Here is a 72089-nt window from a genome sequence, read left to right on the forward strand (position 1 = left end):
CTGGACAGTCATCAAAAGATAAAATCTTTCTCCTTAAACATTGTCAGTTTGGTAGTTTCAAATTATACGCTCAGCTAAAAACAAAAGATTGCACGTTTAGCTTGGATATGTGCACCTGCGTTTATTTGGAAAAACTCAAACTTATGATTCTTTGTAAATGGGAATCATCCTTGTAAACAAGATGCTACACAAATGCCAGAACGCACAACATCAAGTGAATGAACCATGCAATTGGTGAAAAATTTGGGCCAATTTCCGCTTAATACATTTTTAGGTTCCATAGTATCATACTATCATCAAAATGTGCAATTCACCATTTGAGGAGGCTTGGAAAAACCTGCTATTTCTACTCTTCGACCGTCTTCCACTATTTTTTTTTTTTTTGGGGGGGGGATTAAATTAGATATATATCAAATATCTTGCAACTAAGACAAGCATCCTATAATATGTTCTTTTTATTGATATTTTAGGGCCAAAATATTAAATCATATATTGATCCCTCCTAATGTCAAGACTAGGAAATCGGCAATCTACACAATTCTGGAGTGAGCATTGGAATAACAGGCAGTTTCAGGGAAATTATTGCCATAATTCTAATTGAAAAGAACACCCAAATTTCAGAACCAAGGAGAAAATTTTCCAAGATAAACTTTATTCCTTGTGAGATTTTTATTATATCAATAAGTGAAAATTTAGTTTTATAACCGTACAGAATAATATTCAAACTGCTCCATGCGTAGAAGCAAACCAATAACCAAATTTACAGCTTTAAGTGGAGAAACTCATCTGCAACTTGAGATCATCTAAATGCTCGTACAGCAACCACCAAAATTGGCATTCATGAACTTACACCCATTTCTCATTTGGGAAACTAATGAGATCCCCATCAATGCCGGTTGCTATTGAGATCAGGCACAAAATTATTACCTGAAAATCAAATCAACAGCAAATGGTCACTATCAAAATACACTCCAGAAATTGCACCCCTTTGACCTATGTTTAGTACCCTATTCATAGATTATTCATAAAGAAAAATGATCATTGGCTAAATGGGCACCTAGTTGCCTAAGAAACATGGGCATGTGCCCGTGTCTCCAATCCATCTTAGACCGTTATTGTTTATGCCAATACAAGGTTACAAATGCTGCCTGGAAAGAACATTGCAAAAAATGTTCTGCAAGAGTATATTTTGTTACAATTTCAACTAATATTTTATTACTTCATTACAAGATGGTTTTGCAATAATTAGTTTTTTTATGATCATCAACTAAATATTTTAATATTTTTAAGATTTGGAAATGAAAGATACAATACAACACATCACATGAAATGTCACAGACACGTTGAAAACATAAGAAAAATGATGGCTAATCGCATAGCAGATCTAGTTACCTAAACGATTGATAGGGTAAAGTAAAATAACAATCTACAATATAAATGACACAAGGGCACAAGGAGAAGGTGAGCTTAGTATGTGATGACTAGCTGTTCTTTCCTTAAATCATGCCAACCATGAACATATATTTTTTGAAATATCTAGGCAAAATTTTCAACCAGGAAGTCGGAGTAAAAGATGTGAGATGACATATCGCCAAATAAATTTAGTATTCAACCCCCTCCCCCCCCCTTGCATGTGCACCAACCATACTGTTATGTCTGTGTTAGACTAACATGCTCAAGGAATAATACACTTGATATAAATGTTTATTGAATTCCAGCAGCAACTACAGATAATACAATAGAACAAATATCTGAAATACTTTGGTTGGGTTTTCTAGATACATACAAAAGATGATAAAGCCTTGATAAAGATTGCTGTCGTAGCTCGTTCTCTCTTCATATTGCAGCTTAAGCTTCCGGCCAGGTGGGAGGGGGCATGATAAAAGCTTACAAATGCTTGAACAAATAAGCAGCAACTTCAAAGATGCACCTCAATGCGAATGATTCAGCCCAACTATAAGAAAAGATAAGCATGACCATTAGAAACATTTGCATTGTCATAAATAAAAAGCATGTCACAAGATCCAGATCTGATCAGACAGTTGTTCTCAAGCGCATCATTAGAAGGCTAATTCCGCTCCAGGTATTGTAACAACAAGACAAAAGGAAAACCATTATTTGAACAGAACTTTCATTAACATGAAAACAAAAAGTATATAAAAACCAACCAAAACCTCTTATTTCAGGTTTAAACTCAACAGTAGCTCATTTTTATGCAATGTAACGATATAATTCATAATTTCTCCTTAAACAACTTCAAGAGAAAGACGCAAAAACAAAGAACTTCTATAATCTGTTTACTGGCACGAGACAGATTGGGATAGATGAATTAAGCAAAATTTGGAAGCAAACTAGAAAAACTCGTTTACATTGAAGGGACTCATTCACATCAAACAAAGACCTCAAAATATGATTTTTCCTGAAAATACATATTTTGCCAGTTTCCACACCTCAGCCTTGCGGAAGAATTCCCACTCAGAAGTTTTTGAAGGAAGACAATGTGTAAATGAAGATTGTGGAGAGGGACCTCACAGAACAGCATCCTGATGAATTGAGAAGATGGTTTTCGACGAGGGACACACATCCAAAGTTGAAAGATAGGATGAGAACCTCTATGAAGACTGCATGAAGTTTTTTTTTTATTCTTTATCCATTTCAATAAGAAATTTGTGGTAATTCCTCTTGTCAGAGCAAAAGAACAGGATTTGAAGACAACCCCAACGAGCTTTTGAAAGAAATGTAAGATGGTGATCATTAATCAGAAAGACACGTACACAACAGGAAGTATAAACATAAACAGAAAGACAATGAGCATCACACCTCACTTGCTAGGTTGTCGGCCACCAAATTTAGCACCTTTGCCCTCTAAGATTTTCGTACGTGAAAGCATGACTAGATATCCTTCGTTTTCATTTAAGCAGTGAAACGACTCTTACAGCCCCAAGCCATAGAAACCATGCTCCATATAATGTAGTTGGATGAATCATCCTCTTGTAAGGAAGAGACCAAGGGCAAGTCTTTTGGCAATCCAATACCCAGAAATCAATGTCAGTCAAATATGCATCTCCAATATGGATGCAATAGGGCCCAAAAGAGTATCCCATTTGATCTAATTAAGATCCTATCCAACCCAATTATCTATATACTTTCACCAAACTACCACCACACTACTGCTTGATCGCTCCTTTGATCATTGAAAGTGACGCCCACTTGTGAACTGGTGGACCAAGGGATCCACTAAACTAGGTGTAGAAAGCAGTTTCCAGAAACCCCAAATGATTGCATGAAAAGCAGCTTCTGATACAACTGACCCCAAAATGGTTGGGATAATGCTTTGTTTAAGTAGAAAACAGAAAGCTACATGTAAAGATCCAACACACTTTTTTTCATCTCCACTGATTGCTTGCAATTGCAAACCTTCTATTGTATGCCCAACATCTACAACACAGCTATGGATGGAAACGAATGATTTCCTCAAATAACAATAACAATAATAATAATGTCATCCTAGAAAATGTTAGCTTTCTTTAAAATTTTGAGTCTCTTTAATTTCCTTACAAGATGGGCACTTTTTCTTGCACTGCAATATGAAAGAGGTGTTGCTTAATCTTGGGAAAGTCTGCACATAGGTTTTAAAATATATATTTTCAAATAAATCTAAAAGGATTCCTAGGTTTTCTTGACCTTCCTTGAATTGAGTTTTGACATAAGGAAGCTCAGTTTGTTTTATTTAGGTACCTTATGTCGTTCCGTATCATGGGTTTCAGTTTTCAGAGGAACTGATTAGTAGCTCATCATTTGAGATATACTCAGATTACTAAGAAAAATATTATGTTACCCATGGGGATCATTCTTCTGGTCGCCCATGGAGAGTCTCCAGAACATGTAAGATGCTTCCTCGGTTTGTATCAAGAATTTCTGATAGTAGAAGAGTTGAGCCCTCTATTTTGGTAGTTGCAGATTGCGGGTGGGAAGAGAACTGGTCTGGCAGATAATGAGCATTAAAAATGGCAAACTAATGTAGGATTGAAACACTTGATCTTAGCCAAAAGGCCAAGAGAGGAAATGAGAGTATCAAGTGTAATGCAGGATTGAAACAAATATAATGATGCTGCAGTTCAATAAATAAGGTAATAGATATTTCAGTCAGGCTGACTATGAAGTGTTGAGGTTCAAGTTGACAAATCCCTGGAACTATGCGATTGGAAGAGTCAAACGATTCACTTAGGCTGCTTGAGCTGGTTCTAACCAATTATATCCAAAACCACTATATCTAGAGGTAGGTCAGGTTTTGTTAAGGCAATACTTTTCATCAGCTCTGGTAGATTGCAAGAGTCAATTGATTCACTTAGGCTGCTTGAGCTGGTTCTAACCAATTATATCTAAAACCACTGTATCTAGAGGTAGGTCAGGTTTTGTGAAGGCAATACTTTTCATCAGCCCTGGTACTTTTGACAGTGGCATGATAATTTAATCAGTTTTAATGAGGGTTGATCCCTGGGGTAGTTACAAAGGGGATACATCCTTGCTTGTGGGCTTTTAGAAGGTTTCACAGTCTCAACTTGTTTCCAGGAAGAGAAAACAAGAGGTGATAGATACAGGTAGTCACCATATTGGTGGTGGTGGTGGTGGTAGAGGTGGGGTGTGGAGGGTATGGCAGCAGAATCTAACCTTGACCATAATACAGTAGTCTTCACATTGAGAGGAGGCAATGGAGGCTACTGCGTCAAATGGATTCCAAAAACAAAGGATTTTTTGAATTTCGTATATAGTTCTTCATAAGATTATGGGATAATAGAATAAGGATTGACATCTAGCACACTACATACAAGGTTGGTGGGCCAGCCGGATCAATCTGGATCGAGTTATAATTGGTGTTTTTTTATCAATAGTTATAATTGGTGTTATTCATGATTAGGAAGTTGGCTTAGGCCTAGGTTGTAGACAGGGCCTTGTCAAAACATTCTGTCATGCTGAAATGCCAACTGCCCACAAGTGTGTGTGGGTGATGCATATGCATAATAGACATATAACCCTCTATCAGAACAAGAATGACAAAGGCATAGACTGTTCTAGAAATGAAACAAGAAAAGCAGAGATATATTCAACTTCATCTGACCTAGTACATCAATGTGAGAAACATCCCTTTCCTTGTACAAAGATGAGTTGAGGGGACAAATATTTCCTTATATACTTGGGAATGTCATATTCTTTTAATCAGAAGAAGACATGGATTCCACCTTAACTTGAATGCAACCACAAGTAGAGATCTCCACATTATATAGGGAATAGATCGATCTGGTATTCTACGTTAGTATGTCAACGCATTTCAATTTAGATAGAACATACCAAAACAAATTAATGCAATGGAGAAGTAAAATAGTTACAATTATAAAAAAATAACACAAACAAAAATACAAATGTTTTGATAAATTAGAATATATATATATATATATAAACTATAAATATATAAAATATATTACAAATCCTTTAGAAAAAAAAATATATTATAAATGCATCAGCAAAACCTTTAGGACCTCACCATTTCCATGTCCTATTCCATGCAACACCATCAGTTGCGGATTGCTAAAAAGCCATTGTCCAAAATTCCAAAGGCTATTTGAGGTAAATAGCACTGTTGGAACTTAGAAGACCTTGCATGGATTTTTGAAGGTGGGCAGAAAAATATACATGCATAGGGGCAAGTCAAGGAGTGCCTTTTGCTCCATTGAACCTGGAGGGACAAGAGGCAGCCCTGCTTTGAAAGGATACTTTCTAGGTGGTGGCCCAAGAAAATGAGTGCAAACCACTGAGAATTCTTTGATGCCCCTAATACCACCTTCTTGTTTACCTGCTTTGACTAATGGGCATGATACATCTCAGAACACAGAAATGCCCACGCATATCATGTCAACAATAGCTGGTTGGTCTGAAATAAAGGGAATTGAGCTTTTCTTTGGTACAGGTGGTTCAATGAGCTGGCAATTTGCTGCTCTTTGGTTGTTTTTTGTTGGGTGGGTTGTGAATTTTTTGCTTCTCAGGTTATCTTTCTGTAGGTCACTGTGACATTTTGAACTAGCCTATGGGTGCTTCTTTGTATGGTGACTAATGTATACAGGTCAGTGAGGTGTTCCTTTTCTAAGCCACTTCATGTTATATTCCTGTCCTAAGCTTGATGTTTCTCTAATCTTTTTCTCTGTTCGTCAACATTTTCTTATTTTACAATAAAAAAATACAACATCGGAAGAATAATGAAGTGGATTGAGGTGGAAGGTGGCAATATCTTGGAGATGGATAAGAAAAACGATGAAGCTCACAAGAGAATGTAAAAACATGTCAAGTTGGACATGGTTGAGTCTTTGGTCACTAGAAGTTGTATCATTGTATGTGTAGCCAGTCCACAAGTAGTAGAGGTAGGAGAAAAAATTGAGGTAACTTTGTTTTATCAGAACTTGGGTCCTCTGTTATTCGAAATTTTTAAAATCCCTCTTTCGCTGACTAGTTCAGGACCTTCAGCTTGTTTTTTCCTAGGGATTTCTTCTTTTTTGTCAGTGGTTGTAGACGATACTTGGGGGGATGATGGAACAGATTTTGTTTACACTGCATTTATTTTTCTTTTTTTATTTTGTTGTAGTTACTTCTTCCATTTATTTTTCGGTATCTTACCTCATATACAGTTTGTGTTCCTCTTTACGCAACTAAAAGGGACATTGTCAATATTGGTCCTAGATATCTAGGTCTTGGAAAAGGTGGACTGTATTCCTTTTCGTTTAACTATTCTTTTTTATTTGGCATCAAATACATTTGCATATAACTTTAGCAGCTCAATTATACGAGTCAATACCATACAAATAACAATTCCTATGACTTTATTTTACATTCAGACTTTGTTGGGGGTACGAAAGGAGGATCTTGAAGGATGAGAGTTGCATTGAAGGGGCAGATCATATTTGCAAAGGCATGGCCACAATCAATTTTAATTATTAATCAAAAATCTAATTAGCAAACAATGAACTATAATTAACTATAAAATTCCTCTACCAAGGAAGGGAGGGAAAATGGTGGAAACAATATATACCTCTGGTAGTCTGTTATTCTCATGTTTCCAATGTAAGCAGCAGGTTTTAGACAAGCACACTGCATGAGAACAACAATAGATATGTAGTTCAAGTAAGAAACATGAAAGACAAAGACATCCAATATTGTTAATGAACATACATGGTATACACCGGTGTAGCAACTCTTAACGACCTCCTAGTTCATTGATCCACGACACCTGAACCAACCAAAAAATAAGCTATTAGGGCATTACAGTGATTGGAGAGAAAATGGCATTGCCCAACTTGAGAAAAAGAGCCTAATAGCAACATCTAGAATTCAAAAAGCTCTTAAAATAGCCACATTAAGAAAGCATTTCTCACTTCCAAAGGTGGTTTATTAAAATAGCAGTATGACCCCCCACCCCCAAAATCTGATCTCTATTAGGGGTGTAGTGGATTATCAAGATAACACCCTCAAACAAATCTGTACAAAGGATGTACACAGGTGAAAAAATCTCTCTTTGGATTATGTCCTTTATGGTGTCACAAATCTCTACAGGGAAGAGCCATCAAGTTGGATTATGTCACAAAGAACTCTGCTGAAATCACGGGCTGCTAATTGGCGCAATGGCCCAAGAAGTATCTAATCTAGGTCTCCTCTTTGGCAGGATTCCAATTTTATCAAATTTCTGGAGCTTAGCGGACTTTAAAATGCCAATCATTGACTAAAAAGTTCAAAAAAAAAAAAAAACAAGTCACTTTCTTTGGGAGCCTGATGAGTTGAAAAAGGACCAATTGATCAATTGGAAAACAGTGTGTAGGGAAAAAGAGGAATACTCTGTTCGGTAAATGGATTTGGTAGTTTCCCAATGGTTGGACAAGCTATGGCATGCAGTAAAGAATTCATGGACTGGAACATAATGGTTGGGATGCAGGCCTAATTTCAACAGATTCTTTACCATCCCCATGAAAAGCCATTGCTTCCATACTTGACTTGTTCTCATCCAATATCCAGTATGATGTCTTGTCAAGCAACAGAACCACGTTTTGGAAAGACCTATAAACAGAACCACGTTTTGGAAAGACCTATGTTGAAGGATCAACTACCAAGGATTTTCATCTCTTTGACAGCCAATAATGTGTATTTAGCGTCCAATTGTCTTGCAGTTTTGAACCAATGGGATGGCCTGGGATTTGGAATTAGGAAGGGATCTTAGGGTTTTGAAACTCCAATAATTGCTTTATGGAGCAAAGCTTTAAAATGCTGTGAAAGCATGACACAACCTTCTTCGTTTCTTTTCCTGAAGTGTGCATGCCTCTTGCGAAACACATTCGAGGTGTATGCCTTAAGAGGCATACAGACCTCCAGCGTACGACTCAGAGCATTTTGAGTGCACCTGACTAGGAGGCACACCTCCAGGAATATGCCTCAGATGCCTTCAAAAACATTAATTGAGAGGGGCATTTATTAATCCCAATTCCACTATTCCAGAATCTAAATCTCAGTGTCCTACTATTTTGCATGTGTTTCTTGACCTTTCAAAGGACCCCCCTGAACTGGTTTACCCAGTACACAGAGAGGACATATACCACCTTGAGCTAGAGCATTCTGCTGGGGAAGTATTTCATGACAAGGAAAAATTTTGCAAGAATCTACAGTGGAGAATACCTTTCTGGTCTCTCTTAGACCATATTTGCTCCTTTTCAAAGCAAAATTCTCTGATTTACATTTTTTCCTCTCCATTTGGTGACAGGTGGTTTCCTAGGACCTGAAGAGCATTGTTCATTAACTCAGTTTTCTCTCCATCAAAAAGGAGAGGTTTTATGGAGGTGTACAATAGCTGCTGTTTTTTGGTGTTTTGGGGAAGAAAGAAATGCTAGACTATTCAAGGATGAAGAAAGGACGGCTGAAGAAATCATTGAAGAGATAACCATCAAAACTGTTCATTCGGTAAAGACAACGCACAGCTGTCTTTCACATTTTACATCGGATTACATCATCAGAAAGTTGGAACAGGTGGCTAATTCTTCCGGTATTATGTCTTTCCAGCAGCATGTTTTCCACAACTTGTATGTTGACTTTATATACAAAACATATATTATATATTATATGTTATATATTATATACACCATATATTAAGTTTTTTGTATATTTTATATAAAAAATATTTTAGTATTCATAAACTACATATAAATTTATATTTATATATAATTAACTCAACATTTCATTTTTATACTAATTAATTATATGTACAAGTTAAAAACTAATTTATTTTTTATTTATTTAAATTCTACCTTATTTAGACAAAAAATGAAGCAGAATCAAATGACATCCAAGTCAAATAGGATTTGGAATCCAATCCAAAATCCAATCAGATTTGGATTTCCGATTTCATCAGTCAAATTCGATTCAGATGTTGCTGAATGCCTGAACCCAATCCAAATACAACCCAATTTTAGCCCTAAAAATAAATGCCCCTCATGCCCAAAGAGATTTCGCAAATGGGTGTTAAAGACCCCATATATGCATTCAAATTAAGAGCAAGTGCAATGAACTCTACAAATCAGTCATTAATTTGTTTTTGTGATGAGAAACTTATATAGATTAGTGTATGAAAGACATGTTCTTCACATAAGGTACCATAAGATGTGACACAAGTGGCATCACTTGGTAGTTTTTAACAACCCAAGAAAAGTGCATTGTACATTAGCTATTTGCCTAAAGGTAGAGACCTCAGGACGTTTTCCTTGAGCTTCGCATTCCTTTTAAGACAATAAACCTGTTCTATAGCTTTTAGGTTTTCCTTTTTTTGGCAATTATAAACAACATTATCGGTGAAACAAACTGCATATAGAACATTTTTTAATTCTGTTAGAGACAGCCAATATGAATGTAGAGTAGAAGCAGTGCTGTCAGACTAAAACCAGAACAAATGATCAAACTGGTAGCCAAAACATGTGAAAATATCCTTTTACAACCTATAATATTTCTTGATGTAAAAAAAAAAAGAAAAAAAAAACTTTAAAAGACACTCTGAAATAATTTCTTATGTTTGTTCTTTCTTATTCTAATTTTTAATTGAACGAGGTGAATGCTTGAACAGGCATTCAGACCTTTCAACCCATGAGCCATGACTAAGACTCAATGGCAAAAATGGTTGTCCTGTCTGAGTCTGACAGCACCGTGCAGAAGTAAAATGTATATATTTGTGTTTGTTCACGTTGTATATATTCCATAGATCAAAAAGCAAAAACTAATATACATAAGTGCCTGGAGAAAGCAAGCAATTTTGATAAACAAGTACTACAATAACATATTTTATCAGTAACTAATAAAAATTATTAATGAAAAGTTTGTAATTATATTTCACACATAATATATGGAAACATTGAATCAGGTTGTCGAAATGTAAATGGAAGGGATTTTGGGCTTCATCCAAGAGAAGGGCCAAAAATATAATGCCTCAGAAAAAGGGAAAAGTAAAAGAGTTCAATTTCGCCCAATTCAGTGGACTCACCACCTATTTCCAAATTTAAGCCTCCACTAATGACAGAAAATGATGGGATCAAAATCCCACCACATATAGTCTCCCTATATCCCTACTCCACCCTTGAAACCCACCAGATCCAAATACACCCTAATTCCATTAATGAATTAAAACTAAAAAGGTTCTCTCCAATATGGTATAAGTGCTACTAATCTTAGTACAAATACCTCTTTGAACCACAATTGCATGGAATTTTTTTCTCCTCAAGTGGGAACTTGTAATTATATGTAATTTCTTCACCAGCAGCTATATGTCGTTTTGCATAAATGAATATCTTCTTCTGACCATCAACAGTGATGACCTTTGTATAGCAGTTGGGCTGAAAGAAAATTTAGTGGAAGAAGGTAATCAAAAAACTGAATACATTTGGATTCCTTGCAACCAAATTGTTAGTAAATTACACAATACCTCACATGAATGGTTTATAAATCTTGCAACCCCACCACGCTTTGTAGCATCAACCTAGAAGCATTAGGAGATATGAATGCTTAAAGATCAATATCAACAGGTAAACTAGTAGTCAATAGTCAACCAAGGTGCCATTGTATGTTAAGGAGTTAAAAAACAATATAAAAAGTTGCATCTGCACTGTACAACAGAAATCTAGAAGATCCAGATCTTAAATGACTGGCAGAAAGTAAAGAATTAAAGGCATGGCATCAGGTTACACAGTCCAGAAGAATCTGATGTATTCATGTCTATGGATTGTGTTATAGACACCTTTATTGGGAAGCAGTATCGCCGCCGACAGCAGCAGTAAAGGGTGTTCTCGTCTTATCTAATTCAGTTCTCATCTTATCACGGTGTTCTCATCTTTATCTAATTCACTGTCTTATCTTATCTGTTTTCAGTAGTATAGATCAGTAGGGAGTCTATGGATTAGTAGGGAGTCTTATCTGTTATGTGTTCTTATCTAAATTCAGTAGTATAGATCAGTAGGAGTCCTCCAAAAAGTAGGATTCTTATCTTCTTGTAATCTCCTATTTAAAGGAGCTAATGATATTCAATGAGGCATCGAATTTCTCAGTAGAGGAGTTGGTGATCTCTTGGACAATCACCATTAAGGCGCCAAGATAGGCAACTCAAGAAAAGGGAGGAACAAGGGGGAACAAGAGGTTCTCCCCGTTGACCAACCTGTGACGAGATCCTATTTGTGGGCCCTTAACAATTTGGTATCAGAGCAAGGCGTCATGGGTGACCTTGAGCAGTTGACAACTAGGGTTCATGAACTGGAGCACAAGCTCGTGGAAAACAGCACGGAGGTGCGCGAGATCAAGGAAGACGTCTGAGAATTAAGGTGCATGATGGAGCTCTATTTTTCTAGCAAGGAGAGAAATCCAAAAGGGGCTGCAACCACACACGGCCGCCGACCAGACACGGCAGAATCGTCCGGCGAGCGGCAGGTCGTCGCCCTGGGAGTCGCAATCGTTCCCAAATACAGCAGGCTGGAGTTCCCTTCCTATAACGGTGTTGGAGATCCGTTGGGATGGCTGTATAGATGTGAGCAGTTCTTCCGCAACCAACGAACAGAGGACAGAGACTAGGTAAGCATGGCCGCATTCCACATGACGGAGGAGGCGCAACTCTAGTTTTATAGATTAGAGCAGGAGGAACCCGGGCTCAGTCGGACCCAATTCAAATCCTACTGCCTACTCAGATTTGGGCCCCCTTTAACAAGCAACCCATTAGGCGAATTAATCAACCTCAAACAGACGGGAACAGTGGCTGAATACCAGCGCCAGTTTCAGACCCTCCTTGCAAGAGCATCATCGGTACGACCAGGCCAGCAGGTTGACATGTTCACCGCAAGGTTAGCCGAAACCTTGAGGGTGGATGTGGAGATGCAAAATCCCTCCAACCTGGTTATGGCTAAGAATTTGGCTCGCGCTTTTGAGCGCAAGCTGCAACTCAGTGGTGGAACCTTCAGTATGGGGCGGCCTCCGACAACATGGGCATCCCCGAAAACACTTGGCACGGCCCCATCTTCTGTAGCCAGCCGAGAACAAAAGTCACATACAAGCAATGTTTCCAGATCGGAAAGTGTGGGAAGCAGCATAGTGGCACCCCCCATTAAGCGCTTGTCTAGGGCTGAAATGGCAGAACGCCGAGCAAGGGGACAATGTTTCAACTGTGACGATCTCTATTCGGCGGGACACAGGTGCAAGAGACTCTTCCGCCTCCTGGTGGATGAGCAAGAGGAGGACGAGGATGTACCCTCTACGTTAGAACCCGAGATTTCTCTCCACGCGATCACAGGAATAAAAACCTCTCAAACTATGCAGTTGCAAGCACGGGTAGCGGGAAAACCAGTATTGATCATCATTGATTCAGGAAGCACACAATTTTGTAAGCAAGCAAACTACCCTCCAGCTGAAGCTGCCAATGGAAGTCAAACCACGACTACAGGTAGCCGTAGCAAACAGTGAAAGAGTACACAGCCCAAGCATCTGTAAGGACGTCCAAATACATGTCAATTTTGAATCTTCCTTTGCTGATTTGTTTGTGCCATCCTTGGATGGATTTGATATAGTTTTTGGGGTAAAGTGGTTGATCACCCTGGGCCCAATCCTATGGGATTTCAGCGCCCTATCGATGACATTCCACTTAAACGAGAAGCAAGTCACTTGGCAAGGTAACGTGGTAAAAGGCTAAAAACCAACAAGTACATGTGCTCCAAGGTGAGATGACGCAGGCAGCAACCATGGAAAGGCTCCTCGCCAATTTTTCAAACATCTTCCAAGAACCCAAGGGACTTCCTCCTTCCCGAGCTTGCGATCACCGGATCCCTCTAGTGACGAGCTCCGAACCAATCGTCGTCCGACCTTATCGCTACCCACATCTGCAGAAAGACGAGAATGAGAAGCAATGTGCTGAAATGATGCAACAAGGGATCATCCACCTTAGCCATTCTCATTTCCCCTCGCCAGTCCTGTTGGTGGCAAAGCGGGATGGCACTTGGAGATTTTGTGTTGACTACAGAGAACTCAATAACCGGACTATCAATGGGTATAAGGATAAACTCCCTATACCCATTATGGACGAGTTGTTGGATGAACTTCATGGTGCCCAGTATTTCTCCAAACTAGACCTAAGATCGGGATACTTTCACGTCCAAATGGCTTCCGAAGACGTTGAGAAGACTACCTTCAGAACTCATCTTGGCAACTTTGAGTTTTTAGTTATGTCGTTCGGTCCCACAAACACCCCATCCACATTCCAATCCTTGATGAATGAGGTATTTCAGTCCCACCTTCGCAAGTTTGTTTTTGTGTTCTTTGACAACATTTTAGTCTACAGTAAAACTTGGATAGAACATGTGCATCATTTGAGGATTGTTTTTGAGCTCATGCGCCAACACAAGCTCTTCCTTAAACGGTCCAAGTGCTCCTTTGGGGAGAGCCAGGTTCTTTAATTGGGTCATGTCATTAACGGGCAAGGTGTAACGGCGGACAGTTCCAAAATTCAAGCAATCAAGGAATGGCCCAGGCCCAAATCTGCCAAGGCCCTCCGCGGTTTCCTCGGTTTGGCAGAGGCTTGTTGGTTGCCCCATTAACTAACCTACTGAAGAAGAATGCCTTTCATTAGGACGACGCAGCCGATGCAGCTTTTGCAAGTTTAAGGGATGCCCTCTCCACCACTCCAGTTCTGCAATTATCGAACTTTAATCTCGAGTTTACAGTTGAGTGCGATGCACCCGGCATAGGGATTTGTGTCGTACTACAGCAACAAGGGCACCCGATTGCCTTCTTCAACCGTAAACTTGCAGTCCAACACTGGCGTTTGTACTTATGGGGAAGATCATTCGTTGTCAAAACTGATCACTATAGCCTCAAGTACTTGTTGGAGCAGCGTCTTACCACTTCTCCCCAACAAAATTGGATTAGCAAGCTGCTTGGGTTTGATTTTCGGGTTGATTAAAAGGCGGGATCTTTAAATCGCACCGCGGATGCATTGTCTAGGCGTGACGAGGACACTATGCTTCTTTGAGGGATTTCGCGACCCCGAGTCATCTTATTAGACAACATCAAGAAGGTGGTGCTACAATCAACGAAGTGGATGACCCTTGTTCAACAAATTCAGACCAGAACTGCCGACCCCAAATGGTCCCTTCAAGACGGGCTTGTGATGTATAAAGGTCGAGTGCATCTTCCAGCCAATTCCCCTCTAATTCCCTCCATCATCTCCGGTATTCATAACTCCACCCATGAAGGCATTCAGAAGACATTGTACCACGTCCAAGCAGATTTCCATTGGCAAGGTATGAAGGCTTCTATTAGGGACTTTATCCAAAACTGCTCTACGTGTCAACAACACAAATGGGAAAATCTGCATCCTGCTGGCCTTCTTCAGCCCCTTTCAATCCCAGCACAGATATGGGTCGATATCTCCATGGATTTCATAGAGGGACTACCCAAGGTTGAGGGAAAATCGGTTCTTTACGTGGTGATGGACCGCTTCTCTAAGTATGCCCACTTCATTCCTCTGTCACATCTGTATAGTGCTACTTCTGTCACCCACGTCTTTTTCACCCACAATTTTCCGTTTACACGGGTTACCGGAATCGATTGTCTACGACAGGGACCCGGTTTTTACTAGTACCTTCTGGAGGGAACTGTTTCGGTTACATGGTACCACTTTAGCTCTTTCTTCCGCTTATCTTCAATCAGATGGTCAAACTGAGGTGATGAACCGAACGATCGAAATGTATCTCCGTTGTTTTGTTGGGGATCAACCGCGACGGTGGGTTGATTGGCTTCCTTAGGCCGAGTACTGCCATAGCACTGCCTATCATTCTTCCCTATGAATGACACCTTTCCGGGTCGTCTATGGCCGTGAACCACCTCGTTTGTTGTCCTATGAACCTGGTTCTACTCGTTTGGAGGAGATTGATCGTTCCCTACAAGAGCGAGATGCCCTTCTGGTTGAAGTTTCTCTTCGCTTACAGCAGGCACAACTACGCATGAAGCATGCCTATGAAAAGCATCATCGGGAACTTTCATTTGAACCTGGGCAGTTTGTTTGGTTAAAGCTTCATCCTTATCGACAGCGCTCCTTGAGCCGCAGGGATGCTCCTAAATTAGCTCCTAAGTTTTATGGACCTTTCATGGTTTAACGGCAAATTGGTACGGTTGCATACCAGCTGGAACTACCAGAGCACAGTAGGCTCCATGATGTCTTCCACATTTCCTTGCTCAAGCCGTTTCTGGGTACTCCTCCAGACAATGTTCCCCCCTTACCACCCTTGAAGGACGGCAAACTCATTCCCCAACCTCAAACTATTGTTCGCTCCAAAATTAATCGAGGTGTTCTTGAAGTCCTGGTGGAATGGGGCAGCTTACCATTGGCCAAAGCTACCTGGATCCCTTTGACTGAGTTTCAAGACACATTTCCTGGATTTGAGCTTGAGGACAAGTTCTTAGTCCAAGAGGGGAGAAATGTTATGGATGCCTTTATTGGGGAGCAATATCGCCGCCGACAACAACAGTAAAGGGTGTTCTCATCTTATCTAATTCAGTGTCTATCTTATCTGTTTTCAGTAGTATAGATCAGTAGGGAGTCTATGGATTAGTAGGGAGTCTTATCTGTTATGTGTTCTTATCTAAATTCAGTAGTATAGATCAGTAGGTGTCCTCCAAAAAGTAGGATTCTTATCTTCTTGTAATCTCCTATTTAAAGGAGCTAATGATATTCAATAAGGCATCAAATTTCTCAGTCAAGACAGAGTAGAGGAGAATTGGTGATCTCTTGGACAATCACCATTAAGGCGCCAAGATAGGTACCTCAAGAAAAGGGAGGAACAAGGGGGAACAAGAGGTTCTCCCCGTTGACCGACCTGTGATGAGATCCTGTTCACGGGCCCTTAATAGATTGAGTATATCATGTCGAAACATTTTTTATAGATTATGGAACGGTTAACAGAACCAGGTTGCTTGAATTGAGTATATCATGTAAAAACTCATGCAAATGTTCGTCATGATTGTTTAAAAAAAAATTAAAAAAAAGTTCCATAAAGCACCAATGATAATAAAACATCAAAAAACATGAAAATTGAGAAAGCCTCTTTGCTCACCACATAACCATCATCCAATCTAAACAGATAGCTGCTGCCAATTCCCATCTTTTCATATTGGTGTTCACGTATATCGGATATCTATCATTTCACAAAGCAAACTTATAAAAAATACATAAAAATACAAAATGATCAAAGAACAAAAATAAGGAAAAGAACAAAACTGAAGCTAAAAAGCAAATAGCTTAAACAAGAGTTGTGATATCAAAACTTACTCGAGGACGAATTAACTCGCCTACATATTCAATTACAAAGTCTTCTGCTTCAATTGGCTCAAGAGCAACCAGACCCCAATCATGTATTTTGCTTCGCTGAAAACGGAGTCGCTTTTTCCTTGCCTAATAAGATAACATAAAATACTTCAAATTCATGTGACTGAGTAAAAAGAATGAGGCTTTAACTAAGAGCTCAAATTCATGCTTCCTTTACCTTACACTGAGTTGCTTTCAAAAGATCAGCTCCATCTGCAGCAGCTAGAAGGTTACGAAGCTTAACTCTGTTTGTCCTTGCAGAAAGGCCTTTTCCATTTGAAGACTGAGACAAACTAATCTCAGAATTTAAATATTGCATAGGAACAACTTGAGTTCCCCTAACACGAGCTCTGTCAGCAGGACTTGCATTCAGTGACCACTTGTGCCATTCCCAGCCATTAATAGAAGCCCGAGCACAGCCATCAGAAGAAGGACACGGATTTGATATTCTGTGTTTAGTAATAGATTTGAACTTGCGCACTGTTACTTGCTTACTCTTTCCTTTTTTTGTAACACCAGGATGCTTAAGTTTCAAAACCTTAGGTGGGGGACACAATTCTGTGCCATCAATCAGAAGCTTCCTTTTCAGATGAGATACTTTGGTTGCTGTATGCACAAGAGCAAAACAATGTAACTTTGAGCAAATAAAGGTGAACAAATCATTACAGTATCTCAGTTAAATTCAGGAATTTGAGCAAAGAAAGGTAAACAAAAGAGGGTATACTTATGAAAATAATGTAACTTTGATTGAAAATAATGAGTTTCCTTTCTTCTTTTCTTTTATCTGAAAAAATGCAACTTTGATTGAAATGCTTTACCCCAAAGTTGAATATGCAAAACCTAGACATACTTTATCTAATGTGCTCCAAGAGAGCCCAATAGTGCATGAATAGACAATTTAGAAGAATCCTTGGATTCTTCAAAGGCAGCCACAATATGATCAAATTTTGCAAGTACTCTTACCAAAACTTTCTCTACAATTTTCTTATCAATTCACAATCTCTACTATTCTTGAGAAATAGGCTTGAATTTATTCACCATCTTTCATGTGTAAATTATCAAAATCAGACCACAAAGATTGAAGTTTGATAGAGACTACATTTCCGAGTCAAGTAAACGAAGTAATTGCCATCAAAAACTAGAACTAAACTTGGAGAGAAATTGAGAATAGAATGGCTTGAACTTGATGCCATGATTTGGACAATGTGTGGAATTGGGCAACGCTTTAATACCAAATTTGATAGGGCAGTGAAATATGTGGGCCGAGACACCAAGGGCCAGACTAGGTGATAAATACAAGATTACAAAAGCATGATAAAATTGAAAAGAGAAAACTTGGCTTACTCCAAATCTTGAACTGTTTCTTAACTAGAGAATTTCTTCTTCTCTACTTGCTTCTACTTTCTTGGATTACAAATGAGGTAGCCCATTTATAGGCAAAGGCTTCTTCGTAGCTAAGAAAATCATTAATTCTGAACACTAACTCTCATGGGACTCCTAGAGCCACATTCATGCTAGTAAATTTTTGCCTCTTCAACTCCCCCACTTTCATGTTCAACTCCCACGTTCATAATTGACTTTCATAAATTATGAATTAATGTTCATCCTGGATCCTGTTGCTTTCTTTGATATGTATAGTTTAAACCATCAATCCTTACGGGTTACAACAGACAAGATAGTAGATGAATCACACATTTTATTCAAATGCTCATTCAAATCATCATCATCCATAAGCCTTGGCCCAACTATATGAGGTCGGCTAAATGAATCGGGTTTCAACATTTCATTTTGTTCAGTGCCATATCCATTAGTAAAGCATGAGCCCTTAAATCATACTTTACTACAACCATGTCCATTTTGATCTGCCCCTAGATTTTCTATTCCCTTCAGCTTATGATGGCACACTTCTTCTTACAGTTGTTGCAGAAGGTCCTCTGAGCACATGACCAAATCAACTTAGTCTACTTCAGCTCACACTTTTTCATCTATATCCCTTTGTGTATATTTCTGACCATGCCTTTTCTACTCTTCCCACCCATCCATCTCAACATTCGCATTCACCTACCACATAACTATGGATGCAGCTATCCATATTGCCTATTATTCTCTAATTCTACAAGCAAAATCCTCCTTAACATCTCTTTGTTATGGATTATCAAGAAAGTGACTGTTTTAAAATCACAAGGTGCAAAAATGGCGCAAGAGCCAATTTGCACCTGAGGCACAAGAGGCACAAAGCGAGGCATGCGTCGTGCAAAAAAATAAAATAAAAAAAGCTAAAAATCAATAAATGTCAAAAATTTTAAAAAATGCCAAAAATTTTAAAAAATGCCAAAAATTTTAAAAAATATCAAAACATATCAAGCATATAATTAATAAAAAATGTAAACTTAAATTTTAAAATAAATGTTTTAAAAAACCTATTATCTAAAATTAAAATACATAAACATAACATGTAAAGTGTATTCAAATGAGAACTTAAAAAATAAAATCAAACATATAAAACATTTTCAAGCATGTAAAGCTCACAATCTCATTTTTTTTCCTCAATTGCATTACTTCAAGTAGCTGATGTGATGTAAAACATATTACATTCCTGATTCTACGAGCCACCTCTGTGACACACTCCTCGAGGCAAGCCCAAAACAAATTTCTGTTTACTCCCCAAAGCAGTTACCATTAGTCTGACTCTAGTTAAATCCCCTTGTTCAATTGGTCCCGAGAACATTGCCAACACATCATGATTATCATTATTTATAGTAAAAGGCCATTACTTGCACATCAGACGCTTGAAAGTAATGTGCAAGCCAATAAGGGACCTGAAAGGGATTTTAGAATGCTTCCTCATCAAAGTCGGAAATAAAGGATGGAGGACGATGTAGGTATCTCCACTGGTTTCCTTGTCAACATGGAGGAGGGATGTTGAATTTTCAATGAAAGGATAATGTGGGAATACGATAAACACCCTAATTAATGAGCTTCAATAAGTAAAAAATAAATAAAAAATCATTCCCTTGGACCAGACAGTAACCCATCAAAGTGACCAAGTAACTTTGTCTACATTTCCCTAGCATTAAAAAGAAAGCATTCAAGCATCTGGAAGAGAATGAAAGGAGATCAAGGTTACAAGTAGACATCAAGCCGAACTATAGGATTCCCAGCTCTTAGAGATGTGGCAGTTCACGGGCTAATGAGTTCATAATGCTAGTAACCCTTGAAGCACTAGTTAGGAGAGAAAAGTATGGTTAGATAAAAGGGAAAAAAGGAAAAAATAAGGCAACAGTGATTTTGACCAAGCCAGTGAATGGGTTTCTATGTTTTCTATTGATGAGTGTCCATAATATTTATTTTGGCACTAATGGTGCAAGATAGCAGGCCTTGCACCTACTTTTTATACCTCCCAAAGAGAGTAAAAGTATTTCAACATAAGTCTCGAGAAGCTGGCATGTTATAGGTCTTTTGGGTTAGCTTACTAAAGCTGGTTTCTTTCACAACTTTTTGTTGTATCCATATTTTTTCTAATTAATGAAATCATTTCAGAGTTATTGATCAAAAAAAGAAATGGTAAGATTATTGGGGGCATGCTCCCTGCAGTTGTTTTCAGGTCTATATGGAGTGAAAGGAACAGCAGAATTTTTGAAAGAAGAACCTTTCAAAGTAGATGAAATCATATGGCTGTCAGCTAAACTCTTTTCTTGGGCAACAGCTTCAAATCTTTCAACTGAAGCTCCTTTGTAATTTATTCATATACTGCTATTGTGTATCCTATTATCATGTATATCCACTACATGTAGATGGGGCTTCCCCCTCTATACGATTAATACAATATACTGATCCATGTTTATCCTGGCAGTACTTGGATAGATTCACTCTCATGCCTGATATCCTTTCCTTAGTTTCCAACATAAGCTTCAAGATCATGGTATCCACGAACTGCAAATCAGACACCACCATTGAACCCCTCCCAACCCTGAACCCCCTAATTACAATCGTATCATCTCTAAGGCTGAACTCGACAACCAAAATAGTGAAAACCCATGATGCCAAAAAGATATGATATTGGAAGGCTTTGACCCATCACAACCCCATAAATTTTGATGAAAACTCACCTGATTGGTTATTACTTTTATGATGCCAATTCATTGGTCGTAAATTTTTCCGATATCATGTCTTTCTGGCATCATAGTGGAACCCATCAAAATAAATAACAGAATATTTTCCATTCTTTAGTGATTTCTTGCATTCCTGAAAGGTTTTGATTGATCCTCAAGTATTTACCAAATCAGTTTTTAATCCTTCTTGATAATTCTTAGTTGTGAATTCTTTTTTACTGCATTCTTGCTTCCTGAAACTCATCTTTCACTGCATTCTATCTTGTTACCTACAAGGTTTGTCATAAACATAAAAAGTTTCTCATCCCCAAAACAATACAACACCACCACCCTATGGTGTCACCTAGGTGAAGGATGATAACATAAGCAACTAGCACCTTGTATTAAGTGATGCAGTTAGTTATGTAACATATCTATAGATGCTTTGAATACAAATATTAGAGACAATACCAGTATAAAATATTTATGCCTTAAATTCAATGATGTAGCAGCTTTCCAACTCCTGTGTGGTGGCATGAGTATTGGGAGAACAGAACATGTTTTATTCATATCAGAATGATAGGAGCGCACCATAAAATACCAAAATTCTTTACTATACTCATTTGCCCAAGATCAACACCCCAAAGAGTCACAAATAACACTTACATTTTGCTTTCTTTTCAAGGTGATACCCACAGCGATCTTTCTGACCATTATTGAAAACTTTGGCAGATGCACTAGAGTCTTCTGCTGAAGCAGAGACCCCTCCTACACCACATTCAATGTCATCTGGTTTAACCTCACTTCCTGCACAACATCCAAGATCCTTGTCATGATAATATGACTTATATGAAATATTAATTTAAGGACTTATTTTCCAGTGTGACTACATCTAAATCAAACAATGGAGAAATGAAGGCATACTTTTAATGACAAAGCTGATCTTCTTTGATACATGACTAGTAGTCTTCTTGGAAGATGAGAAATTTTCAAGCAATCTATATTCATCAACATGCAATAATGCACCTTTAGAAAGAGATTCTGTTCTGCATTTATTTGGTTCACACTTTTCCGGAACCAAATTTATATTTTCCACTTCTGCCATCTTAGCCACATCTCCAGGAACTTCCTGAGTTCCAGACTTGTTCATATGGTGATTCAGTAATCCATTGCCCACTGAGACCCTACCGTGTGATGATAATGCTGGCTTCTTCTTTGATATTTTTTTCTTGCGGAAATATGTATAATCAGCAGCTTTTCCTTTATAAATATTAACAGTTCCTTCCTGAAAATAAACCATAAGCAAGAGAATTTAAGAACATAACACATGAACAGAATTGCATTACAAACATGAATGCAGAGGGGGAGAGAGAGATACCTCAGTGGCATCATATTCATAGTTTTTTCTTGAATACCATGACTGAAAACACTGCCACAAAGCAGCATCAGAAATAGAAGAACCACACTCTTGAATGACATCATCATGCAGCTTTTGTCGGCATAGCGCCAGGGCAACATACAAACCAATCTTAGGAACATATTCATCTGACTTGGCTGGTCGAACTTTGACGTTCGGCAACAGAACTATAGATCTAGAATTATCTTCAACCCCAGGGGGTGATGGCTCATCAAACTCAGGATAATCAATCCCATCAGCTACTTGTAAGCATAATCTTTCAATGGCACTTGTATTACGATTAAATAGACATTTTTCTGATTGGGAAGAAATGGTTGAATGGGTGGAAAACCTTGATGACTGCTTCACAGTTTCATCATCATCTGATGAAATAGATTGTGCAGAACTATCAAGAACTTCCTTAAAATCCTCAGCTACATCAATGGAATCCTTGTGACAATGCTTATCAAAATCAATAAGATCCTGCAAACAAAAATAGGAAGGTTAAAAAGGAGCATATCAATTTATACGCTGTTACCAAAAAAAAAAACAAATGACACAGCTGGTTGCTGTATCAGATTTCGAATTTACAGGTATCCACATATCAGCCATAACCACAACAAGCAAGCACAAGTGAATCCACTATTAATACTCTACTATCTCCACAAAAAGCAGGCGGAAAACGTAACACCCTAGAAATTCTTAAGAAGAATACCTCACTCAATATATCACCAAGTGCAGAATTACTTAATTTTGCCACTTCCTCCTTGACAAAAATTTCAAAGTACTCAAACAAAGCCAACTTTGCTGATACATGTAGCGCATTTTCTATTCCATCTTGGATATGTTGTACACTATTGAGAACTTTACTGGTGTAAAGGTGATTCTCTTCCAGTGGTGATTCCCCCGCATGAAATGAAGAAATTGAATATGATCTGGCATGACTATCTTTGTTCATCATAACAGGTTCAAAACCAGGAGGGCAATCAACCCCGTAAGTAGAACATTTGTCAGATTGCACCTAAACAATTTCTGAACATAAGTACAACAGAAATAACACATAAATCACAAGAAATCTCCCATGGTAATATAAAGCTTCAGCAATCACCTTATCGATCATGTCTTCAGAATCCTTGAAAAGCTTATCTTCACCAACAGCAACTACAATTGGTAAAATAGGATAACCAGACCAACGCTTTCTTTTTCGCCAGGCACAAGAACAATCTGCTACAGTGTCATAAAACACAGCATTCCAGAGGAGTTGCATACAAGAGTCAAAAAGCATTCTATGGGCTATTGATAATGTCTCGCAAAAGTTTTCAATGCATCGAACAGAAGTTGTATTTGCTAGCATTTCTTTAGATACTCCACAAACAGGAATCACGGGGTCAGATAATGAAAGAGGCACCGGAAGAGCATTTCCAGAAGCAGCAGAGTTAATATCCTGCACATCCCCAGACTGCTGAAGCAAGAGCAATAAAACACTGTAACCTCAGAGCATACAACTTAGACAGTTCCCATGGTACCGAAAAGGTCCAGTACATAAAAGAGTCCAACCAATCAGAACCCTACGCAAATTTGAGTAAAATATCAATTGATTGGTTATTAATTTGTTATGTACCATACCTTTCCGGTACTGCAGTGAGACTCTGCAAATTATAAGAAATGATTATTCTTTTAGGTTCATGGATATTACCCCTTCCTCAGCAGAATGAGTCTTATAAGCTTGATCTGCGGGCTCCAGTTTGAGATGTTTCTGAGATTTTTTCAAAGCCACAAACTCAGGAATTATACTACTTATTATCTCATCTATCAGCACTCGACGAGCTGCCTTCATGATTCCAGTGTGTAATTGGGCAGATACTTCTTCTGATATTTGAGACATGAAGCATGGCAGAGATCTAGCCTTGTGGTTCCCAGTCTGCACTTCAGAATCAATCTCAAATCTATCTCCGTTCCATGTATTTATCATAGATATCAGGGTAAAGGGTTGAAATTTGTTCTGTGCATGATAGATCTACAAAATGAAAGCTAGTTAGCATAATAAGAATATAAAGATTAAGGCAATATAACAATCAGAAATCACTATTTTTTTGGAGAAAAAATCAGAATGATTAAATGACCAATGAGAAATCCAATTGCAATGAAACATGTTATGCAGTACACTTGCATAAAATTGATGGCATCTGACTACATAAACTAATACTGTAGCTCAAAATATTAGATAATCTTTTCTGGAAGAAAATAAATGCAGCTTCCGAGCCACTACAAATGTCTCAGACAACCTCTTCAGTTTTTTTTCAGTTACCCAAGGTAGAATGATAACTAAATCGCAATATAAAATCCATTCCATAATTTTAGAAGACAATCAAGCACCAAATGTTTTAATAAAATGAAGTATTAGCCATAGCAATCCAAAGAACATGCAGTGCCCACTTTGAACCATCAATTTTTATTGGTAAACAAGAAAAGCTTCCACGAGTTAAGTTGCAATCATTCAAAGTATAATGTCAAGTTTCCTGCTGATTCATTCACATAATTATGTAACGAATTTGTTTAGTACTATTAAAATTTGACACCTCAACATCATTTCAGCTACATATGCCTGGATAATTCAAAAAAATTATTTTAGAATGACCTTAAAATATTAGAATAATGAATAATTTGCATATGGGCATGGTTTAGAATGTTAACATATTTCTTTTCCATGTGTACTGACACGAAATACTACCACAATAGACATATTCTCCGATAAAACTACTTGCACCATGCCAGTACACGAGATGATATTATAACATGATGAGTTGGCAACAATATTGTAGATATGTGGAGTAGTAGTATTATTGCCCACCTAATGGAAATGATGACCACTTTGAGTTAGGTTTGAATTCTTGTTGGATGTGACGCTCAATCTCTGTTTTTTGAGAAAGGGTAACTTTCATTAACAAAAAAGGGGAAGGATATACAGGATGTATAAGAGATACATCTGTCCAGCACCGCTCATAAAAACAAAAACCAAAAAAACCTTCCCTACCCATTAAAGAGGAAGCTCTATATTGCTTTACAAAAAGTCCCTACCCACCCCAGGTTTAGCTAGAGCATCTGCCACTAAGGTGGCGTTTGATTGCACTTTTCAGATGTCTGAATTTAAAAATGTTGCTTTTCAGATGCCACCAATCGTTTGGTAAGCCCTCTTATTAGAGATCTGAAATTGGATTTCAGATCTTAATTTCTAAGAGATAGTGACTGCTTAATGGGTCAGACATAAATGCCCTTAAAAACTTCTAATATTACATGTTTTGTCCTTCGCGTAAGTCGAACCAAACCTCACTGCGAGTCTGCAACCTAACGAAGCTCCACCGCCACCACCGCTGCAAAGCGGTAGTTCCTTCTCTCTCTCTCTCTCACGCTCTCTCTCTCTCCCCTACCTTCCCGTCACCGCTGCTGCATTGGCTCCTTCTCTCTCTCTCACGCTATCGCTCTCTCTCTCTCTCCCCTTTGTCTTCCTGTCACCTTCGCTGTAAGTTGCAGCGGCAGTGGTTCCTTACCTCCCTCGTTCACTCTCTCTCTCTCCCACTGCCTTCCCATCACCACCGCTGCAAGTTCCTTCTCTCTCTCTCCCTGTCACCTTCGCTGTAAGTTGCAGCAGCAGTTCCTTACCTCTCTCGCTCACTCTCGCTCTCTCTCTCTCCCACTGCCTTCCCGTCACCGCTGCTGCAAGTTCCCTCTCTCTCTCTCTCTCTCTCTCTCTCTCTCTCTCTCTCTCTCCCTTGTCTTCCCGTCACCACCGTTGCAATTGCAACAGCAGCGGTTCCTTCTCTCTCTCTCTCCACTTGCAACGGCGGTTCAGTGAGTAGTAATAATAATAATTTTATTAATTATAAATTATTTCTATTAATAATTATTTATTAATTGTTTTTATATTTTTACTAATTATTAATTATTAATATTTATTAATTATTTTTATTAAACATTGTTAATTATTTTTATTAACTGGTAATTTTTAATTATTTCATTAATTTTGAAAATTATTTTAATTTTTATTTGTGTAAATTATTAATTATTTTAATATTTTTATAGCCATTAATTATTTTTTATTTTTAATCATTTTGTTTAAATAATTAGTAATTTTTAATTATTAATTTTTTATTTTTTATTTGTATTGTTTCAATATTATTTTGAGGTTGAAAATTATTTTTTATGAGATGATGCAAATTGAATTCAACATTTCCAAATGGTATGTTCTAAGGGTAAAATAGTAAAATCAGTGAATTTCATATGGTAAAGGGTTAATAGAACACAAACAAACTTATGGATTCAGAGCCTCAAAAAAGTAGAAAAGCATCTATTTCTCTTTCCAGATTTCAGACACTTTTAATATCTTTTTAACTTTTCAAACTTCAGATTTCAGATTTACCAAACGCCACCTAACTCTTATATTCAAGGTACTAACTCCCATTATCTCCATAAATCCTATATATGGGATATTTCCCCAGCAATAAATTCTACTTATTACTTTATTAGATCTGTATCCAACACTTTTAACAATATTAAACCCATGGCCCATGCTTTTTAAAACCAACCCAAAAATAAAATCGTTCTTCTGCCCAGATGGTGGGTAAACAATTCAAGCATCCAGATCAAATGGGTCAACCCATGATATCATAGTTAAATGATAAAAATTTTTAAATACACATACATAAAAAAAAAATCACTGAACATTTCGGAAACATATTTAATATCATATATTAATTATACCAAACAAAAATAAAAAATAAAAAAATGGGTACATATCTAATGATTTATATTAATCATATTAAAGAAAAATAAGTGTGACAAAAAATATTTGCTTTTCAATGATGGAAATGAAATACAAAAATGAAATTATTTTTACAATCTAGTGGCAAGTCAATAGTTCAACCTTTCGAGTCATGTATCAACCCTCGATGTCATAATGAAATAATAAAAACTCAAAAAGATAAAATATAAAAAAATATATATGAAAATACATAGAATGTAGAAAACACTTGGACACGTCTCTAATAAAAAATATTCATTATATTAAACAAAAATAAGTGTAATAACTAAGAAATTGTTTGTACACACTAAAATATAAGAATACATAGAAAATTTGGACACATAACTATTACTATCATCGCCATCATCAACATCATTTGTCATCTAAAGTTGTCACATGCTAAGCACATGCACATTTGCCATTACTATATATAATATACCATAACTCATGTATGTTATGAGAATACAAGTGGTGTTGTGGCTTAATGGTAGCATACAATTCTTGGTAAGTAGGAAGTTATAAATCTCATCTCTCCCACCCCCTTCTTTCTCCCATTTTCTCAATCTATTGCTCCTATGTTTCCGCATAGACTGAGACAGATCAAAAGAACTTGTCAGGGAGGAACTTGCTAAAGGAGCACCCAAGTTTTTTTTATCAACAACAAAAGTTATATCTTGTTAATGAGACAGAGGAAGAATTAAGAAAGACCCTCATTCCAGACAGAAGAACAAGGTCAGATGACAAATAGTCAAATACTGAAATACACTAATAACAAGATAAAAAAAATGCATAAAAGATATATTCCCAGGCATACGGCCTCGAAATACAAGTCCATTTATATTAATCAATTCCTTAAAAACACATCTGCAAGGCTGTTGGCAGATTAGTATAGTCATCCTGGATTTACACTAAATCTATTACCTAATAAAACATAAAGTCAACTGATTTAAAAATTAAAATACAACTTATACCACCCAAAAGAAAATTTGCGGAGTACATTATTAGAACCAATCAGAAAGAAAAAATTATTACCAACTACATCAATCTATGTTTGTAGCTTACCATCAATGAACTGCGAATATATCCATAGTGATGCCAAGAATAAAGCTGTGCAAGAGAATATGGGCCACATTTCCTACCCTCATCATCTTCAAACACCCAACACACTTCTTCACTTGACTGCAACTGGATTAGAAGAGAGGGAAACAACACATAAGAACCATACGCAGGAGTGGATAATATTAACTTGTGCACAGCATAAGGGGACAATGAAAAAAAAAATACTGTTCCTAGAAGGAAAAAAAAATTGCAGGCATGGCTGAGGAGACACGATGATGGAAGGTTACAGTCAACAAGTGATCATTAACTGGCTAAAATCAGGTAATAGCAAGCAGCTCTTGAATCCTGCTATCCATCATTCTAGATAGTAATCAGCTCTTTTTTCATGCAATAAAATCCTTATACCATTGCATATCAAAAAATGGTAAAAATACTAGACCAGTTCAGCACGGGATCTCCTGAAAGCAAAAATTGTGCAAACAATCTGAGAGCATGGGCATCCAGCCACACATCAGGAACATCTCTTTGTGAATTTAACATACATGAACAGAAGATATTTCTGATGTGTGGCTGGATGCTGTGCTCTCAGAGTGTTTGCTTTCAGGAGATCTGGGCTAGTTTAATACTATGGTACCATATATGTATGGTAAAGAAATGTAAATTTTAAAATACTATAGCACCAAGTATGCATATAAAAGACAAGTGTTATACCATTGGCAGCTCTGATGAAGTCCAGTTAGTTATCTCGGAGTTTGTTTTCATGTTAGCAGGTGCAACATGAGAAACAGTTTCTGTACATCCATGTGTTGCCAAGTCTCCGTTGCAAGAAGTAAAACCATTTGTGGGTTCACTCAGCATTGTGCTTGCAATGCTTGAAGTCCAATATGCAAACCCGGTGGCAACATGCTCAGGAAACTGCTTGAGGTACTTCAAGGGTACAGGATTGATTACAACTCCATTTACAACAGGATAGACAAGAAGTTCTTCTGGCAAAAATCCAGTGGATAATCCTTCATATAATTGTTCTTGAATGTATGGACCGCACATTTGCCCACTCTGGTTAACATACATCCAACCGCTAACAGAAGGGGCATGAGAAAATCCTGCATAATTGTTATCTTGGCAAGGTGGCCTCCCAGTACTGCATGACTGAGAAACATCACCACTGTTGTTCACCAATTGGCAATTGCCCTCCATTGCAACATATGGTCCCATAGTCTCATTAAGATTGCATCCAGATGAAGAAAAATGAGTATCTTGGGAGAACCTGTTGATTGCATTGCAGGAGAAGTGAACCAAGAAAAATAAGTTTGCAAAATACAAATTTGGAATAACACCAGGAAAAACAAGCATTTACTCATACACATAAGAAGAGCAGCCTTCGTGGTCAGATTGTTGAGGCGAGTCCACATCATTGATATTGCTCATACATGTAGAAGGGACTGAGATGGGATACTCTGACCACAATGTTTTCCGCCTCTTTCTGGGGAGAGCCCAGTGTTCAGATTCATGCAGATGGCCTTCCGGATCAGAATAGTCAGCATTGCTATAGCAACGAGTTGGATCGATTTTACCCTGCAAGAGTTCCTCGTAGGCAACCTGCTAAAAAATTTTGAACGACCCATTATTTCAGTTGCTTAAAGCTCCAAACTGTCAGAGACATACGAGACATAATTGAATTCATAACAGAAACAACAATATTGAAACTTAAAACAGAAAGTAGCAGATGTAACAGGGGGATTGTATAAAGATTTCTTTAATAAAATCCAGATCCAACTTTATCCGAATTAAGCAAATTAATAAAATGGGTTCCTGGTGCACCCACAAGCCCACGAAGAAGAAGAAATTGAAGAAGCTTTTCAATCATATGATTAAAAAAAGGCGCAAACCAAAAATACTTTAATTAATACATAATCAAACAAATAAAACAAATCCATTTATCGGATAAACATTAAAGAGCACAAACCCTACAAAGAACAATTACTAAGGTATATGACCAAAAGATAACACAAAACAATTACAGTAATCATTATTAAAAAAGCCCCAAGTCTATGAAAATTTTAACCCAAAACCCTAGCGTATATAAGCAGGGGGAGAGAGAGGGGGGGCAGATCTATAAATTTGTGATGCTACACTCCACAAAAAGGGAAAGCTAAACTCGATGGAGAAATGAAGAAGAAAGATCAGATCTTTCTTTAACAGTATCAGATCGATTATCGTATCGGACGGTGAATTAAAATAGGAATTACTGCACGAGTTGCGAGGGGGGAACTTCACCAGATCCCGGGCGTCGGGAACTTTCGACGAGTAACCGCCGATGGGAGAAAATACGCAGGTCTCCGGCATCAGGACTACCATATATGCTTTGACCTCGACGGGATCTGATACATGTGACGAGAAGTGGGAAAGAGAGCAACAAGAACCAACGAAATCTTGTTGAAATTTTTTGCCTGGAGACAGTTAGGGTTTGTTAAGTTGGTGCTGGAGAGAAAAAATCAAAAATATCAAATATCTGGTCGAGCGGTGTCTCTTCGCAACCGCGGAGATTGTTTTGTCTATTGATTTATACGGAAGCTGTGCTCTCCAACTCCAACCCCAACTCTCCGGGTAAGTTGGGAACTAAAATGAGATCACCAATCCGATTATGCGGATTCTACGGCCGTGATTTTACACCCATATACAAACATTTCAATCAAACGGCTGATTTTTCTTTATCCCGCCTTCGTCTAATGTATGACCACTGACCAACACAAAAATTTGGCAAAGTCGTCCAAAAAAATAAAACTGGCAAAGAAAGCGTTCAACTCCTGAAAGTTGCAAATGGATGTGAAGTGGCTGAATTTTAATTACTTGTCTTGGTTTTTTTTAGGTTAAATAATTAACCAACCCGTACTGTTTGAAAAAAAATAATTAATGGACAAAATCTTTCCTATCGTTTATGTGTCTTTACAATCCATTCGCATGTCACGTGAATTATATAGTTTTTTTTAATTCTAAAACTATCTTTTCCATTCAAATTTATCCTTCATTATTCTTTAAATTTTCAAAATAAATTTAAGGGCAGATATTTTTTTTTTTAATTTTTCACACCTCTCCTCGTTATAATGAAAACTTTAGTTGTTCTGATTTGAAGCCTCATATCTTTTTACTACATGCTTTTCAAAAACGGACCCGGATGGTTGGACCAGAAAAACCAAGAATTGGTCAGGTGTCCAGTTTTGGTTTTTCCCAGAATTGAAAACTTGTCCATAACCCTTGATTTTGGTCAACAAATTGCTGACCCAGGTGATTAACCGACCGTTCGAACAGTTTTGACCATTTGTTTTGTTATAATGGGTTGACTATTTGGTTCAAATGGTTAAATCGTTCGATCCGATAACCAAACCCCTGACCAGTTCGATCTCTAGGCCATTTTTAAAAATCATGTTCTACTACCCATTCAATTTAGAATGGTCATACTGTGTATGGTTCTATTGTAAAAGAGTTTGGACAATGCTACTTCATCAATTGCAAATGAATTCTTAAGCATGCTTGGGATTCATCACAATCCATCTTGATTAAGCTCTTATAGTGAAGGTAAGAGAGCCAAAGGATTCTATTGGTTAATTTGGAGGGAATTGTAGGGTTTGCAGTTGTTAGGCGTTAAAGATTGTGAAGATGATGTTGATGGATTAATGGGGCTCTAAACAAATTTAGATGAAGGGATGAGACTTGATGTTGGATTAGTTGATGATGATGACCAAATTAGTGTGCAAACTCCAAAGATACTTACTATATATTCATCAGGCCGGATGCACAGATTTGATTACTGGAGCGAGAAATGGAGACAAAAGGCCTGAATCACTATGAAGGGAGAGGAAATAAAGGACAATACATTAGAGAAAAAAAATATGAAGAGAAAGACATACTTCAGTTCAAAATCATTAAAGTCTAAAGGTTAAGCCTAGCAAAAAGAACCCTAGGTACCAGAATGACAACAGTGCAGCATGGGATACCTTGCTTTGCATCTCATCACGTGTTCATGGTACTCGAGTAAAATGGAAAGAATTGGCAGCGTTGAATCCACACACATGGAACTGAAACATTATATTTCCAAATGAAACTATTAGATTGAGATTTATTGAGGTTGAAGGTAAGCTAGGTTTTATGTAGACATGAAATCGTAGATAAGAAAAAAAAATGATGCAAAAAACACAAACAATCAAGACTCCTTATTAGGTTTCTTGTTCCATTGTACAATGGACATATTTCACAATGTATTGAGAATATCTCTCATCAATAAAAACACTCATAAGATGTTTCCAATGTGCGACTAGGAAGTGTTGTGAGCATCGCTCTATGAACAGCAGACCCAGACCTTAAGTTCACGCTGATCTCATATAGAACATCACGAGTCATAGTTTTGCTTGACAAGGCAGCCCACCAGCACCCAAAACTTGGTCTTCAGTTTCAGAGTTTTTGAAAGATATTTACAATTCAGATGCAAGTGATAGTTTTCATTCAATGAATTGTACCAATGCCTGTGGTGGGGTTGTTATTTTTCTTGGGAGTAGGGATGGACTCCAATGCATATATGAGGGCACAGCTTTAGGCATTTGTATTCTGTCTCATCACTAGTCACCACCTGGTCTGGGGACCAGAGGGGTGGTCCAGTGGGAAAGTGGCTTTGTCTCTTTCCCTTGTGCTTGGCATGCGTCCCGTTCACATGGACTGTAAATTTTAAAACAAATAAACAAGGTAATGCAGATGAATTTGTACAAGTTAAACACCCATGATTAAAATTCATCAACGAATCTTATCTTTTATTATATATATATATATTAATAGGATTGGGGTGATTTCTCCGTGAAGAAATAAAATATACTAGTGCGAGTAAATTCCCATGTGAGAGTGATTCATTATTTATTAATTATATAAATATTGTTAGATAATTAGATTTATACAATTATCTAATTATATAAATATATAATAGTTATTATAAAAATTGTTAATCCAATTTCGTATTAGTTATACAAATATTATTAGATAAATATATAATAGTTATTATATATAATTATAAATATTGTTTTATAATTATCTAATTATATAAATATATAGTAGTTATTATAAATATTGTTAATAAGTAGATATCGAACCATTCGAACGGTTTTGACCATTTTTATTTTTTCTATTATTTTTTTGTTAGAATGGGTTGACCATTCGACCCGATAACCGAACCCTTGATTGATTTGATCTTCGAGTTGGTTTTAAAAACCATGATGTTATGTCATTTGACTGTGTGACTCATACGACCTGAAAATGGAACCATTATGGCCACCGGTTTTTGGGTTAACGATTCGATCTCCAGTTTGAACGAACGGCCCGTTCTATCAACAAAAACTAAAAAATAAAAAATGACCAAAAACCATTGAACGGGTTGACGGTTCGACCACTCAGGTTAATGTGTCATTAACCAATTCAACAGTTTTTCCCCAGGGACCGAGATTGGGGTAAAACGGAACTGGTTGTCTGGATGGTTCCCAATTAAAAAAAATGAATGACCCGTTCCGACAACAAAAATTACAGGCAAAAAATTGAGTGTGTGATGTCCATTAAGTAGTACCATACGTGTTGTGTCATTCAAGTGTGTGACTCATACGACTTGAAAATGGAATCGTTCAGGCCATCGATTTTCGGGTCGACGGTTCGAAAGGATGGCCCATTCTGACAACAAAAATAAAATAAAAAATAAAAAATGACTAAAAACCATTGAATGGGTCAATGGTTCGATCGCCTGGATCAATGGGTCATTGACCAATTCAAAGATTTTTTGCCAGGGACCGAGATTAGGATAAAATGGAACCGATTGCCTAGATGATTCCTGATGTGGCATAATCCGGCTGCTCCCTATTGGAGACGATTTAGCTGCCTGCAACGACGGGGACTGAGTAACCTGCAAGAGATGAATCAGAGATCCCGGGGTGGCTTACCCGACGGGGACACTCCGATGCTTAAGTTAGCACATAGTAGTAGAGAGCTTGAAGATGATATCAAAGAGTTAGAGAGCTAGAGAGCAAAGATTACGCATCATACCTATACCCCTAGGGGGGTGAGGTTTTTATATACCGGAGTCCCTGCGGATTTGGTGGGGCAGTTCCTGGATCCTCACTGTGATGGGATCCGCTTTCGTGTTAGGTGGGATAATGCCACCAACCGGAAAGGTTGCCCACCTCCACCTGAATTAGGGAGTGGGTGAGCTAATATAGCCGTTACAAGTCACAATCTCATAATATGCGGGGTATGGTGGTGAGATCCTCGGGTTGTCATGCGGAGGTCAACCAAACTAGGTAGCGAACTGACTATGAAGTGTCGAGCTGCTTGGTGGCGAGCTGCCTATGAAGTGTGGGGCAGCTTGGCGGTGAGCTGCTCGACATGCTCTGAATGCTGAAGTGCCTTAGTACAAAGGTGATTTTACACTGAGGTAGGCTTGTCTTGAGGTGGATCCTTTCCGAAGTGGTCCATCTGTCCGGGTTCAATCTGTAGCAGACTTGATATCGTTATCCTGGTCGCGATCTGATACCGAGGTGATCTTAGTTCAGGATAGCTTCAGATCGGGGTATCAGGGTACCCGAGGTCACTTTGTAGCAAACTGATCATGTTGAGCCGTCACTTGTGTTGAGTCACGTCCACGTGTCTCTCTATTACGAGGTCGGGCCAAATTTCCCTTCATCAATTCCCAATTAAAAAAATAAAAACAGCTAAAAACCATTTTATGGGTCAACGAGTCAATGGTTCGACCACTCGGGTCAATGGGTCGTTGACCGATTCAATGGTTTTTGGCCAGAGACTAGGTCAACAGGTCAGCGGTTCCATTCTAGCCCCTGCGAAGCAGGGCCCCTCCGCTAGTATATCTATTAATAGGAAATGAGTGCTCTTTGCATCCAGGAAATGGAATCTACTTGTGCAAATAGATCCCACATGCGAGCACCTATTTCCTATTAATAGATATATATAACATAACAATAATTATTGATTATTATAGTAATTTAATAAACATATAATTAGTGATTATAATTAATAATTACTGATATTATAAATATGGTTAATAACTAGATATTTACTTTAATTTTACTTTAAATTAAAATTATAAATATTGTTAATAAATTTAGCAACCCAATTTTAATAATTATTGATTATTAAAGTAAATTAATAAATATATAATTAGTGATATAACTAATAATTACTGATGTAATGCGATTTAGTCACTCCTAGTTGGCAGGGGCCTCGCTCCTAACTAGCAACGGATAGCACCTGAGAAGGAGAAAAAGACTAGAGATTCCCGGGCAGCTCGCCTGGCGGGAACACTCCGATGCCTAAGTTAGAACTCGGTGGAGAGCTTAGAGAGTTGTAAAGGAAAATGAGCTAAGAGTGGAGATGCGCACTTACTCAAAAAAAAAATCCCTTTGCCCATTGGGAATCAGGGTCTTTATATACTAATGCTTTATCAAATCGGGTGTAACTGCCTTTGGTTCTCTGCTATAGCCGTTATTCGCCAGGCTGATTCGATTGGTGCAGGTAACCGTTGTAGAGTACGATCCTGTCAGTTGAGAGATGTTATGCAGATTTGGCATGCACGACGCCGCCTGACGTGAGACGTGGGTGCAATCCTCTGGACTGGCAGGTGCTGCATCACTGGACAAGAGACATGGGAGCGAACTAACAGGCACGGTCTTGTCGGATAAGAAGTTTCCCGAAGACTCCAGGTTACTCAATAGCGAGCTCCTTAGTAGCAAGCTCCAATAGCGAGCTACCTTGCAGGAAGTCGTTCTGTAGCGAGATGTCTTGTGGCGAGCTATTCAGGCTGGGTTTCAGTGGGCTCATTACACCGAGTTGTAGCCAAGCTATCATTTACGTCGAGTCATGTCCACGTGTCACCTGGTTAGGAGGTCGGGTCAAATCACCCCCCACTCCTCGGGCTAAAGGTCTTGCTCTAATGCGGGGAGTTCACGAAATGACGGGTGGATTTGACCCACAATTCAAATTACTCTAACTGACCGTGCGTGGTTTTCAGGTTTTTCGGGCACCAAAAGCCCGCCAAACTGCCTTCAGTTTCGGAAGACATGCGACTGTCTTTATTGTGAGCCATTGGATTCGCTTTAATCGAAGCCGTTGACTTTCGGGCATGGTGGCTATAAATACGAGGGCCCAGGGCATCATTTTTTTTACGCCAACCTACCTTGCTTCCAGTTTTGAGGTTGCACCTTTGCCTTGTTTGCTCGAGCTCTCCCCGTTCGAGCCGCTTTCTCAATTTATTTTTTCTGATGAGTCCCTTGTCTTGTCCACTAATGTTTGGGTACCCAAAGTGGGGTTTATCGACTATCATCACCCCGAGCTGTCTCCCCGTACTTAGTAGGGGTGATTTTATGATGTACACCGAGGTGAGCAACATAGTAAGGCATATGCCTAACCTGTCTACACATGGGTTACTGAAGTTGAAGTCGGTTGTCCCTAACGGGTCAAACTTGTATACCGGGGAGGGCTATGCATCACAGCATTCACACTCGAGCTGTCTGCGCCTTTGGTACTAATACTTAGCCTATGCCAATGAAGCGGTTATGTCTTATACGGTGTTGAGGTCTTTGTTAGCTTGGCGTTTTAGCCCTTAGGTTGGGGGAGTGACTTATAGTCCACTCTCCTAGAGTTTGCCCATGCCGAAGAGGCGATTGGGTCTTATAGTGCCAAGGTCTTTTGTTAGCTCGGCGTATTGGCCCTTAGACTCTGGGAGTGATTGCAGTCCACCCTCTTCTGGAGTTCGCCCATGCTGAAGAGGCGACTGGGTCTTATAGTGTCGAGGTCTTTGTTAGCTCAGCGTATTGACCCTTAGGCTCTGGAAGCGGCTTGTAGTCCACTTAGCTCGATGATTACAGGTAATATTGCCTTAAGTTGACAATATTCCATGCCCGAGGTACTTGTTTCCCTTTTAGGGTTTCGAGCTCATACATTCCCTCCCCGAGCACCCGCTTTACTCGATAGAGTCCTTCCTAATTTAGCCCAAGCTTACCAACACTGGGCTCAGGCACCATAACTTTACGAAGAACCAGGTCTCCGATGCGGAGGTTCCGCTTCTTGACCCCAGCGTTATAGTACCGAACTACCCTCTGCTGGTAGGCCACAGTCCTAACGTATGCGAGGTCCCATACCTCTTCAAGTAGGTCGAGGTTGGTGCGTAGCCCGTCTTCATTTGTTTTGTCGTCATGCACTTCTAGACATAGCGTGGGAACCTTGATCTCGATTGGGATGACTGCTTCAGTGCCATAAGTGAGGTTGAAGGGGATCTCGCCTGTTGCGGTCTTTACTGTGGTCTGATAAGCCCATAGTACATTGGGTAGCTTGTCTACCCAAAGTCCCTTATCTCAGTCGAGGCGTGCCTTCAGTCCATGGAGAATGATTTTGTACATGACCTCCGCTAGACCGTTTGCTTTAGGGTGCGCTACCGAGGTGAAGTTTTGTTGAATTCCCATATCTTTGCACCAGTTCTGTAATTTAATATCCTCGAACTACTTACCATTGTCAGAGATCAGTACTCGGGGTAGTCCGAAATGGCGCACTATATTCTTCTAAAAGAAGCTATACACATTCCTTGTTGTGATCGTTGTGAAAAATTCAACTTCTACCCATCTAGTGAAATAATCAACTGCCACCACAAAGAACCTCCTCTGCCCTGTCGCTGGTGGAGATGGTTCGAGTATATCGATCCCCCACTGTGCGAAAGGCCACGGGCTGGTGAGATACTTCAGGTCGGCGGTGGGCTAGTGGTGGCTGTTGGCATGCTCCTGGCACTTGTCACATCTTTTGACGAGCTCGATCGCATCTGCCTTCATCGCTGGCCAGTAGTATCCCTGTCGTAGCGCTTTCTGGGCAAGAGTCTTGCCCCCCAAGTGTCCACCGCACAGGCCCTCGTGAGTGTCACGGAAGGTCGCAAGCAGCACAGATAGGGGAGCGTGTAAGACCTTTGGTACATTCATTCGTCTATCATGATGTATTTGGTCACTGGCACTCTACCCTTCTGGCGGCATTACGATCCGCAGGGAGGGTCCCGTGCAGCAGGAAGCTCACGAGCGGGGTGATTCAGCTCGGCTCTACTTGCTTGATAGGACCGACCTCCCCTGCCCCCCCCCCCCCCCCCCGAGAATGCTAGGCCGAGGCAGGTGCTCTATGTACACGGTTTTCACGGTATTATCACTGGTGCTGGCTAACCGGGACAGGGCATCGGCCTTAGCGTTCTCAGATCTCACGATTTGCTTGAAGAAGTGAGATTGGAAGTTGAGCAAAGCCTCTCTTACTTTGGTTAAGTAGGCGATCATGGTTGGCTCGCGAACTTCATATTCACCTGTAACTTGGTTGACCATGAGCTGAGAATCATTGCAGATGACGATGTGCTTGGCTTTCACTTCATTTGTTAGAGCTAGCCCGACTATTAACGCCTCCTACTTCGCTTCATTGTTGGATGCCGCAAACTCAAAGCGTAATGCATACTCCAGTTTCACCCTGCTTGGCCCATATAGAACAATTCAAGCTCCATTTCCCTGCTGGTTGGACGAGCCATCCACGTGAAAAATCCAGGGCTCCTCATCCCAGCTCGGGTTCAATCTAACTAGGAGAGAAGCCACACTGGTTGCTACCTCACGGTGCTCGAGCTCAACCGGCCTGGGAACATCGAGTTCATCCGACCTGGGGGGCTCGGGCTCGACCGGCCTGGGGACTTCAGTGCTGAAAGTGCACTCCGCGATAAAGTTAGCTAAGTCTTGGGCCTCGATAGCAGTTCACAACTTGTATTGGAGGTCATATTTGCTGAGTTCGATGGGCCACTTTGTCAACCTACCAAAGACCTCGGGCTTGAGCAAGACTTGCCTCAGAGGCTTGTTGGTGAGGACGACGACAGTATGAGCTTGGAAGTACGGATGGAGCTTCCGAGCTACAATGACTAGCACATACGCCAACCTTTCAATCTCTGGATACCTCGTCTCTGCACCCTACAACACTTTGCTAACATAGTAGATAGGTTGTTAGACCCAATCTACTTCTCTTATTAGTATCGAGCTTACCACCTCGTCACTTGCAGAGAGGTACAACTCCAAAACATCACCCTCATCAGGCCGGGTTGACTGGGATACTAGCGAGGTACCTTTTGATCTCGTCGAATGCGAGCTAGCACTCTTCGGTCCATTCAAAGCCTTTGCTTTTAATTGCCTTAAAGAAAGGCAGGCAACAATCTGCCGATTTGGACATGAAGTGGTTCAGGGCGGCTATACAACCATTCAACTTCTGAACCTCCTTCAATTTTTGGGGTGGTCTCATACCTAGGATATACTTAATTTTATCTGGGTTGGCCTCAATGCCACGCCGATTGACAATGTACCATAGGAATTTACCGGATGTGACACCAAAGGCACACTTATTTTGGTTTTAATGTAAAACTTACGCAAAATTTCAAAAACATAATGCAAATCTTTTATTAAATCATTTGAAAGCTGAGTTTTGACGACCATGTCGTCTACATAACATTCTATTTCCTGTTGATCAACGGCTCGAACAACTTATTTACAAATCTTTGGAAGGTAGCATCGGCATTTTTCAATTCGAAGGGCATGACCTTGTAACAGTATAAGCCTAGCTCATTTTTAAAAACTGTTTTTTTCTTCGTCGGTAGGGTCCATTCTTATCTAGTTATAGCTCGAGTAGGCATCCAGGAAACTCAACAACTCATGCCTTGAGGTCGCGTCCACCAAGCGGTCAATCTTGAGGAGTGAGAAGCAATCCTTCGGACAAGCTCGGTTCAGGTCGGTATAATCGACGCACATGTGCCATTTACCATTGGCCTTCTTTACCAGGACTGGATTGGCTACCCAGCTCGGGTAATGGACCTCTCTGATAAAGTTGGCTACGAGGAGCTTCCCGACCTCCTCGTTAATTGCTCTTCAGCACTCCGAGCATCTCTATCGCGGATCATGCAAAAACATCTAAATTTTGAAGCAAAAAACTGACCAGTTGAGATCGTAGGGGCTCCTGGATTGAAGCACTGATCTGAGTCCTCGACCAAAGTGGGCATGGGAACAGTCTCTTCCATAGGTGCAGCTCACTCTTCGTATTGCTCTGTAGAGCACTCCAAGTCGAGGTCGTCGGCCACCTTGGCTTTCCATTTGAAGCGGCGACGTAGCACTTGCGAGACTCGATTGTCTCACGCTACCCCAACTCCGAAGTCCGTGGGGAACTTCATCACCAAATAATAGGTGGAGACCACCGCATGTAGAGCGTGGGTGATGGGCCATCCTATTATGGCGTTGTACGGGGAGTGAGTTGCGACCACCAAGAAGTCGTGGTTAAGCCTCACTATGCTAGGCCAGGTGCCAACTTCCATAGGTACTGTGATTCTCCCCAGGGGCCTGACTTCCTCTCCACTGAAGCCTACTATGGGAGTACTTGCGGGCTTGAGATCACTCTCTCGGAGCTGAAGCTTGTCGAATGTTGCCTTGGAAAGAATGCCTGTCGAGCTGCCGGAGTCGACGAGGACATGCTTGACTTCGAAGTCATTAATCCTTATCTTCATGACGAACGCGTCATCGTGGGGGTAGTGGACCCCGCGCACGTCATCCTCAGTGAAGAAGATCGGGTCTTCTGTCCTTGGCTGCTTTGGGGGGTTCTGCTCTTCCCTTCCGACCTCATGGGCTGATGTGTGAGCTGCAGCTGAGGTGCAACCCGCGACGATCGATCCTCCAACGATCACATGAATGGTCCCTCAAACTTACCTCTCTTCAAAGGGCTGCCGCTGCGGCTGCTCTGCTTGTCTGCTACTAGACTCGGGAGCATCTCTACCTTGCTCCCCCTGCCGACCTATTTTATTATTACTGTTTTGTACAAAATTTCTTAAATATCCGCAATGGATGAGCTCTTCTATCTCATCGCGGAGGTTCTTACAAGTCTCGGTACTATGACCATGATCTTTATGAAAACTACAATACATATTCTTATTTCTTATACAGGGGTCCCCTTTCAGCCGGGGTGGCCACTTCACATACGGGGCGGGGGGTGTCTTTGATTGCCATGAGCATCTCGGACCGCTTCGCATTCAGGGGTGTGTAGTCAGTTCTTTCTGCTAGAGGGGCTTGGAAAGGCTGACATGGTCTTGCCCCCCGAGCTGGGTCTTTCTTCTTCTTGCAGTCCCCGTGGGTCAACGACTCAGTTTCTCTTTTCCTCTTTTTAGGCACATTTTCATTCTTCTGGTTAATCTCCTCCTTCGTCCCTATGAACTGGTCCACGAGCTTGATGAACTTGGTCACAGTCTTAGGCTGGTTGACAACTACATGCCACTTGAACTCTCTGTGTGTGATGCCTCTCTTGGTTGTTGTAAGTCGCACTGCGGGGTCCAAGTGAGGTATTTGTAGGTAAGCGTCATTGAACCACTTGTTGTAGCTACGGATAGGCTCCCCTTTCCTCTGGACTATGCCGAGGAGGCTCTCCTAGGTTCTCGGGCACCGCTTATTGGTGACGAAATGGGAGGTAAAGACTTGCATGAACTGGCCTAGCTTCTTATTGACCCGAGCACGAGGTTCAAGTACCATGTGCGGGCTACTCCTTTGAAGGTGGTGGAGAAGGCCACGCACATGTAGGACTCACTAGCCCTGCCAAGTGCATCTACGACTGGGAGACGTCGACATTGTCATTCAAATCGATCGATCCATCATACTTGTCCAAGGGAGGGACCTTGAAGTCCTTAGGCATGGGGACAACTAGAAGTTCTGGAGACAGAGGGGATGGAACTGAGAGGAGTGGAGTGGCTTTCACTTCGTTTGAGCTCACCTCTTCCTTACCATTGAGCTCGAGCAGGTTGTGAGTGGCAGTTCGGTGAGCTCGGCGAGCTCGGCGGCATCTCCACTACTTCGCTGGCTCGGAGTTAGTACTGTTTGATTCTGTGTTGTTGAGCTTGATGGGCATGGGGTGGGGCTCGGGTTGCTGTTGATGGCTGTGAACTGAAGGGCCTTGTCTACAGTCTATGGCCAGGACCTTGAACTAGTTCTCGGCGAGCAAAAGCTCGAACTATGAAGGCCGACGCGACGTGGGTCTGACTGACTGAGAGGCCCCTGACTTAACTATATGCTGCGAGGTGGGGGGAGTAACTTGTCTTTCCCTCCTACCATGGGATGAGACCTGGCTTCCGAGAGGGTTCTGAGTTCAGGAGGTCTCTCCTCGGCCGGGGAGACGCTTGCTGTGACGGTGGGGCTTGGCCTGTTGCATAGCGGAGTGTTGAGGTGGAACTTGCTATTGATGCTGAGGCAGCGGTGGGAACTGTTGCTGGTACTGCTGTTGGTAGACGTGGTGGAGCATTTGTTGCTGGTATAGCTAGAACTGGTGGACCTGCTGCATTTGAGCTTGCATAGCTCACACGCAGTGTACCAAGTTTTCTTGCTGGTTCTGTTAGGCCACCGGGAGAACTAACGGTTTTGCAAAGGTCGCCTCCACCGGCGAAGGGAGTGGAGCATTTACTAGCGCCATGACCTGAGGCGCGCTCAGGGTAGGGACTCCATCCGCGGAGAGGGGTACAGTGAACTGGCCAATGTAGAAGGTAGGGAGCTGAGGTCGTTCCCCGGAGGTGTTTTGGTTGGCACTTCATCTGGCGTTGCTGGAGGTAGCCATTGAAGTCTTACTGAAGTTGCTTGGTGAGAGGCTTTTTGAAGCGTATTCCCACAGACGGCGCCAAATGATGTAGCGCGATCTGGTAACTCCTAGCTGGTAGGGGCCTCGCTCCTAACTGGCAATGGATAGCACCTGAGAAGGAGAAGAAGACGATGGATTCCCGAGGAGCTCGCCCGGCGGGAACACTCCGATGCTTAAGTTAGAACTCGGTGGAGATCTTAGAGAGTTGTAAAGGAAAATGAGCTAGGAGTGGAGATGCACACTTACTTAAAAAAATTCCCTTTGCCCCTTGGGAATTGGGCCTTTATATACTAATGCTCTGTAAAATCGGGTGTAGCTGCCTCTGATTCTCTGCTATAGCCATTATTTGCCAGCCTGTTTCAATTGGTGTAGGTATTCGTCGCAGAGTACATTCCCGTCAGTTGAGAGACGTTATGCAAATTTGGCATGCACGACGCCGCCTGATGTGAGACGTGGGCGCACTCCTTTGGACTGGCAGGTGCTGCGTCACCAGACAAGAGACTTGGGAGCAACCTGACAGGCATGGTCTTGTCGGATAAGAAGTTTCTCCAAGACTCCGGGTTACTCAATAGCGAGCTCCTTTGTAGCGAGCTCCAATAGCGAGTTGCCTTGCAGCAAGTCGTTCTGTAACGAGCTGTCTTGTGGCAAGCTATTCAGGCTGGGTTTCAGTGGGCTCATTACGCCGAGTTGTGGCCAATCTATCATTTACGTTGAGTCATATCCATGTGTCACTTAGTTAGGAGGTCGGGTCAAATCACCCCCCATCAATTGCCCCCTACTCCTTGGGCTAAGGGTCTTGCTCTAGCGCGGGGAGTTCACAAAATGACGGGTGGATTTGTCCCGCAACTCAAAATACTCTGACCGACCACTCATGGTTTTCAGGTTTTTCGGGTGCCAAAACCGTTATGGCCTCCGGTTTTCAGGTCGATGGTTCGACCGTCTGGTTAGAACGGACAACCCATTCTGACAACAAAAAATTACAAGCGAAAATTTGAGTGTGTAAGGTCCATTGAGCAGTATCATACATGTTATGTCATTCGAGCGTGTGACTCATACAAACCGAAAATGGAATCGTTCTAGCCACTGGTTTTCAAGTCGATAATTCAACCATCCAGTTTGAACGGATGACTCGTCCTGAAAAAAAAATCATTGAATGGGTCAACGAGTTGATGGTTCGACCACTCAGGTCAATGGGTTGTTGACCGATTCAATGATTTTTGGCCAGGGACTGGGATTGGGGTAAAACGGAATTGGTTGTGTAGATGGTTCCTGATGTGACATAGTCCTGTCATGTATCATTTTTTTTGTCTAAGTACCTTGTCATCTCGTATGCTCCCAAGTAGTCAAGGACTCAGAGGCTGGAGTGGAGCTCTCTAGTGTAGTGCAACCCGGCTGCTCCCTATAGGAGATGATCTGCGCATCTTTGTAGACGGCGAGAACTGGTTGCCTGCAAGAACTAAATCAGAGAACATGGGGTGGCTTACCCGGCGGGGAGTCTTCAATGGATAAGTAAGCACTTAATTGTGAGCTGAAAATGATATTAGAGAATGAGAGAGCTAGAGAGCAGAGATCACCCTTTTACCCCTCTTTTCTCCCCTCTTTTTCTCCCTTCGCCCCTGGGGGGTGAGGTCTTTATATATTGGAGTCATCGTGGGTTTGGTGGAGCAGTTCCTGGATTCCCGCTGTGATGGGATCTGTTTTTGTGTTAGGTGGGGATAATGCCTCCAACCGGTAAGGTTGCCCATCTTCTCTTGAATCGGGGAGTGGGTGAGCAAATATAACCGTTACAAGTCACAATCCCGTAAAATGTGAGGTATGGTGGTGAGCTCATTGGAATTGTCATGCGGTGGTCGAGCTGCCTGTGAAGTGTCGAGCTACCTAGTGGCGAGTTGCCTTTGAGGAGCCGAGCTGCTTGGTGGCAAGTTGTCTGTAAGGTGCCAGGCTACATGGTGTCGAGCTGTCTATAAGTGCTACATGGTGACGAGTTGCCTGTAAGTGGCGAGCTACTTGTAAGTGGTGAAATGCCTACAGCGAGCTGCCTGGTGTAGTTAGCACTTAGTTGTCATGAGGTGCCAGGTGTCATATTGTCATTGGAGGGCCAAATCCATCATCGTTCCCAATTAAAAGAATAAAAAAACTAACGACCCATTCTGGCAACAAAAATTACAGGCAAAAAATTGAGTGTGTGAGGTCCATTCAGCAGTACCATACATGTTATGTCATTCAAGCGTCTGACTCATACAATCTGAAAACAGAACCGTTATGGCCATCGGTTTTCGGGTCAATGGTTCGACTGTTTAGTTAGAACAAATGGCCCGTTCTGACAATAAAATTTTAAAAAATAAAAAAAAGACCAAAAACCATTGAACGGGTCAATGGTTTGACTGCCTCGGTCAATGGGTCATTGACCGCTTCAATGATTTTTTGTTAGGAATCGAGATTAGGATAGAATGGAACTAGTTGCCTGGAAGATTTTCGATTAAAGAAATAAAAAAATGACAAAAAACCATTAAATGGGTCAATGGTTTGACTGTTCAAGTCAATGGGTCATTGCTCGATTCAATGGTTTTTGATCAAGGACCAGGTCAATGGTCAACATTTCCGTTCCAGCCCTGCTTCCCCTCACTAGTATGTAAATTATAATAGGGCCAAAATATGTATCGTAATTTATATCTTACTCGGTAAATGAGTTCACTTTTTCTATGATAGTGGGGCTAAAACCATAATCAAGGCATTCGATATATTGAAGTGGTCCCATCAAGATATCACTGCATGAATTGGGCATAATAAGACATCAAAGGTCTTGATTTTATTGTTTTAGTGCAGGTCTATGACACTTTTGATGTATTACAATGATGTATCAAATGTGAATCATGTGATTTGTTCGATACTTCTTTCGACGGGTGTTTTTCTACTTAAATGGTAGATTTTGGGGTGGAAATGAGTTTTGGAATTCTATAACCAGTACAAGTACCGACAACGTATGGTATTAGGCTAAATTCGAACACATTGTTGGAAAGCATATGGATTTTAAGTATTAGGTGTTCAATTTAAAAAAAAAAAATTCAATTTATATGAAGTATGATTTATAGTTTATATGTTTTTATATGTATTAAAATTTTTTATATTTGTTCATATTATTTTACTTATTTATTGTTTATATATACAAGAAATAATATAAATTAAATATGAGTTCTACATTCAATCCGCCCTATTCTTAAATGCGAAAATGATAGGATGGGGATGAGTTGAGAGGCAAATAAAGTCTAGTCAATGAACCTGTCTCATTGCCATCCTTGATGAAAAATATAAAGATGAATATAAATACACCACAAAGTAAAGTAAAGCGCGTACAAACTTGTAAGAAGTTGTTCTATCTATCCATTGCCACTGACCTACCACCCACCACAGTATGTTATTTTTTTATTGATTATGCAAATAATATATTAAACTAAGTCAGAAACCTAATATCGGGGCAATGATCCTCTGGTTGCTTGTTAATCCTACACGATTAAAGTTTACAAACTGCAATAATTATACAAGTCATAAAGGCGAAGGCAAATGGGTTTTACCTTGTCAACTTCTAAGTTGTAACGTGGGTTGTTAAAAGTCCACGTTCCCCTTTGTGCATTTGATCATCATCATCAAATCAAACATTAGGAAAAGGAATCATTCCCTTTTCCTTATTCTTTCTATATTATATTATTTATGAATTATTATTATTACGACTCTATTCTATTCAATTATACTCTATTATTATCCATGCCTTCCAAAGTAGGAGAGTGAAGATTCTTTGCTTCACTAGGAGTTTATTTAATGGATATTATAGAAATATATCATGGATTTGATAAATAGGTATTCTATAACAGGAATCATGCACGATCGGGTGCTCCCTGCTGGTGGGTAATTTGGATGTAGGATTGATGAGGTCATTCAGTCAAGTTGTAAGGAAACAGTATTAGAGTGTCTAGGTTATTTTACCTGGGGTGGTCACCCTCATGCTTAAGTTAATGAAGAGTATTTGGATAGCTAAAAAGCAAGAGGGCTAGTATGCTTGAGAGCTAAATCGTACGTACATTTTCTGATCATTGGGATGCCTTTATATAGGCATAGGTTGTTGTGGGCTTCACGTTGCATGCCTGAAATCTCTGGGGGGAAGTGGCTTACCGGCCCACCTCGCTCAAAGGCAATTTCCATGTAAAGTGATAGAGTTCGGGGCGGGAATAAGCTCCGTTGATGTGGCAATGTGATCTCGGAGGATCCGGAGATGATAGCCCAATCATGATGGGGGTCGGCCACAATGTCCTACAAGTCACCAATTCACCTTTAACCAGGTTGGCAAAGAGAGGTTGCCCCTCTTGCCGAGGTCCCTAGTCAATCCTACGATGGCCGACCTAATCCTACGATGGCTGACCTAGTCCAGAGATAGTTGACCTGGTCTTGTGATGGGTGACCTGGTATTTAGGGGTGTCAACGATATTTGAAAATCCAATTTTGAATTCGAGATTCGACATAATCAAATCGAATTCGGATAATTTGAATATCTAACCCATCGAATTTAGATAATTTCAATAAATATTCAAATTCAATTGATTATTTAATTCTTATATATAATATATAAAAATTTAAATGTTTTATATAATTTATATATATAATAATTAAATTATATAAGTAATTTATACATTTATATACTTTATATAAATAAAATATTTATTAGTTACCTAAAATAATTAATTAATCAAATTCGAATTGAATCAAATATTTGAATATTTAATTGGATTTGAATTCGAATATTAATTTTCGATATCCGTCGGATATTGAATTGAATTTGGATAGCAATTTTTTTTATCGGATTCGAATTTGGATATTGACTTATCCAATTTGAATTTGATATGTTTACACCCCTACTAGTTTTGCAATGGGTGACCTGGTATTGTAATGGCTGACCTAGTCTTGTGATTGGCGACTTTGTCCTTTGATAGACAACATGGTCCTGTGATGGCCAGCTGGTCCTGTGATGGGCAAGTTGGTTTTAGATTGGCGACCTGGTCATGGGCCGAGGTGCCTATAGACCTGCCTTGCATACATGATGCAAAGGTGTTAAGCAACGGTTCAAGGTCACCATGTGATGCAATGTCACTAGAGGCCCAAATCGCCCCTCATCACCTTCTAAAGTAGGAGAGTGAGGATTCTTTGCTCCACTAAGAGTTTATTTAAGGGATATTATAGAAACACATTATGGATTTGATAAAGAGGTATTTTATAACATGAATTATTTTTATTATTATCAATTTCAAAGATAAATCAAAAGAATGTAGTTTTAAAAATAAATTGTTTAAAAAAAATACATAATAAATATTTTCTTGGTTGTGTAATGTGTTTTTTGTTTTCAGAATTGAAATAAAAAAGGCAACTTTCTTAAACTACCCCATGTTTAGCTAATTGACTAACTCTGCCCTTACTGTTTACATATTGTCTTAGAGTACCTATAAATTTTTTAACAATTGTCTAAAATCTCTATTGTCGTTAACTTTCCATCACACTCCAGCACATATGACATCACGTAACTGATACTTTTTTTTCAAAAATTCAAAAAATACCCTTTGTATGCAATTGTTCTTTTCTCTTCTCTCTCACTTTCTCTTCACCTCCTTTGTCACATAGTGAACTATCAACGAAGCCACTAACGTCGTTTTAACCTTTGGAAACAGTGGTTCTTCTCTATCCTCTCTCTTTCTCTTTCACTCTCTCCTCACCTCCATGACCTTCTCTCCAAGTCTCCACCGTTCCTTGTTTCCTCCTCTTCCACCAAAAGAGAGAGGCATTTGAATGAAGGTTTATGATTTGCAAAGTCCGATGAGTTGTCAGATGAGATGAGCATATTCTAGAAAAAGGGTCTCTACAAAGTCTGATGAGGCGGTGACTGCTTTCATCCTCGATCTCTGTTAAGTTGTCGGTGGTGAAATTGCAATATGGGTTTTTGGCTTTGCTTCAACATGAACGAGAAGGAATCCATAAATAAATAAGGAGAACGGGGCACATATATCAAATACCTTACACAAGCTATGAATTGAATAACAAATATGGGTTTCAGATTCAATAATATTCTTCAGAATCCACTTGGCTATACCACACTGGACGATGATCTTCCTTGGTACAATTCCAACAGAAGCCATATGAACATTTGCACATAACATCATGACTCTCACTACCAACAACATAATCACAGCCTGGTGTAGGACACCATTTGGTCTTCCTATTGTCTTCAATATAAGACCTAAGTAGGTAATGGGAATATTTCTCCTTTATTTTCATAGATGCCAAAATGCCAAAATATTGATCATATCTTAACCAATAGTAGCATCGCAAGATGGCTCTGGACATTACAACATCAAAGATTCATCATTTATTGAGGTGCGAATATAACCTATCCAAAATCGGATAAATTTGGAGTTTTGTTGTTGCTGATGCGATGCACAAAATTAGATGAATTTGGAGTTGAAAAACACATAGAAGCAACCCAACAATTTCCCAATACGATCAAATGGATACCAATCAGTGAAATGGGGGAGGCTTTGGCTTCCACAGTTTGGTTCCCACGGATACCAATCAATGAAACTAGATGAACATCTGAATCACCTTTAACCATTTATGGGAGGTGTGTGACGGATCTCTTGTTGTTGTAATCACCATGGACTTTGACAGGTGGCGGGTCCAGCCTTTGAAGGTCTAGAGAGAACAACGGGGAAGAGGGAGAAAGAAATGAGAGTAGGGAGAAGAGGGCCAACTCCCCTAAAAAACCCTAGGGTTAGGGTTATATGGTTGTGTCTCCTGTGGGGGAGAGTTGCTTTCCTTTTATACATGAAATCTTGACACTATTAGGAGAAAATCTCAAAAGAGACTTTTCTCTATTAGGAATGGGGATCTTTATCCTCATGTCAGCTATCAAGCGAGATCCACTATGATTTCGCCACGTGTCTAACAAGACTCCTTAGGAATAGAGTTTCCTTTCCCTAAGGATTCTTAAATAACACATGTCAACTACACCCCTTCATCGGTTATCTTGTAGCCACATTTCGGGACTTTCGATTGGATGATGTGTTCAAATGTCTCTGTAAGACATCTTTGAAGCGTTTTGTCACGACTTGCCACAACTATGCAAATTGCCTACGAACATATATTGCTAGCTTTGGATTTGTTTATGGCTTCCGTTGCAATTCCAGTGATGACAATCAAATGGATACCAATTAGTGAAATGGGGGGAGGCTTTGGTTTCCACATTTTGGTTCTATGAATACCAATCAATGAAATGCGACGATCCAGCATCTGAATCGCCTTTAACCATTTATGAGAGGTTGTGCTGGCTCTCTTCTTGTTATAGCTCTATCTCACTCTCTATGACTTTGCTTTATATAGGTATAAGTTGTCCAAAGATTCCAACTATTTGCACTGTAAAAAGCTTTCCAACTTTCGCAGGAGAAACCAACCTAAATTGGAATATAGTTTCTCATTTCCCCCTTTTTTGTTTGCCTACTTTTTCGTTGTAGTGAGATTAGATTAACTCAGGTCACCTCTCCCAAGTCACTCTGCCTCTGAATCCATTCAAATTCATGGATGTGATTCTATTCTCTACTCGATGAATGTAGTCTACGATAGCTACAACTACAATTCCATCAGTTGATTTTGTCGAACGATAGAGGTTTGAATTGATTGACGTTAATACTTCATTTTGAAAATTTGAAGGTGAATAATGGGTAAAATAGTATTTTTCATCTTTCCACTAACAGGAGGTTTTAAACAATTGCTAGAAAACTTAGGGATACTCTAAGTGCAAACAATAAGGGTAGAGTTAGTAAATTAGCTAAACCATAAAGGAAGTTTAAGAAATTTGCCCATAAAAAATGTTATTGAAAAAAAGTTCAAAAACATTTGTTTTGTTTTTTTTGTTAATGTAGTAATTTCAAAAACCAATGAAAACAAAGACATTCATTGTATGATAATATGGTTATTTGTCCATTGTATGATAAAATAATAATATAACACTAAGAAAGAACATTGATTTTAGAAAAAAAAAGCAACTACTACAAACAATTATGTTATCCATAAAATAATTATGTAATTATAGCTCATTATAGTGAATATATATTACAAAAATTATCACCATACCTAGTCCGCTATCTACATGATTCTTTAATAAAAGGTTACCAGTCTAAGGCCATGTTTGGGAGTGCTTAAAAATAAATGATTATTTGGGTTGGAACCACACCATTAATCACTTATTAGTGTTTGGAGAATAAGCCTGAAATAAGTGCTTATTTAACAAATAAGGACTTATATTTTAAGACCAAATTTCCAGCTTTTTTTTAGTGCTTAAACAATAAGCACTTATTCGATTTTTTTCAACCAAAACTGTCTCCACTTAGTTTTATAATTCCATTTATGCCCTTCAAATGTAAAAACATATGGCTTCTTCTCTAGAGTGTTTCTTCTTCATTTCCCTTTGCAACCAATGGTAGCTTCTCCACTACAATTGAGATTGAGCTTTTGAAATCAAGGTAAAATCCTAAGTTCTCTGTGCTAACTACTTCCAAATGCAAAAACTCTATGAATTAGAGACAAATTGATTGCATAAACAAGAGGTCTTCTTTTGTGATTGTGGATTGAAACAATGGTGCAAGGAAAGAGAGTGATGGGGACCGTGAAGTGGTTCATTGGGCATAAGGGTTTTGTATTCATTACTCCAAAAGAGGGAGAAGATGTCTTTGTTCACCAATTGTCGATCCGATGTAACGGTTACTAGACCCTCTTGGAGGGTGAGTTTGTGATTGAACAGGGTGAGTAGAGGAGGTGGGTGAAGGAAACGTTTTGGGAAGTGGTAGTGGGTTTTTTGGTGGAAGGGGAAGAGGTGGCGGTTATGGTAGTTTTGATGGTGGTGGGCATGGAAGAGGGGGAAAGAGTGGTGGTAGAGGAGGTGGGAGTGGAGGGTAATGGTAGTGCTTATTATAATTGTGGTCAAGCTAGTCATCTTTCTAGGGATTGTAATCAAGGAAGTGGTAGTGGGAGCTACGGTAGGGGTGGTTTTGCTGCTTGTTATAACTGTAGACAAACTGGTCATCTTGCCAAGGATTATAATCATGCTAATGGTGGTGGTGGTGGTGCTGGTGCTTGTTTTAACTTTGGTCAAACTGGACATCTTGTTAGGGACTATGATCGAGGAAATGGTGGTGGCAACTGTTGGAAAATGGGGTCACTAAAAATTTGGCGGAGAAGCTCAGAGGCACGTTTGAAGACATTGTCTTTAGAACGTTATTTGCCCCCACTCAGTTTCACTAAGTTTGTTGTTGGGTTATAAGCAAATCTGTTACCAGGATACAACAGAGCCTTAGGCGAGAATCTGCAACCAACAAAGTTGAAGAGTCCCTGAAGAAACCTTATGTCAGACTATAGCATACTGGAGAGAGAGAGAGAGAGAGAGAGAGAGAGAGAGAGAGAGAGAGAGAGTGAGTGAGTGAATTTTGAAAATGTTTGTTTGAAAAGTCTGATTCATGTTCCTTAAATAGTTTATGAAGAGGTATGAAGAAAATGTAGGTATTGATTCAAAGAAGGCACATTGAACACTCGATCGAATTGTGACCGTTGATCTCATCAACGATGATCAACAGTCAGCATTGCACCAAAACCAAATCCGCCCTTTCGCGAGCCATGCAGGTGCGAGCAAAATGCGCCTCTAAAGCACTTCATTGCACCGCACACGCGTGCGTGCGCATTGTGCGGCATCAAACCTCCATACTCTCCTCTATTATTTCTAAGAAGTGCAAATCAGTACTTATTAAAATACTGAAAACAAAACTTATAATTTTCCAATGTGGGATAAGTTCAAAACTGGGTTTTGTAAGAAAAAAGTTAATTTTTCAAACAAATATACAGGTACGACTTCTCGTATAATTGACCAATCAAACCCATTAGATTTAATCACTTATGAGATTAAAATCCAACAACAACAGCGCACTTTGAGATCAGGCAATGACAAAGGTTATTTTGGTGGTGGTGGTGGGAGTTGCTTCAATTGTGGGAGCAAGGACATTTTGCAAGACAGTGCCCCAACAACAATAAAAAAAAATGACTATCTACTTTGTTTTGCATTTTTTGTCGATTCATGAGAACTGATGGATTCGGGGTAAATGCAAAAAGAGGGATACTGTCATGCTGTCAAAATTTATTTCTTATGCAAAAAGAGGGATATTTTCAAATCTTTTTTTTGCCGATAATTGATATTAATTAATGAATGGTAATTATTAATTAGAGAACATCCCAATGAGCACATACACAAATTGGGGAGTCCGCGTACCCGTGGGTGCATTGAACGACTGCACCCTACAATGGGATTCAACCACGTCAGTTGGGTGAAAAGAACCTGAAATTAACGTTTCACATGACCGTTAACTAAAGTGACCAGTTGAACAGGACACATAATGAACTAAAAAAATATCTCAGTTCTAAGTTCTAACCCTCCCTCCCATTTTCTGTTTCCTCTCCATCGAACCCTACCCCACATACCAACGAGCTCAACCCACACTCGTGTCCGTCCACTTCGAAGCCACCGGCGGCGAGAGTGTCCGAATCTTCACTCAACTTCCAGGTAGTCGCCCAACAAAGAAGGTCGCATCGAGACGCCCAATTTGATATCCTACTCAAATTCAAAGCCACTCTTCATTTTTCTGATACACATGCCTTCCATTCCTGGACAGCGGGAAATGCACCCTGCAACTTCACCGGAGTTTTATGCGGTTCTGATGGATCCGTGACGGGAATCAATTTTCCCTATCAGCGTTTGGTCGGAGTCCTTCCACTCGATTCCATCGGTCGACTTTCACCCATATGGGCGCTCTAGCTTGGAAAGAATTTCCTCCACGGACCCATTACACAGGATTTGAACAATTGCACTAGACTGAAACATTTGGATCTCGGTTTCAATTTCTCCGGAAGGGTGCCTGATCTCTCCTCTCAGCAAATTAGAGCTCCTCAGTCTAAATGCCAGTGGATCTTCGGGTCCTTTTCCATGCAAATCACTAGAAAACCTGACCAATCTCGCCTTCTTGAGTCTCGGAGACAATCAATTCGATGCGAGTCCTTTCCCATTGGAGGTTCTGAAGCTCCGGAAGCTGCACTGGCTCTATCTCTCGAATTGCAGTCTCCAAGGACAAATTCCAACAGGTATCGGGAATCTCGTACTGCTCACAAACCTAGAACTCTCCAGCAATGATGTAATCGGTAATATTCCCGCCGATATCGTGAATCTTAAAAATCTCACGCAGCTTGAGTTATACGCCAATGGATTAACCAGAAACATTACAGTCGGGTTAACGGGATGCATACCGCAATTACTTGCGCTGGAAGGTTATAACGGCAGCTCCGCTGGTAGCCCCGGACTCAGTGGTCCGGACAATGGCTGCTTTGGTCCCTGTCCGTCAGACTCTGCCAGTTCAGTGGGGCTCCTTGCACTTGTATTTTGCTTCGCAGAAGGAATTGCTGTGTTGATAGCGTTGTTTGGGTGCTTCATTTTCATAAAAAGCAAGAGACGAAATGGTGAACTAGACCGTGCGTTGTCAAAAGACTCTTGAATGTAAAATAATTTCGTGTGTTGAGTTTCAGCGAAGATGATTGATGTAGTGGAATCCGGCTGCTCCCAGCCGGAGGTGATTTGGCTTTCAGTAGACGATGGACTCGGTTGATCTGTAAAAAGAGAATAAGAGAATTTGGAGTTGTTTACCCGGTGAGGTCGTTCCGATGCTTAAGTTAGTACTTGGTTGCGAGCTGGTAATAGCTTAGAATGCAAGAGGGCTAGAGAGTAGAGATTACGCGTACCTTTCACTCATGGGGGGTGGAGTCTTCGTGGTTTTTACGGAGCAGTTCCGGGATCCTCGTTACGATGAGGTCCATTTTCGTGTTAATTGGGGATAACGCTGCCAACTGATGAGATTCATCGCTTTTGCCAGAACTGGACGGGGGAGATAATGCTAGCTGTTACGAGGCGTAATCCCGTAAGGCATGGAATCTAGTGGCGAGATCTTCGGGGTTGCCATGTAGTGATCGGTCAATATTACCTGAGCTAGTGCCCTTTGGATCCGATCTGGTACAAATGCTGAAGTGCCTTGGGACCGAGGTGGTCCTGATGCGATCGATTCATTGTAGACTTGGTGCGTCGAACTGAGTTGTCATCCTGCTAATTAGGTCGTGTCCACGTGTCCCCCTATGACTAGGTTGGGCCAAATCACTCTACATCAATTGCCCCCCACTCCCCGAGCCAAGGGCCTTGACCTGGTGGAGGGAGTTCATGACGAGCCAAGTGGATATGGTCCGAGGTCCGAGCAGCTAGCCAGATGAATCATGGGTTGAACTTGTTTGGCCACCCGGCTCAACCAGGAAAACCCAGGTCACGTTTGGCCTACGCGCAGACATCACACGACTTATGAACTCCGCAGACGTCAAAAATGCACTAAACCGATTTTATCCTTGGGGGTCGTGCAGCCGGTTTTCTTAGGAGCCGTTGGATTGCTTCGATGTCGACCATTAGTTCTCGAAGATAGCAGCTATAAATAGGGGGTCCGTGACTCATTTTTCTCGCCACAAATTCTGTGATTGAACTCTCCCGAGGTCGCGTCGGAGTCTTTCAGCTCTCTCTCTCTTTGTGTTCTGAGGTCGTCATTCTTTTTGGTGAGTTTGTGTTTTCCTTCGCTTGTTTCTCCTTTGTTTTTTAATCATGTCTAGCTCTAGCGTAAATAGGTTTTTACGTAGTTCTAGTGAGGTTGAGGGTGTTGTGGTGCATTCCACGGCACCTGCTGGGGGGGTCAACTCGCCGCTGTGTGACTCCCCTCTTCAGTCTTTAGAGGAAACTTCCATTCCCAAAGTTGAGCCATCTCGACTTGGGGAGACCGAGGTTCAGGAAGAGGGTCTGTCCTCTAGAATGGAGGCCTCGTCTTCTTCCCGAGGTCATGATCCAGATGAGCCGGTCCTCCTACTTTGACATCGGATAGGCTAATGTACCTAGTAGCTCGCTATCGTCTTCCCGATAGCTTAGTCTTTAATCTTCCTCTAGGTCAATATCCTTGGGCTCCTGATCACCATGAGCTCGCGGTCTTTAAGGGCCAGCTCACAGCCGGGCTGCGCTTCTCGCTTCACCCTTTCATCATAGAGGTAGTCAAGTTTTTTAACATCACCATCGACCAACTACACCTGAACTCTATCCGGAATATAGTTGGTACTATCTCCTTGTTCCAAAAATATAATTGGCCTCTGTCCCTAGATATCTTCAGCTCGATCTGTGCGATCAAGCAAAATTCTGCTTGTCTGTGCGGGGACGTCAGACAAAGCTATTACATCTTACCTCGGCATAGGTTCAAAATCTTGTTCAGCTGCTCGAACAAGGTTCCAACCTGGAAGAGGATGTACTTCATTGTCCGAAATCCTGAAGGGTGGTCTTTTCCAACTCATTGGAGGGTGGCTATCAAGGCTCCCGATGTGAGCTTAGATGCAGAAAGTAGGGCAGTTATCAACTCGTGGAGGGACCTCGGCCTCGAGATGAAAGATTTCTTGGTCGAGAAGAAGCTTGTGCGAGTTGGTCTGAGCCCTCTTGGTAGGTTTCCACCTTGGTTTTTTACTTTCTCTTTAATTCACGGCTAACCTTTTACTCTTGTAGCTACCATGCCGGAGGTCAATGCCAAGGACCTTCTCAAGAGTGTTCAGAGAGGGAAGAAGAGGAAGGCTTCGAAGAAGTCTTGCTAGGAGGTCGGTCCTTCAGCCCCTGTCCCATCTGAAGTCCTTGCCGTGGAGCCGATCTCTGTCGAGCTCCCCGAGGAGGAATTTCGTCCTCAACCCCTCGTAGTGGACCTGGATGACGACCAGGAGGAGGGTGCTCAGCCTCATGAACCGGGGAGCACTTCTATACCCGAGCAGGAAAGCGTCTAACCTCACAGGTCGGAGAGCGCTTTTGCACCGAGGCCCAAGTCCTCCAAGGAGAGCATAACGACTCTTCGGATTGGAATGTGCAAGATCAGGGATGCCATCTTTCCTGACGAGGTCGCAGAGTGGGCTAACATGTCTACAACCATGCTTGAAAGCCAAGCTGCCAGTTATTGCATGGTGGTAAGTATCTTACTTTACATTTTATTTCGTCAATTTCAAATGTACTTACCTCAGTTTTATTTGCTAGGTGAACTCTGCCATTCATTCATTAATGTGACAGTCCAAGATCCGTCTGAAGCAGGCTTGGGATGCCGAGGAAAAGGCACGACAGCTTCATTGCGAACCGGACATAGCTCGGGATGAGATACTTCGGGCCAAGAATGGAGCTCAAAGCCAGCAGGCGCTGGTCTTGGTCATGACTGAGGAGAAGGAAAAGCAACAGGAACTAATCTCCGCACTGGCCGAGGAAAAAAATGAAGCAATAGGAGCAAATCTCAACGTTGACCAAGGTGAAGGCAAAGCTTCAAAGAGAGATCGAGAATCTCAAAGAAACAATCCAGGAGCGGACTAAGATCTTCGAGACAGCCATCCAAGAGGCGCGAGCTGAAGAAAGAAGCCACGCTATCGAAAGCTTCAAGGAATCCTTGGAGTTCCATGATCTCTAGGTCGATAATTGATCGAGCTCCTATCGTTTTGGTTTCATGCTGTGCAGGTACTTGGTGTGGCAGAAGTTCCCCGATCTTGATCTTGGAGTCGTCTCAATGTTGTGCCTTACCCCCGAGGTGGTAGAGGCAGCGAACAAAGAGTCCAACTCATCAGAGGAGGAAAACGACGATGAAGTCGAAGAGGCGGGCCCCTCGGGTCAAGAGGACGTGGAAGAGCACATGGAGACCGACCTGGCTAACAGTCCTCATGAGTGAATCTGGCTTTTTTTTCTATGTTTTGGATGTACGCCCCGAGGCCACCGAGCTTGGGTTACAATGAAATCTTTGTACCTACACTGTATTAATGAAATACAAACTTTTATGAGCAATCCTTGTGCAAAAGATATTCTAAGTGTAAATGATTCCCGATCTAGACAACAAATAAGGATAACCAAAGTACAAATTTTTCTAATTGTTTGTTACCCTGAACTGTCTACTTGGACTATTAGTAGGGGCAACTTTACCTAATGAACGCCATGATGAGTGACATTGCAGGGTATATACCCGACTTGTCCATGCACAGGCTACTCATTTAAATATTGGTTGTCTTTAACGGGCCCAACTTGTTGATATATGCCGAAGTGGGCTAGACATCGTAGGGCTCACACCCGAGCTGTCTATGCTTTAGGCATTGGAAGTAATTTGTCTATGCTGAAGAGGCGAGTAGGACTTATATGCCCATGCCGAGAAGGCGACTGGGACTTATATGCCCATGCCGAGGAGGCGACTGGGACTTGATCACCCATGCCGAAGAGGCAACTGGGACTAGTTCACCCAAGCCGAGGAGGAGACTAGGACTTAAATGATGCCAATGTCTTTTATCAGCTTGACACTTTTAGTGCTTGGACTTTGGGGAGTGACTCGCAGTCTGCTCTCCAGTTTGACGATCACAGGTAGTATCGCCTTAAATTGTTGATGTTCTACGCTCGAGGTACCTGTTTTCCTTCTAAGATTTCAAGCTCGTATGTACCTTCCCCGAGTTCCTGCTTTACTCAATAGGGACCTTCCCAATTCGGTCTGAGCTTACCGACACCGGGCTGAGGCACCATAACTATCCGAAGGACCAGGTCTCTGACACGGAAGTGCCGCTTCTTAACCCGGGCGTTATAGTACCGAGCCACTCTTTGCTAGTCGGTTACGGTCCGGATATATGTGAGGTCTCGTACTTCTTCCACCAGGTCGAGGTTGGTACGGAGCTCGTCATCATTTGCCTCTTGGTTGTATGCCTCCAGGCGTAATGTAGGCACCTCGATCTCGGTTGTGATTACCGCTTCCATGCCATAGGTAAGGTTGAAAGGGGTTTCACCCGTGGCGGTCTTCATAGTAGTTTGGTAGGGCCATAAAATGCTGGTTAGATCGTCTACCCAAAGTCCTTTAGCTCAGGTTAAGCGGGCTTTTATTCCACGAAGTATAGCTCTATTCGTGACTTCCGCCTGCCCGTTTGCTTGAGGGTATACCATTGAGGTGAAATTCTGTTGTATCCCCATCTCGGCACACCAGCTCTGAAACTTGATATCTTCTAACTACTTACCATTGTTAGAGATAAGTACCCGAGATAGCATGAAGTGACGTACTATATTCCTCTAGAAGAAGTTTTGTACGCTTCGGGCTGTTATTGTTGCTAGGGGTTTCGTCTCCACCCACTTTGTGAAGTAATCCACTACTACCACTGAGAATCTCATCTGTCCTATCGCTAGCGGGAATGGTAAAAAAATGTCGATTCCCCATTATGCGATGGGCCATGGGCTGGTGAGGTACTTCAAGTCGGTAGCAGGTTGGGGTGGATGTTGACGGGCCTTTGGCATTTATCGCACTTCTTGACAAGCTCAAGTGCATCTGCCTTCATCGGGGACGAGTAGTACCCCTGTCGTAGCACTTTCTGGGCGAGGGCCCTGCCCCCAAGTGTCCACCACACAGGCCTTCATGAGTGTCGCGGAGAACGAGTTTGGCCTCTGAGGGTCACAAGAAGCGCAAGTAAGGGAGCGTGTAGGATCTCCAGTGTAGTCGTCCATCTATCATGACGTATTTGGCTGTCTGGCGCTCTACCCTTCTGGCTGCATTGCGATCTGCAGGGAGGGTCCCGTGAAGCAGGTAGCTCACGAGTGGGTCAATCCAACTTGGCTCTCCTTGTGCAATAGGAGTGACTTCTTCTGCCCCCCCGAAAATGTTGGGTCGAGGTAGGTTTTCTATATACACAGTCCTCATGGTGTTGCTGCTTGTGCTGGCTAACTGGGACAAGGCATCAGCCTCAGCGTTCTTGAACCTTGGAATCTGCTTGATGAAGTATGACTGGAAGCTGAATAGAACTTCCCTGACCTTGGCTAGATAAGCAGCCATGGTGTAGTCGCGAGCTTCGTAATCTCCAATGACCTGGTTGACCACGAGTTGGGAGTTGCTGCAGATGATGACATGTTTGGCTTGTACTTCGTTCGCTAGAGCAAGCCTGGCTATCAGTGCTTCATACTCTGCTTCATTATTGGATGCTACGAACTCGAACTGAAGTGCGTATTCCATCTTCATCCTGTTTGGCCCATACAGAATAATGCCGACTCCTTTTCCTTGTTGATTAGATGAGTCGTCTACATGGAGGATCCAGGGCTCCTCGTCCCAGGTTGGCCTTGTTCTAACCGGGACTGGTGCCGCACTGGTTGAAGCTTCCTCTTTGTGCTCGAGCTCAATCAATTCGGGGACTGCGGTGCTGAAGGTGCATTCTACAACGAAGTCGGCCAAGGCTTGGGCCTTAATCACCGTCTGAGGCTCGTACCAAATGTCATACTCGTTGAGTTCGATGGCTTACTTTGTCAGTCTGCCAGACACCTCGGACTTGAGTAAGATTTGTCTAAAGGGTTTGTTGGTGAGAACGACGACGGTGTGGGCTTGGAAGTACGAGCGAAGCTTCCGAACTGCTATGACCAGTGCGTATGCTAGTTTCTCGATCTCTGGGTACCTTGTTTCTGCGTCCTGCAAAACTTTGCTGACATAGTATATGAGTCATTGATCCCGATCTACTTCTTTTTATCAGTACTGAGCTGACTACCTCATCACTTGCGGAGATATACAACTTCAAAACATCTTCTTCCTCGGGTCGGGTCAAAACCGGGATGCTAGCTAAGTAATTTTTTAGCTCGTCGAAGGTGAGCTGACATTCTTCGGTCCTTTCAAAATCCTTACTTTTTTAATTGCCTTGAAAAAAGGCAGGCAACGATCTGCCGACTTGGACATGAAGCGGCTTAGAGCAGCTACACGACCGTTTAGCATCTGAACCTCCTTCAATTTACAAGGTGGCCTCATATCTAGGATGGCCTTTATCTTTTCAAGGTTGGCTTCGATGCCACATTGGTTAACTATGTAACCCAAGAATTTACCCGAGGTGACACCGAAGACACACATGTTAGGGTTTAACTTCATATTATATTTGCGCAAAATTTCTAAAACACAATGCAAATCATTCATTAAACAATTTGAAAATTGGGTTTTGATGACTATATCGTCTACATAACACTCAACCTTGTTGACGACCAACGTGTCAAAGATTATGTATATAAGTCTTTGGAAGGTTGCCCCAACATTTTTTAGTCCAAAGGGCATGACCTTCTAACAGTACAATCCTAGTTTTCCTCGTCGATAGGGTCCATCTTGATCTGATTATATCCTGAGTACGCGTCTAGGAAACTTAGCAACTCGTGCCCTAAAGTCGCGTCCACTAAACGGTCAATCTTAGGGAGTGGGAAACAGTCCTTTGGGCAAGCCCAATTTAGTTCGGTATAATCAACGCACATGTGTCATTTACCGTTTGCCTTTTTTACCAGAACGGGGTTGGCTACCCATATTGGGTAATGGACCTCCCTGATGAAATCGGCTGTGAGGAGCTTCCCGACCTCCTCGTCGACTATCCTCTAGCGCTCCGGGGCAAGGTTGCGTTTTTTCTGTCTAACGGGCCTGACAACAAGATCAATATTTAACTCATGAGTTATTATTTTTGCATTTATGTCAGGCATTTCTGTCACGGACCATGCGAATATATCTAAATTTTTAATTAAAAAACTTACCAACTAGGAACGAAGAGGTTCCTCGACCGATGCACCGATCTAGAGAGTCCTAGCTGGATCTTCTATTGAAACGGGTACGTGGATTGTCTCTTCTATCGGTGTAGCTCACTCCTCGGTGTACTCCGTAGGTTGCTCTAGCTCGAGGTCATCCGCTACCTTGGCTTTCCCTTTGAGGGCGATGACATAACATTTGCGAGATTCGAGCTAGTCGCCTCGTGCTACCCCTACTTCGAAGCCCGTGGGAAACTTCATAGCCAAATAGTAGGTGGGCACCACTGCGCGAAGTGCGTGGGTGATGGGCCGACCTACAATGGCATTGTATGGGGAGGGAGTCGCGACCACTAGGAAAGTGTGCTCGAATCTCGCGATGTTAATCACGTGCTAACCTCCATAGGTACTAAAATTCTCCCTAGGGGCCTGTCTTCTTCTTTGCTGAAGCCAACCCGAGGAGTACTTGTGTGCTTGATGTCGCTTTTCTGGAGCTGGAGCTTGTTGAAGGCGTCTTTGAACAAGATGTTAGTTGAGTTCCCTGAATCCAATAGGACACACTTAACTTCAAAATCATTGATCCTCATCTTTATGACTAGCGCGCCATCATGGGGGTATTGAATCCCGCACGTGTCGTCTTCTGTGAAGAATATGGGATCTTCGAGCCTTGGCTGCTTCAAAGGATTATGTTCTTCTCGTTCTAGTTCGCGAATCGAGGTCTTCCTTGCTGTCGAGGTGCAAGCCGCGACCATAGACCCGCCAGTAATCATATGGATTACAACGCGGATCGGTCTCTCTTCGGGCAACTGTCTCTACGGCTGCTCACTTTGATTGCTACAGGACTCAGGAGCATTTCTCCTTTGCTCCCCCTGTCGATCTATTTGATTTTTATTATTTTTTTGTACAAAAATTTTCAAGTATCCACGACGGATGAGTTCTTCAATCTTGTTGTGGAGGTTTCTACAATTTTCGGTACTGTGACTGTGATATCTATGGAAATGACAGTATACATTTTTGTTTATTGTGTTGGGATCTCCCCTCAATCGTGGTGGCCACTTCACATAATAGGTGTCCTTGATCGCCATGAGAATCTCTCCCCACTTCATGTTGAGGGGCGTATAGTTCATTCTTTCAACCGAAGGAGTTCGAGAACACTGATCTGACTTGTTCCCTCCCGTGGCTGGTGACTTGTTCTTTCTCCGCTTGTTGTCCTCATTGTTTGAGGTGTCACCTTCTCGTTTCCTCTTCTCAGCTGGATTCTCATTTTTCTGGTTCATCACCTCTTCTATCCCGATGAATCGATTAGCGAGCTTGAGAAGCTCAGTGATATCTTTGGGCTTGTTGGCTACCACGTGCCACTTTGACTCCCTGTGAGTGATACATCTCTTTGCTTCCGTGAGCCTTACAGCAGGATCCAGATAAGGAATTTGTAGACAAGTGTTGTTGAAGTGTTTTATGTAGCTTCAAATCGACTCCCCTTTCCTCTGGACTATGCTGAGGAGGCTTTCCTTTGACCTCAGACACTTCTTGCTGGTGATGAAGTGCGAGGTGAACATTTGCATGAACTACGCCCAACTCTTGATCGTCTTAGGCGTGAGGTTCTTGTACCACGTGCGAGCTACTCCTTTGAAGGTCGTAGAAAAGGTAACGCACATGTAGGATTCATCAGCCCCAGCTAGGTGCGTCTTTGACTAGATGGAGTCTACATGGTCATTCGGGTTGAACGACTCGTCGTACTTAAAGGAGGTACTTTGAAGTCCTTTGGCATTGGGGTGGCCAGGAACTCAGAGGACAGAGGAGATGGTACAGAGAGGTGGGGAGCGGTCTTCATGGTTCCCGAGCTCACCTCCTCTTTACCTTTAGGCTGTTCGGGCTGGCTTGGAATTGTACTTGGCGTGCCTTACGACGCCGCTTCTGTTGCTTCTTGACTGGTTCAACATTTGTGCTACTAACTTCGGTGTGATCGGGTACGGTCCGAACACGGGATAGTTCAGACTGTTGGTGCTAGCTGCTGTGGACAGAGGGGCTTCGCCTGGAATCCGCGGCCAGAACCCTAAACCAATTCCCCATGAACGGACCTTCTTGACGCGATGGCCTACGTGAAACGACCCTGGTGGGCTGAGTATCTCCCGATCTGTTGATGTTCTCCGAAGTAGGAGGAGTAATCTATTTGTCCCTCCTGCCGCAAGACGCGACTTGACTCCCAAGGGGATGTGGAACCTGGGAAGTCTGTCCTCGATGAGGATGGCGAGTGTTCTGATGGCGGGATCTGCTTTGCTGTGGGGCCAGATTCTGAGGTGGAGCTGGTTGTTGATTCTGCGGTAGTGGAGGGAACTGTTGTTGATATTGCTACTAGTAGAAGTGATGCAGGACCTACTGCTGGTATTGTTGGAATTACTGGACCTGTTGCATTTGGACCTGAATAGTCCATACGCAGTGTACCAGGTCATCAAGCTTATTTTGCTTGACTGCAAGGAGGATTACAGAGGGTTCAACAAAGGTTGCACCCACCGTAGGAGGGAGTGGGGCATTCACTAGTGCTATGACTCGAGACACATTCAATGTTGGAATCCCATCTGCAGAGAGAGGCATAGTGAACTGTCTGATACACACGGCTGGGACCTGAGGTTGCCCCCCAGAGACGTTCATTTCTGCATTATGTCCGGTGTTACTGGAGGATGCCATGGATGCTTTTTGAGGAAAAGGGCTTCTTGTACTGAATCTCACAGACAACGCCAAATGATGTAGCGCAATCCGGCTGCTCCCAGCTGGAGGTGATCTGGCTTCCAGTAGACGACAGACTCAGTTGATCTGCAAAAAGCGAATAAGTGAACTCAGGGTTTTTACCCGACGAGGTCGCTCCGATGCTTAAGTTAGTACTTGGTTGCGAGCTGGTAATAGCTTAGAATGCAAGAGGGCTAGAGAGCAGAGATTACACGTACCTTTCACCCCCGGGGGGTGGAGCCTTTATATAGTGGAGCCTTCGTGGGTTTTACGGAGCAGTTCTGGGATCCTCGTTACGATGTGGTCCATTTCCGCGTTAATTAGGGATAACGCTGCCAACTGATGAGATTCATCACTTCCGCCCGAATCGGACGGGGGAGATAATGCTAGCTGTTACAAGGCGTGATCCCGTAAGGCATGAAATCTGGTGGTAGACCTTCGGGGTTGCCATGTAGTAGTCGGTCAATATTACCCGAGCTAGTGCCCTTCGGATCTGACCTTGAACGAATGCCGAAGTGCCTTGTCTAGGTCGGGCCAAATCACCGTATGTCAAGGATATATTGAATTCATTAAAAGAGGAGAATTTGATTGGGTAGGGAGGGTCAGGGAACGTTTATAAGGTGATTCTGAGGAACGAGAAAGAGCTAGTGGTAAAACACATATGGAATTCAGAATCCGAGGGCCGGAAAAGAACACAAAATTGTATTAAAAAAATAGGTACAGTAATGCTCTCTTCTCAGAGTACAAAAGTATCAGAAAATAAATTTTTATATATTAAACAAATGCTCACAAGCGCAAACTGGAGTACAAAAAGGATAGATTTCGGGGCGGGAATGAGTTTTGGAATTTTACAACATGTATGGGTATAGATAAGGTATGGTATTAAGCCAAACCTGATGCGGATGTTGTTTATTCATATTATAGTTTATATATTTTTTTATATGTTTTAATCAAATAATTGAATACTTTAGTATTTATTCATATTATTTTACTTATTTATTATTTATATATAACAAAAAATAATACGAAATTAGATGTCAATTCTAAATCCAATCTGCCTTACGCTTGAATGCGGAGAGGGTTTTACCTTTTCATGTATGAGTAATTTGGCTTCTTAAAATCCAATCAATTACAAATTTTGAAATGAATACGAGTTGAGAGACAGGTATAATGTAGAATTTACAAAACCCTCCCGAGCCTATCCCTTGCCATCCAAAAGATGAGAGATGGATATGAATACACCACAAAGTAAAGCGTGTACAAGTCTTTAAGAAGCTGTTCTATCTATCCGTTACCATTGACTTACCACCCGCCACCAAATGTTATTTTTTTTATTGATTGTATGCAAATAATATATTAAACTTGGTCAAAACCTAATATCGGGGCAATGATCCCCCAGTTGTTTGTTAATCTACACGATTAAAACTTACAAACTGCAATAATTATACAAGTCATAAAAGACAAGTAAGGGAAAATAAAGTGGGTATTGTGACAATGATTGATTAACTGATTAGTATCGCCTTTTTTTCTTTGCATGATGTAATTTATTTAATAATCTTACTTTAAAGACGAGGGTTTTACCTTGTCAGCTTGTAAGTTGTAACGTGGATTGTCAAGGTCCTGTTTGCATTATAAGGTGTTGTTGCCCTTTGTGCATTTGATCATCCTCATCATATCAAACATTAGAAAAGGAGTCACTCCCTTTTCTTATTCTTTCTATATTCTATTCTCTTATTTTATTATTACAGCTGTACTTTTTTCAATTATACTCTACTACTAACCACTTCCAAAGTAGGAGAATGAGGATTCCTTGCTCCATTAATAATCTAGAATTAAGGGAGACTAGAGAAACATATGGGTTTAATAATCTGATATTCTAAAACGCAAATTTACGGTGCACGATTTGGTTGTTTTTAGCTGGATGATAGTTCGGACTTACTCTCCTTAGTTGGTCGGTTGAACTAGAAAAATATGCTCTTAACGTAGTTGTTTTTAGCTTGTAAGAGAGTTAGTGAGCAATAATTGCACATACTTTATAGTGTTAGAGTTGGAGTTTTTATATAGGCGAATTACAGTGGGTCTTACAAAACACTTTTGAGATTTCAAGCCTGTATTGCCAAGAGTCAGTTCTGCACTCGAAAATGAACTTTGTGTGAACTGATAAGATTTGTCAAATTTGTTCAATTTAAATGGGATAAGGATAAGGTTTGCGGACATGCGACATGATCTCGAGAGATCGGAAACAACTGGCTAGCTTCTAAAACCTTGATCTTAGCTGAGATACTTGATCTTAACTTAGATCAAACCATCACAAGTTGGTCAGACCTCGGTCTTCGCCAAAATGCCAAAAACACTCGACTAACCTAGTTTGCTGAGGTAACAGCGAATGCTAAATCAAAATCTATGTCATCAAGACGATCCAAATTACCCCTCCTCACAAATTAATATCGTTTTTTATGGCAACCAAATGACACGATCCATTTAATAATGCTCACCAAACGAATATCTAGAGAGAGAGAGCTTGTATGGGCCCGTGAGATGAAAGACAAAGACTGAGAGAGCGAGAGCAAACATGGGCAGAAACGGAACAGTGGGAACTGGCAAGAGGGAACGGCTCTCCCTGTTCGCGATATGACCGCTGAAACCTTACCTCACAATCCCACATGTGCATAGCTGTTTCCTGCATGCTTTTAATTTATTTTATATTTTATTTTATTCACCGCAACTGCTTGATTTTTCTTCCATTTGCTTTATTTAATTATAATTATAATATAATAAAATAGTAATTATAGTTGTTCTTAATTTATCTCTATATTGCTTGTTTATATGTCAATTGTTTGGTGATGGACTTGGACCCACCGTGCTCTGTCAGCATTTTGCTCGCTGATTGCAAATAATTGCTGGTTCCTCTGTCGCTAAATTCGCTATTACTTGTAATAGAGCAACAGATGGTCTCACTTTTCAGATTTTCTTTTTGACACCATTGTGAGAGATGTAACCGAGATTAGTCGTTGAATGAATCTGCCCCGAAGGACCTTCAAAAAAGAAGAGAAAAAAATTTCTTCCATCCAATTGATTTTTCATTTTTTTTAAACCAACTCAGAAAGCAGACATTGAATTAAGTAACCATTATTAACAAAACGATGTCTGGTTGCTCTCTATACATACCACCTAGTTATATTAGGCCAGGTTATGAGCAACCTCATTCATTTGTCTCTATTGATATGATTTATAGATACCACCCAATTTCGATTTACCGATTCTTATTAACCTCTCTTCCGAATGCTGTTCTTTCCGGTAGAAACTGAATCTTGATGACCTTACGACTTTCGAGAGAAGGTTTTTATTTTATTTTTTATTTTTTTTCTGACGTGGTAGCTGTGTCGGCGGGGGTGTTAAAAGGGATAAACGAGTGGCCAAAAAATAATAGGAGAGAGGTTGGTTAAAATAGTGTCGGTGGTGTATTAGGTATTTATTTATTTTTCTCATATTTACGGAAGAATGCTCGATAATTGTAAAAGAGAGGGATTGTTCGAAGGAACAAGAAAGAATAATAAGGGATGAAATACTTTCGGTGGATTCGCAAAGAAGGCCCAAAGTTTTCACTCCACAGGCATTACAGCTCAAACTGGGGAGCTTCATCTACAGTGACGACGGCTTCCTTTTGATCGCCCGACGACTGAGCTTTATCGTCTTCTGCTCACAATAAATAGAACAAAAGATCGGATTTTTGATCTGAGTTTGGGAGGAGAAGGGCAGATCTGGAGCAAAATTGGGACTGTGGGTGTGGTCTCTTTGTTTTGAACAATGGAGGCCAGTGCCGGTTTAGTTGCAGGTTCTCACAACAGGAATGAACTGGTCGTCATCCGTCGAGAGGGAGAATCTGGCGTAAGTTCAAGGATTTGATCTTGAATATTGGAAATGATGAATTCTTTTTTGTTGGTCTTGAAGAATCCGGCATCGCGGATTCTTTGCTTGGTTTTTGAAGAATTGAGAGGTTTTATTTTGTTGGTGTTTATTTGTTGTTGCAGCCCAAGCCGTTGCAGCCAATCAGTGGGCAAATCTGCCAGATTTGTGGGGATGATGTGGGACTTACTGTCGATGGAGAGCTCTTTGTTGCCTGCAACGAATGTGCTTTCCCAATTTGCAGGACTTGTTACGAGTACGAGCGTAGAGAAGGAAGCCAGGTCTGCCCACAGTGCAAAACTAGGTTCAAACGTCTGAAGGGTGAGCTACTTCGTCTTACCAAGATCTTTCAGCCATTTCGTTCTACAACATTTTCCCCTTTTCTTGTAATTGTTTGCTTGTTTAAAGAGCTTGGAATTTGCAGGATGTGCTAGAGTTGCGGGTGATGAAGAAGAAGATGATATCGACGACCTTGAGAATGAATTTAGTTTTACCGGAAGGGACAAACAGGATATGCAGTATCTTGCAGAGGCCATGCTTCAGGGGCACATGAGCTATGGCCGAGCCGGAGATGCAGATATGCCTCAAGTAGCTCATACAATACCACAAGTTCCTCTGCTTACCAACGGTCAAATGGTAAATCACCTGTGCAAATCCGTCTTTTTTGGGGCTTCAATTCCTTTAGGAGATTGTTTTTCTATACCAGTTTGTCTTGGATTTGAAGCTATGATTACCCCCTATTCTCTTCCCCATCTCTTTTAGCGTTAATGCACACACATGCAGAAGCTATCTCAGCTGATTGAATTTCTTAGACGGTCTTCATGGATGATGAATCTAATATATTTTTTATCGATGTGTTCTTCACGGTTCTAAAAAGATTTCTTATAGAATTATTGACATGGGTGATTGTAGGTTGATGATATACCTCCTGAACAGCACGCTTTGGTCCCTTCTTTCATGGGTGGCGGAGGGAAAAGGATCCATCCCCTTCCATTCGCGGATCCTAGCCTTCCAGGTGCTTTGACCTGTGTCCTAAAGAACTTTTCTTTTAATTGCTTTTGTTGACTTGTTTCATGTTGCAGTGATGGCAGCTGGATAGTTATTCTGTGTATTGTTGCTGTAATTCTATCTATTTTTAGCTTAATCTTATTTGCTCGCCTGGTGTGTTTTCCTTTTCTTTCATTTATAGTTCAACCTAGATCCATGGATCCATCGAAGGACTTGGCTGCATATGGTTATGGAAGTGTGGCTTGGAAAGAGAGGATGGAGAATTGGAAGCAAAAGCAAGAGAAGTTACAAGTGGTGAAGAATGAAAATGGTAGCAAAGATTGGGATAATGATGGTGATGGGCCAGATCTACCCCTGTAAGTGCTCAATAAACACTTCTGGCATCTGATAGTGTTAATGTATTGGTCCCAATGGTGAAGTGGATGGTCCATTTGCATAATTGGGGACTTAACATAAATTCAGTCCAGTAAGTTCATAAAATTCTGCAGGATATAGTCACTCTATGGATTATTTTGTGGTAATTATCATTACAAACTTTTTTTTTTTTCTCTTGATTATTTAATCATTTAATTGATTAGGAGGATTGGGCTTTGACCTAGTTATGATAACTGGGTTCCATAGCTGGAATCCTTTCAAACTCTATATAATCTTTAAAAAGTTGATTTTTCAAAATTTTAGTGATGCTTTGAAATATTATAATTTTTAATACTTTATTTTCTAGTATTTACTCACTTTCTGATTTGATTAACAAATAATGGTAATGACCATGCACTTCTTCAAGCAAGTACAGTTTTTAATTCTAAACTTTGGTGCCTTACTTTGTCTTTTATCAGAATGGATGAGGCTAGACAACCACTATCAAGGAAATTGCCAATTCCATCAAGCCAAATCAACCCTTATCGCATGATCATCATAATACGGCTTGTAATTGTTGGGTTCTTCTTTCATTACCGAATAACGCATCCAGCACCTGATGCATATGCATTATGGCTCATATCTGTGATATGTGAGATATGGTTTGCAGTTTCATGGATCCTTGATCAGTTTCCGAAGTGGCTCCCAATTGACCGAGAAACTTATCTAGATAGGTTATCGTTGAGGTTAGTGATTGGCTAAATTCAGTGTTCTTGGTTTTGTACACATACACCCAAATGTGGAATCAGAGTTTGTTACTTGTGCCTGAGTTTTTTCCTCCTTCCTTCTCAGGTATGAGAAAGAAGGCCAGCCTTCTCAACTCTCTTCTGTTGATATATTTGTGAGTACGGTAGATCCATTAAAGGAGCCTCCTCTTGTCACTGCAAATACTGTTTTGTCCATTCTTGCCGTGGACTACCCTGTCGAAAAGGTTTCCTGCTATGTTTCAGATGATGGTGCTGCTATGTTAACATTTGAAGCATTGTCTGAAACATCTGAGTTTGCACGGAAGTGGGTCCCTTTTTGCAAGAAGTTCAACATTGAGCCACGAGCACCTGAATGGTATTTTGCTCAGAAGATTGATTATCTCAAGGATAAGGTCTTGCCTTCATTTGTGAAGGAGCGGAGGGCGATGAAGGTAACAATATCTTTGTTAAATATGATTACTCTAAGTTCACCACTAACAATGTTTTGGCTTGTAGAGAGAATATGAGGAGTTCAAGGTTCGGATCAATGCTTTGGTTGCTAAGGCACAGAAAGTCCCTGAAGAAGGGTGGACAATGCAGGATGGGACTCCATGGCCTGGTAATAATGTCCGAGATCACCCAGGCATGATTCAGGTATACATATTGAGTTTATTTTTTTGGCTAATTTCCTTATGCAGGATTGATGTTGTTCTAATGTTACCTTTAGGATCCACTCCAAGTGTTTCCATCTTGCACCTTGCTTTTTATCAATAAAGTTCCTTTGGTTACTAAGCAAAGAAAAAAAATCTAATCCAGGTATTTCTGGGTCAAAGTGGGGGGCATGACACGGAAGGAAATGAACTCCCTCGCCTGGTTTATGTCTCTAGGGAAAAGAGGCCTGGATTTAATCACCATAAAAAGGCTGGTGCCATGAATGCTTTGGTGAGTAACCACCCATCAACAATTGGTCTTAATGAATTCTGGTGTTGATAAAAGTTTTCTAATTCCTTGTTTTCTATTTTCCCCCAATAAAATAGGTCAGAGTCTCTGCTGTGCTGACAAATGCACCATATCTATTGAACTTGGATTGTGATCACTACATCAATAACAGTAAGGCTCTCAGGGAGGCAATGTGTTTCATGATGGACCCTTTGATGGGAAAGAAAGTTTGTTATGTTCAATTCCCACAAAGGTTTGATGGTATTGATAGGCATGACCGATATGCTAATCGGAATGTTGTATTCTTTGATGTAAGCATGCAATCCTGTTTTCTTTTAATGTTTTATACACTACTTTTGTAATCAGCTGTTTGTGTTCTCGGATAAGTTAGTTGTTTCTAGAAAGAACTAATGGACAGGTCTCCTGTACCAGATTAACATGAAAGGTCTAGATGGGATTCAAGGACCTATTTATGTGGGGACAGGATGTGTATTTAGAAGGCAGGCACTCTATGGTTATGATGCTCCAAAGACAAAGAAGCCACCAACAAGGACATGCAATTGTTGGCCAAAGTGGTGCTGTTGCGGATGCTGTTGTTCTGGGAGGAGGAAGAAGAAGACTACTAAGCCTAAGTCTGAGAAGAAGAAAAGGGGTTCCAGAAATTTACCACCTGCATATGCTTTGGAAAGTATTGAGAAGGGTACTGAAGGTAAAAATCTTTTTCCTGTTTGATGTCATTGGTATCACTGATGTTATTTTTTAATG

At 40.9% G+C, this 72089-nt stretch overlaps 2 protein-coding genes across 9 annotated transcripts in view; one reads left to right on the plus strand and one right to left on the minus strand.

Moving 5' to 3' along the window:
• Window positions 1–615: 615 nt before the first annotated feature.
• SDG25 (SET domain protein 25) lies at window positions 616–31031 on the minus strand. Of its 8 annotated transcripts, none has more exons than XM_088951225.1 (19): window positions 30531–31031; window positions 29617–29852; window positions 28965–29520; window positions 28257–28379; window positions 24093–24413; window positions 23505–23840; window positions 23112–23417; window positions 22379–22879; window positions 21925–22285; window positions 21667–21807; window positions 17088–17515; window positions 16874–16996; window positions 16659–16739; window positions 10997–11050; window positions 10756–10907; window positions 7219–7276; window positions 7079–7137; window positions 1787–1954; window positions 616–927 (listed from the first exon to the last, which is right to left on the minus strand). In XM_088951225.1, exons 1-16 carry the CDS (start codon window positions 30609–30611, stop codon window positions 7255–7257), a joined length of 3822 nt encoding a protein of 1273 aa, XP_088807351.1. In that variant the 5' UTR covers window positions 30612–31031; the 3' UTR covers window positions 616–927; window positions 1787–1954; window positions 7079–7137; window positions 7219–7254. The 8 variants fall into 8 exon arrangements, with proteins under 8 accessions (XP_088807351.1, XP_088807349.1, XP_088807347.1 ...); XM_088951223.1 differs by having other exon boundaries at window positions 23505–23855; window positions 30531–30853; XM_088951221.1 differs by having other exon boundaries at window positions 23505–23858; window positions 30531–30853.
• Window positions 31032–67799: 36768 nt separating this feature from the next.
• Window positions 67800–72089, plus strand: part of LOC148849642 (putative cellulose synthase A catalytic subunit 5 [UDP-forming]) — a 7283-nt gene continuing 2993 nt past the window's right edge. The window contains exons 1-11 of the mRNA XM_088949407.1: window positions 67800–68259; window positions 68403–68598; window positions 68702–68913; window positions 69190–69292; window positions 69467–69641; window positions 70119–70385; window positions 70492–70837; window positions 70902–71039; window positions 71202–71327; window positions 71423–71635; window positions 71757–72033. Coding sequence (XP_088805533.1) covers window positions 68179–68259; window positions 68403–68598; window positions 68702–68913; window positions 69190–69292; window positions 69467–69641; window positions 70119–70385; window positions 70492–70837; window positions 70902–71039; window positions 71202–71327; window positions 71423–71635; window positions 71757–72033 — 2134 coding nt within the window. The 5' untranslated portion in view covers window positions 67800–68178. The remainder of the gene's footprint in view (window positions 68260–68402; window positions 68599–68701; window positions 68914–69189; window positions 69293–69466; window positions 69642–70118; window positions 70386–70491; window positions 70838–70901; window positions 71040–71201; window positions 71328–71422; window positions 71636–71756; window positions 72034–72089) is intronic.

This window comes from Nelumbo lutea, chromosome 6 (assembly GCF_056320005.1).
Source record: "Nelumbo lutea isolate HS-2025 chromosome 6, American lotus-T2T, whole genome shotgun sequence".
Taxonomy (NCBI): domain Eukaryota; kingdom Viridiplantae; phylum Streptophyta; class Magnoliopsida; order Proteales; family Nelumbonaceae; genus Nelumbo; species Nelumbo lutea.

Coding starts and splice junctions, on each gene's coding strand:
- SDG25 (XM_088951219.1), bottom strand. CDS start 30,611: ATGGTAGTCCTGATGCCGGAGACCTGCGTATTTTCTCCCATCGGCGGT. Junction 24,414..28,256: donor ATATTCGCAGTTCATTGATG/GTAAGCTACAAA, acceptor TTCATTTTGTAG/ATCTATCATGCACAGAACAA. Junction 23,418..23,504: donor CTGAAGACATGATCGATAAG/GTGATTGCTGAA, acceptor GAAATTGTTTAG/GTGCAATCTGACAAATGTTC.